Source organism: Lactuca serriola, chromosome 6 (genome assembly GCF_051521515.1).
Source record: "Lactuca serriola cultivar US96UC23 chromosome 6, Lser_US96UC23_V15, whole genome shotgun sequence".
Classification (NCBI taxonomy): domain Eukaryota; kingdom Viridiplantae; phylum Streptophyta; class Magnoliopsida; order Asterales; family Asteraceae; genus Lactuca; species Lactuca serriola.
In genome coordinates, this window is record NC_136413.1 from 190020983 (window position 1) to 190093071 (window position 72089).

Below are 72089 nucleotides of genomic sequence, written 5' to 3' on the forward strand. Positions count from 1 at the left end.
CTTGGAAGAAACCTGCACACCATGAAAGAAATTTGCAGCCACCACCACCACTACCAGATCTGAATACTTGGAGCTCTAAATGGTGGGATCTCAACCACCTCCCCATCGTGTCCATCTCTTTCTCTTTATTTCATCTCTTAACACTACAAGAAATTTGGGTGTTTACCTACTCACATTATGTGTTGGTAGTTGGCTTTATCCACACATAAATTAAATGTCACTATGTGTTGGCTCATGACTGTAGATAAAGATTATTACCTACACATCGATTATGTGTAGATATAAGTAAAGCTATGCCTACACATGCATGTGTTGCTAAAACTAGTAAGTATGTGTGGGTAGAAGTGATATGATTTGTTTAGGTAGCCAATGACATGGTTGATGACATGGTCAATGACATGGACTAGATGGATGACATGTCAAGTTACATGGCATGTTCTTCAAAAGTATTGTCGACGATCAAATATGTAAGTTAAAATATTTTAATGTGTAGATAAAAATGATAGATGTGTAAATATTTATTTTGATGTATAGGAAAAAATATATATATTACTGGTAAGAGTATACTTATGTATGCGTCAGGTTGTTCAGTGTATTGTTTATTTTTTTGCATTTAACGTATAATTTATCAACATATATACAAAATCTAACCTGCATAAAATTTATATAAATTCTATAGCTAAAAAAAGAATGAATCGAACCCATTGAAGAAGTTAGAATTCTGAAAAATCCTAAACATTACAAAGATGAACAAAAAAAACAAGATTAAAATTTACAAAGTTAAGGATGCTACAACTTTAAAAATAATACAAAACTTAAAGTAAATCCATCTTTGATGTGGAAGCCTCTTCTTAATCAATGATCTTCTTCGATGAAATGTAACCTTCCAATAACCTCAAGACTTTTGCTCCAGCAAGCATGAGTTTGATCTATACAAGTCATATCATCACAATATTAAAATTTTATAACAACATTGGAATGTCCAAACTCCAAATGACGATGAAAATTAAAGTCAGGGGTTACATAGAGTATGAAATCGACGAAATAAACATATTTGATCAATTTGGAACCATACCCTTTACCAAATCGATTGACGACGTCAAATTGAAGGGCGTTTGTAACTGCAATCGAAGAGATCAGTGATTTTAGTAACCTAAGTAAACGAAAAAGAAGAAAGGGTAGTCGTACCTCAAATCGAATGATGATAAAAGGCGATGAGGGCATCAAATGAAAGGTCGGCATGGAGAGAGGAAGCAATGATTAGTAGTTTATGTTTATATATATGTACAGGGGAGGGGGAATTAAAATGAGGGATTTGAAAAAAAAAAGTTATTAGAGGGAAAATAAATTTAATAGGAGGGAAATGAAAATTTAGAATTTCACTATTGTTCCATGCATTCTGGTATCGTTTTGATAGGTTTTGTGGGGGACGAATTTAATGGAACAACTTTCACCATCTATAGCCATAGTCTCGCCATTTTCGGAAAATATTATACCAATCTCGAAATCTCATCCTAATTTACATCGTTCCATGTTGTTTTAATTTCTTTTTAAATTTTGTTTTAAGTGATGATTTATATTTTTTTTGTTTCCATATCATTTTATATTTATCTATATATTTTTCATAATAGTATTATGTGTACGTAATATACACATGTTAGTCACACATATTTTCATATCATAACTATATGTAAGGTTTCAATTATCCACGTCATTAAAAAATAGTAGTATATTAACTTTATTTTAACATATAAATATTATGTGTACGGTGTATCTAAATTTTCAAAAATTACCTACACATATATTAAGTTTCTACATATGTGTAGATAGTTTACTCACATATAAATAAAATTCAACACATGTGTTGGTAATTTGGTAATTTAACATGTAATCTATCGCTAAATTAATTTTTCAACCAAAAAAAAGTGTGGCTAAAAGATATTACCAACATATATTAAGTGTTCATGTTTATGAAATAAAATTATTGACATTTATCCACACATATACAAACATGTGTCGGTAACACATTAACATATGTAGCTAAATTATGTGTGGGTAAACACCTCAATTTCTTATATAATAACCTTAAATTGTGGAACTCAGTCGGTGCCACCCAACATATCGGGACCGTCGTCGCCCATCTTAAACTGACCACCGACGATAACATATTACCCTCTTATACGACGATTTGAAACTCATTAACCGTCTCAACAACTAAACTGCATTAGAACCTGAACAAAGCCACGATGGAGCTTCGTCTTTCCAGATCTGAAGATGACGGTAACCCTAGGGTTTGTTGTGGCTCAGTCAACCTCGACCTTCATCTCTATCCTTCTTAGACGGTGGTGCAGATCTGGTTCTGGTGGTGGAAGTAAGAGATAGCAACTGGAACGGATGAACGACGGCTAGGGTTCCGTTAATGGTGGTTCCGTTAACGGTGGTTCACAATAATTGAAGAGGAGGCGACAAGTTGGTGAAAACGACAATGAAGGTTATTGGGTGGAGTTTTGCATCAAGCAGGTGGCAATGGTGGGCGTTTAGTAGTATGGAATGATATCGAGAACAAGAGTGGGAGGAAGAAGATAAGCTGGATGGGTTAATTTTTGGGGAGGAGAGAGAGAGAGAGAGAGAGAGAGAGAGAGAGAGAGAGAGAGAGAGAGAGAGAGATTGCATTTTATTTTCTGTTTTTTGTTATAAAAAATTATAAAAACAAAATAAAAAAGGAAAATTTTCTTTTTTATTTTTTTAATCAGAAAAATCTTTAAATAATAGAAAAACTAAAAAAAGAAAAAATGAGGGTAAATTTGTCATTATGAAAAAGTTTATAGTAAATTGGACCAAAGTTACAACAAAATGAAAAGTTTGGACCTGTGGTGCTAGTTTAAACCTTTTTAGGCCAAAATGACAATTCTAAACAAATCAGAGGACCATTTATGCAGATTAGTCTATAATATATAAGAAAAAGAGGATATGTGAGTTTTAAACCAAATATACAAGTGCGCATGGAAGGACATGAAATGTAAATATGTGTATGCAGATGGTAGCGTTGCTATTTCGTACGTAACGGCTAATAGTGACGTTTCATCTTAGAAACTTGAAAACTTGACAACCCAACTAATGAGTTGTTGGCCATGCCTTACTCACCGCCCATTATTCTTTATTTTAAGTTTACAATCCTACCCCTGCCCATTTCAACCGAAATTTGATAGAAAAGATGATAAGATTTACATATTATTAATTTTTATATATTTATTTACAATTTTAGCTAAGATATCTGACATAAAATAAATATGATTATGAAAATACAGACATATAACGTATCTTTTTGTTCAAGTATATAATTGTGAAAGATGTAAATGTGTATATTGCTAATCGGCAAAGGTTGATTTTGTTCAAGCAATCATAGATCGACACTTGGAGCCTTTCAACTGCCTACTTCTTTCTTTGATTAAAATTCAATTCTAAACTCTTCTCATCCCCTTTATTTCTTGATCATATATTGAGTAGCTAGAAAAAAAAAATCTGGAAATAGGTTCAAATACAACAGCTTCGATCGACCCATATTTTTGCGTTTTCAACCACAACAATGTGGAAGGTCACCCCTTCAAAATCTTTGGTCATTAGGATCAATCTTGTGTTCCTATCTTGTTTTCTTGTTATTTATGCCACCCTCCTCCTCCGTCCATCGGCCTCCTCCGTCTATCATGAAAATGCTGCGTCATATGTTCGCTGCTCCCTCCGTGATTGCCACCACAAGGTAAGGTGAGCTGCCTCCATGCCTGAAAAACAAAGAACCTTTCATGGGTTCTTTGTTTTTACGTTTGTGTCTTAACATATTTAGCTGATTATAATTTCTTTTTAGGTGGAAACCGGGTACAAGATGAAGGCAGTGCTACTGGAAGACGCAGTAGAGTCGAGTAGTAATCACTCAAAGCAAAAAATGGTGAAGAGAGAGAGGCCAAGTTTCTTAAATTCAAGTGGTTATCCAGGAACAGGGATAAGGATGAGGATGGGGATGGTGAATATGGAAGGGGAAGATTTAAGCGATTGGAACGTGCTTGGAAAGACGATTCCTGTGACGTTTGAAAAGGTTTCAGATTTATTCGAATGGAAGGACTTGTTCCCTGAATGGATTGATGAAGAAGAAGAGATGCATGAAACATTGTGTCCGGAGATTCCAATGCCGGATTACAAGAAATACGGGTATTTCGACATGATAGTGGTGAAGATACCATGCAAGTTTCCGGCGGAAGGGTGGGGAAGAGATGTTTTCCGGTTGCAACTGCACATGATAGCCGCGAATATGGTGGTGAGGAGAGGGAGGAAGAATTGGAATAGGAAGCCAAAGGTGGTTGTTTTGAGCAAGTGCCGGCCAATGGTGGAGATATTCCGGTGTGATGATTTGCTGGCACACGACGGCGATTGGTGGTATTATCGGCCTAATATGAAGAAGTTGGAACAAAAGGTTTATTTACCCGTTGGCACTTGTAACTTGGCTTTACCTCTATGGGGAAAAGGTACAATCTTTCTTATTTAATAAAAAGAATTTCAATTAAATTTTTATAAAAATTTAATCTTTATTTATCTTTTCACAGGAAACGATGAAGTATACGATGTAACCAAGATCCAACAAACAAACTCAAGACGTAAATCAACAAAACGTCAAGCCTACGCCACCGTGCTCCACTCGTCGGAATCATACGTCTGCGGTGCCATCATGCTAGCCCAGTCCCTCCTCAAAACAGGAACCAAACACGACCTCATCCTCCTCATCGACACCTCCATCTCCGTCGCTACACGCCAGGTTCTAGCTGCCGCCGGTTGGACTATAAGAATCATCGAACGCATCCGCAACCCACGAGCCGAGAAGGACTCTTACAACGAGTACAACTACAGCAAATTCCGGCTATGGCAGCTCACCGACTACAACAAGATCATTTTCATCGACTCTGACATCATCGTCCTCCGCAATCTTGATATCATCTTCTCGTTCCCACAAATGTCCGCCGTCGGGAATGATAATTCGATATTCAATTCCGGTATAATGGTCATCGAGCCATCAAACTGTACTTTCATGCATTTCATGCAACGTACCAACGACATCATCTCGTACAATGGTGGCGATCAAGGGTTTTTGAATGAGATATTCGTTTACTGGCATAGATTACCGAGAAGGGTTAACTTCTTGAAGAACTTTTGGTCAAATACAACTGTCGAAACCAGCATGAAAAACCAGTTGTTTGGGGCTGATCCACCCAAGCTTTACGCCATACATTATTTGGGAATCAAGCCATGGCTATGCTACAGGGATTATGACTGTAACTGGGATATAGGGGATCAACAGGTGTATGCCAGTGATGTCGCACACCGAACATGGTGGAAGCTTCATGACACCATTGATGAGAGCTTGCAGAATTACTGTAAGTTGACGAAGCAAAGGAAGATAGAGTTGAAGTGGGATCGAATGCAGGCTAAGAAACATGGATTTGCCGATGAGCACTGGAAGATCAATGTTACAGATCCAAGACGCCGCGGTTAAAATCACATGAATATTACATTGTCGATTTTTGTTTATTATTGGTTTTGGTTTGGAACTATATCATGCTCTAGTTGATCATTCTTGATGTACATACGGATGGATTTATACTTGTACGGAGTTAATATATGTTTTTAAGGTCATTTGGTTAATACGATTGAATATAGAAACTTAGGCGACATGAGTTACATTCCTGAGTATCTCTCGCGAATCATCAGCAGTGAAGTCAATGAGGGGTTAATTAGTAGCTATGGTCCTCCCATCCACTCTTATGGCAACTAATAGCAAGAGAAATACATAATATAAGTTTCAATTAATTAGGCGTGGATTAAATTTCCACCTTGTATATAAAAAGGTTACACCATTATTTCACTTATATTCAAGTTTACAGTCATGGCTGATAACATCGACAAAGAATCAGATGTTGACAGTCTACCGATGAAAGAAAAAGTAAAATGCGATAAATTCTAATATGGTAAGTAATTGATTTGTATATGTCAACAGAGGCATCGGATTAGGTTAGCAAATGTTACTTTATTTCCTTAATTAAGAAAGCTAGAAATAGTGGGATTGTGTGAGATTGAAGAATTTGGGGAAGATTAGTTGTATATTAATTAAACAGTTAGTTTACCAGCCCGGTTTTAGGTGCACCTAACAAGGATTCAACCATCACTAAGATAATGTTTGATATATATATATATATATATATATATATATATATATATATATATATATATATATATATATATATATATATATATATATATATAAAAGGGTATATAAGCATAGGTACCTTGTACATAATAAAACAAACTAGAATAAAACAAACTAGGTTGTTTTGATTAGTGAGTTAACTAAAAAAAGGAAAAACAATTTCCTAAATTTTTTTTTGCTGTGTTTTCCTTATTCAGTGACGATATCCAACTCAATTTGTACTTGAATTTCGAATGGTTCCATGATAATCATCCTGGAAAATTTGATTGCACTATGAAATTGTAATTCACAAAAGAGAAACAAGACCAAAAGACTATGATTAGAAATAGCAATTAATAGAAAAAAAAAAGTTTGAATTGAAAAATTCTATTCGATCAATTGCCTCCGATCGCAATTAACAAAAAATAAATAAATAATAAATTTCAATTCAAGAAATTGGATTCGATTAAACAGTATAGCCTCCAATGTTTTTTTGGAATTGCATACGGTAAGTACTTCCAGGTAATTTTTTATGAAACATATTTGATATCATTTTTTTGAAGTGTTTATGATTTTTAATATTCGACATTATTGTTTATAGTGTTCTCCATTAGCTGCTGATTTGTATTTGTGCCGGGATTTTATTATTGACATTATTGTTTATAGAGCTAGACATTACGGTTGGTTAACGATTTTTCTGAAAAGGTAAAATATCCAATGTATTTAATTTTTTTTTTTTTAGTTTTTCATTGTTGGTTGTTAATATGTTTTTACGTATAATGTTTCAATATGCATCGTTGTCTATTTCAGGCCATAATGAGTGAAGTCGAAGCAACTAATCAAGCTATAGAACCATATATAATTAAAGATATTGACACAAATGATTGTGTGGAAACAACATATGAATGTGAAAAAATAAACAGTATCGGTATGAACATTGAATTTGACGAAGATGATGTTAATGATGAAAGGATATTGGGAAATGTTTTTGATACTCCCGATGATGTCTATATATTTTAAAATAATTATTCATTTTTGTATGGTTTTGGTATACGTAGAGATGACACAATTAAAAATCCTAAAACAAATGAGCCTTTTCGGAAGATATATGTATGCAACAAAGAAAAAAAAATCGATGGCCAAAAATGATTCAAGTGAAAATGAGAAAAAACTCATAGAGATGTTAGAACCGGATGTCAAGCAAAGCTTCAAATAACAAGACAGGAAGATGGGAAATGGTTGGTGGACTCGTTTAATGACACACACAATCACGACTTGACCATGGCATCTACGGGAGTGACGAAGCATCAATCTCATAACAATTTCCACCGTCAAATAGAAGGTAAATCTCTAATGGTTTAATTTGGTCAAGCAAGGTTGAAACCTTCTCAGATTGAAAATGTTGTTAATACAATGAAAACCTCAATTGTAGCTGATGTAACTTCAAAGTAATGTGTTGATGTCTTATCTGAGCATCGAAAACAACATAGAGGAAAGGAGTTTTGTGGACTTATAAAACATTTTCAAGATAAAACATTAGTTGACAGTGACCAATATTTTGTTGTGGATTTATCTGATGATGGGTATCCAAGAAATATCTTTTGGGCTGATGGTGGATCAAGAGATGTCTATACAAAATTCATAGATGTTGTTGTGTTTGATGTCACTTATATGACTAACAAATTTAAGATGCCTTTTGTTCCCTTTACTGGGGTTTATCATCATGGGCAGTTTATACTTTTTGGTGGAGCATTGCTTGGAAACGAAAAGGAAGAGACATTTGAATGGTTATTTGAACATTTCTTCAAATGTATGTTTGGCAAGTATCCATGTAACGCTCTAAAAATTTCAACCAATTTAAACTTTTCAAAAACAACCCACATTCATTAAGTTATTACAAAAAGGTTTTCAATACTTTATATTATCAGAGAATTCCCCAGAACAATATCATAAAACATAAACATGAGGAGCGGTACGATCACGCATTTGCCTTGCCACGGTCTCCTGAAGAACCTGAAATATTAAACCACAACTGTAAGCCCGAAAGCTTAGTGAGATACCCCTAAAATACCAACCACATATACCCTACACATAGCATATCATAACATAACAGAACATAGAACAGCCATGCACTTCGGGTCTACTGTGTGACTGGTCCGCCGCACCGGCCTACAGTCCACCCGGTCCACTCTCCGAGTCTAGCCATATACATCGAGTCTATAGTGTGATTGGTCCACCCGCACCAGGCCTTCAATCCACCTGGTCCACTCTCTGAGTCTACAGTATGACTGCTCCGCCCGCACCGGGCCTTCAGTCGGCCTGGTCCACTCTCCGAGCCTCGGCACGTCTTGTCCGCCCTCTCGGGGCCTTCAGCCTATCCGGACCACTCGTTGGGCCTTCGGGACAACCAGTCCGCCCTGGGTATGTTGGCCTACAGCAAAAAGCAGGACCCGCCTCAACCCAACCCCAGTCCAACAACCATGTGCACATAAACATACAACCATATATCAATTCACAACTAATCAAACCGATCTTAGCAGATCACATACATAGTATATCCCTACAAGGATTCCGACCTAACCAGTCACTAGCATAGCATCATCCTATAAACCAGGATACCGACCCTAACCAGGTCTCTAACATATACCATCCTAACTACCAGGATGCAAACATAACAAAGCAATAACATAACAACAACTACCCGGATTTCCATCCGATAAAGTGTCGGCCTTGGTGCCTTAGACCCTGTTGATATAGTGAGGATAACTCACCTCGCAACTACTGACTGAAAAGATAAGATCACGCTGCTCCAACCTCCGACACGAACTCCACCACTAATCAATACCAAAAGACTGAACTCAATAAATACCAATAATTACCAAAATACCCCTAGAAGTCAACTGATCAACTCTTGGTCAAAGTCAAATTCCTCAGTCAAAGTGAACCCTCCTAGCTGACTCTACTCGCCGAGTCAACCCGCTGACTCGTCGAGTCCCTATACTTAGAAACTCCCAATCCACGACTCAACTCGCCGAGTTCAACAAACTCTGAGTCACTTCCTGCTTAACTCACCGAGTCGTCCCTCGACTCATCGATTCACAGCTCAACCAAAAAGGTTAGGACTTCACGACCAGACTCGCCGAGTCCAAGAACAGACTCGCCGAGTCCAAGGCAATCTTCAACAGACTCGCCGAGTTGCTCTTCCAACTCGTCGAGTTCCTGCCTATCTTCATCCAACTCGTCGAGTTCACCCATGTGACTCGCCGAGTACCTCAAGTTCTTAATCCATACAATGGCTTTCTAAGCCATGCATGGGGCTCCAAACCATATATCCACTCCCTTACAACCCATCCATCACGTAAAGTGGCAAACTTTACGTGAATCCAAAGAGATCTAAGCATAATACACTCTTGGGCTAAGGTTTGGGACAAAAGAACTTCACCAACAACTCTTGGGCATAGACTTTATGGCTTCTTTGATCATTAACAGCCTAGATCTGAGGTAGCAACCTCAGATCTTACACCAAACTCGAGATGGACCTCATTTATGCCTCAAAAACCCCACAATTGATAGATCTAGATGCACAAAAGCTCAAACAACAGATTATTACCTCAAATGAAAGCTCCAACTGAAGAGTAAGCTAAATCTCTACAAAGCCCCTTGCTCCAATCTTCTTTCTCTTCAATTTCCTTCCAAGATTCCCTCCTCAAAGGCTCTAATCTCTCACAAAGGAAAGCTCACACGAATCTAGGGCTTCTGGAACTCAAAGGGAAGGTATAGAGGCTGGGGAGAGGGTATCATGTTCTTTATATATGGCTCAACCCCCGGGATTAGGGTTTTCTCCATACAACACTAACTCGCCGAGTCCACCCATGCGACTCGCCGAGTTGGTCACTTAACACGTGACCTGAAACGCGACTCGACTCGCTGAGTCTATCCATCGACTCGCCGAGTCGACCTTCTTATTTACCCTTTTATCCCTTCAACTATACTTCTGAATTTCTGGGATGTTACAATTCTCCCCCACTTAAATTAGGCTTCGTCCTCGAAGCCTACTGCAACACATCCCAGATGAATACTCCCACAATACAACTCTTGGCCTCAACCGACCCATGTTCCTCCAAACACTACTATCAAACCCTTATAAAGTCCGACTCTTTCATTCCATGCTGACAGGATGACACATCCTTCAGTTTCTGAGCATCTCCCATGATCTCTCCTCTGCAATCACATACACATGTTGCACCCGCTCTAACATCCTCGGCTAGAAAAACCCGACACACTAACGATACCTCCAAACGTCCCCCAGGATGAATTAACACTACATACATAACTTCCTGATCACAACCATACTGGAAAATCCAAGGCTCCATCCTTGCATCCCCTCCGAACTCTTCTGGTTCTACACTACCAAAAATCCTTCCGCAACCTCAACAAACACCCAACCCAGATGTGTTCCCATACCACTGGTACCATCCCAGTACTTACTACCAATAGCTGAAGTACTGCTGATAATCCACTTACTCCACTTCCTCCTCTTATGGAGTACTCACGCTCCTTTCGGAGCTACATGTCTTTCCTTTCCAGGAAATCCCTCAACAACCCTTACTGCACCTGCACGCGCCACTGAGCTAAACTTCACTCTACGTTATCCATGTAGAGCAACTGCTATTCTTGAACTTCCATAAACTCTGAATCTGCTTGCAAGGATTCTCAGGTCCATGCACTGCCTTCCACTAACATGATTAATACTTGGGGACAGACCATATCAATCATCATCCTATGGTGACACCTTTTCTCACTCTCCTCGAACCGATCCACAAACACATACAGCTAATCAACCTCAAATACTTGTCGATCCTCCGGAGAATTTTCCAATTCTCCCCACTTAGAGAACTGACTACCAACCACCGGTGACCCAACCGGCATCACTTAAACATTCTTACTCAACAACTTCTCTTATACTTGCACTGATTCTAAACGAGCAACCTCCACAAAACCATGTTCCGGCATCGCACAACTCGAACTCTAAGGGAGTTTGACTCCCCGCTGAACACTTCTCAAAACACAATTGATATACTCGACAACTTAACCATACCACCAAATGCTGACCATCAATTCCTTGGATGCTAACTAATTCCAATCCCCTAACTACCGACCCCTCAATAATACCATAAACCCGAAAGACCGTACGAATACCATACCATGAATTATGCAAATGAGACTAGCAGATATAATACTCCATAACAACCATAAGATAACAAGATATCAAGAAGGAAACATACCCACAGCTAAATCCGGCTCTGCCCTGACCTGCTCTGTCATAAGCTGAAAAGCACGCCCCTGAGCCCTCGGGGGCTCTGCTCCACTCTGACCTCCACCCGTGATCTTCAAAGTGGTCTGTGCTGGAGCCTGCACCGGTCCTGCAACAAGTTGTGGACAGTTGGCCCTCAGGTGACCAACCTGATGGCACTGGTAACAAATCCTCATATCATGAACTAGGGCTGACTGATGGAAATCCCTCGCATAATGCCCCTCTCTCCCGCACTTGCGACATGTACCCCCGGACCTACAAACTCCGGTGTGACCCTTCCCGCACTTCCCACAAGTGCGGCTGCTCTAATCTCCCAAACTAGAATCAACGGTCTTGGACAGTTTCGGCGTCGGCTGCGACTGCACCGGGACCTGCCTCTGCTCTCTCAACTGAAGCTCAATCTCCAACTCACGCCGCCGAGCAGCCTCCTGCAACTCCAGCAAGGTCTCGCACCTCTGCATAGACACAAACTGCCTGATATCCCTCTTGAGCATACTCAGATATCAGGACATCTGAGCCTGCTCCGAAGCAAACTCTGGGCAAAACATCGCCCTCTCAGTGAACATCCTGGTGATCTCCGTCACCGACTCTGAATCCTACTTCAGCTCTAGGAACTCCTGAGCTAACCTCTCTTTCTCTCAACTCGTGGAACATAATGGGTGCTGAACATCTCCCGAAACTGATCCCAAGAAACCGCAGCTCGCTGCGCATCCGAATATGACCCCGTAGTCAACCTCCACCAATCCTTCGCCCCGAGCCTCAACAGGTTTAGAGCACACCTCACCCTCTGATCACCAAGGCATGAACATGTGAAGAAACACCCCTCCACATCTAACAACCATCGCATAGCAACAATCGGATCCTGAACTCCATCAAAAGTAGGGGGCTTCGTATTATCAAAATCCCGATACTGAAAACCTCTACAAGCTCCTCCCCCTGCTGCCGCTACAGCCATTGTAGCCGCCACGGCAACCATCTCTCTGAGAGCTGCATAACGCTCATCAAAATACTCGACCATGGCGGTCTTGATCAACCCAAGCAGTTCCGGCAACTTGGCTCGGAACATAGCAGCAACCTCATCATGCAGGATCTCACGAATCCTAGCATCCAACTCGTTTGTGCTCATCTGACCGATAACCTCGTGTGGTGCTGATCCACCCTGACCGCCCCCTCCTGCTCCCAATCCTGACCCGAATCCGCTCCCAGCATGCCTCATAACCACCATACTGAAATTCAAAGCCAGAAAATCATATGCTTCCCCAATAGCCTGGGAACCAACTCCCAATCCGACCCTAGGGGTTGTGACTTCCTTGATACGCGTATGGGTCCTGTGCTTTCAGTAGTACGGGCCCATACTACCTTCCGCACCTACCCATATTTATATTAAGTATCACCACAACACCCTAGTGAAGAACATGCATAACAAGCACTCAACCCTCACTCTTAGAGGAACACTGGAAATCTCATACAGAAAGAAACCCTAGGCTAGCATGCATCACAATCAGGCAACTCTATCATGCACTTCCTGAAGATCCCTAGCCTAACACTAGCATGCTGTTTTAACATATCACATAATTAAATAACTTGTATGGTATTTTGGGGATACTTATTGGCTCCGGCTGATCGTACCTCCGTGTCCTCCTTTACTCATTTTTGAAAACCATTTTAAATTCTCTTTTGAAAACTCTCCTTGATTTGAGACTGGATTCACACGAATGTTCCTCCAAATCACTCAAACTAAGGCTCTGATACCAACTTGTAAAGCTCTAAAAATTTCAACCAATTTAAACTTTTCAAAAACAACCCACATTCATTAAGTTATTACAAAAAGGTTTTCAATACTTCTATTATCAGAGAATTCCCCATAACCATATCATAAAACATAAACATGAGGAGCGGTACGATCACGCCTTTGCCTTGCCACGGTCTCCTGAAGAACCTGAAACATTAAACCACAACTGTAAGCCCGAAAGCTTAGTGAGATACACCCAAAATACCAACCACATATACCATACACATAACATATCATAACATAATAGAACACAGAATAGCCATGCACTTCGGGTCTACTGTGTGACTGGTCCGCCGCACCGGCCTACAATCCACCTGGTCCACCCTCCGAGTGTAGCCATATACATCGAGTCTATAGTGTGATTGGTCCGCCCGCACTGGGCCTTCAATCCACCTGGTCCACTCTCTGAGTCTACAGTATGACTGGTCCGCCCGCACCGGGCCTTCAGTCGGCCTGGTCCACTCTCCGAGCCTCGTCACGTCTTGTCCGCCCTCTTGGGGCCTTCAGCCTATCCGGACCACTCGTTGGGCCTTCGGGACAACCGGTTCGCCCTGGGTATGTTGTCCTACAGCAAAAAGCAGGACCCGCCTCAACCCAACCCCAGTCCAACAACCATGTGCTCATAAACATACAATCATATATCAATTCACAACTAATCAAACCGATCTTAGCAGATCACATACATAGTACATCCCTACCAGGATTCCGACCTAACAGGTTACTAGCATAGCATCATCCTATAAACTAGGATACCAACCCTAGCAGGTCTCTAACATATACCATCCTACCTACCAGGATGCAAACATAACAAAGCAATAACATAACAACAACAACCCGGATTTCCATCTGGTAAAGGGTCGGCCTTGGTGCCTTAGACCCTGTTGATATAGTGAGGATAACTCACCTCGCAACTACTGACTGAAAAGATAAGATCACGCTGCTCCAACCTCCGACACGAACTCCACCACTGATCAATACCAAAAGACTGAACTCAATAAATACCAATAATTACCAAAATACCCCTGGAAGTCAACTAATCAACTCTTGGTCAAAATCAAGGTCCTCAGTCAAAGTCAACCCTCCTGAATGACTCTACTCGCCGAGTCAACCCGCTGACTCGTCAAGTCCCTATACTCAGAAACTCCCAATCCACGACTCAACTCGCCGAGTCGCCCTAAGACTCGCTGAGTTCAACAAACTCTAAGTCACTTCCTACTTAACTCACCGAGTCATCCCTCGACTCACTAATTCACAGCTCAACCAAAAAGGTTAGAACTTCACGACCAGACTCTCCGAGTCCAAGAATAGACTCGCCGAGTCCAAGGCAATCTTCAACAGAGTCGTCGAGTTGTTCTTCCAACTCGTCGAGTTCCTGCCTATCTTCATCCAACTCGCCGAGTTCACCCATGTGACTCCCCGAGTACCTCAAGTTCTTAATCCATACAGTGGCTTTCTAAGCCATGCAGGGGCTCCAAACCATAGATCCACTCCCCTACAACCCATCCATCACGTAAAGTGGCAAACTTTATGTGAATCCAAAGAGATCTAAGCATAATACACTCTTGGGCTAAGGTTTGGGACAAGAGAACTTCACCAACAACTCTTGGGCATAGACTTTATGGCTTCTTTGATCATTAACAGCCTAGATCTGAGGTAGCAACCTCACATCTTACACCAAACTCGAGATGGACCTCATTTATGCCTCAAAAACCCCATAATTGATAGATCTAGATGCACAAAAGCTCAAACAACAGATTATTACCTCAAATGAAAGCTCCAACTGAAGAGTAAGCTAAATCTCTTCAAAGCCCCTTGCTCCAATCTTCTGGCTTTTCAATTTCCCTCTAAGATTCCCTCCTCAAAGGCTCTAATCTCTCACAAAGGAAAGCTCACACGAATCTAGGGCTTCTAGAACTCAAAGGGAAGGTAAAGAGGCTAGGGAGAGGGTATCATGTTCTTTATATAGGTCTCAACCCTCGGGATTAGGGTTTTCTCCGTATAGCACTAACTCGCCAAGTCCACCCATGCGACTCGCTGAGTTGGTCACTTAACATGTGACCCGAAACGCGACTCGACTCGCCGAGTCTATCCATCGACTCGCCGAGTCGACCTTCTTATTTACCCTTTTAGCCCTTCAACTATACTTCTGAATTTCCGGGATGTTACAATCTGAATGCAGTTATTACCAATCAAGACAAAGCTATGGGAAATGCAATAAAAAAAGTGTTTCCAATGACTCGACATCACTTTTGTTCATGGCATATCAGGAAGCATGGAACTGAGCACCTTCGATGGTATGTTTCCTGTTACAGTGATTTTCAAGAAACGCACAGATTATAAGTAAATAGTGACACTATTGAACAATTTGAAGCAACATAGGAAGATATGTGTATTAAGTATGAGGCGGAAATCAATTGTTGGATTAGTGACATGTATAACGAGCGTATACATTGGGTTAAACCCTTCTTTAAGGATATATTTTTTGCTGGTATGACCACAACCGGACGAAGTGAGAGTATCCATTCATTTTTTTATGGATTTGTTAACTCGAGGAACATGTTGAATGAATTTGTTGTACAATATAACAAAGCAGTTGAGTCGCGAAGGGCTGGCAAAGAAGATGAAGACTTCAAGACTATGGACTCAATGCTGGTTCTTTCTTCAATGCATCCAATCGAAGAAAAAGTAGGTTAATGTTATACTAGAAAGATGTTTGAGACTTTCAAAAAAGAATGAACCAAAGCTCTTACCAATTTGACTCACGAGACTCTAACAAAAACTACAGAAGAAAGCACATATATAGTTGGGCAATTGGACGTTAATAAAAAAATATTGGCGTATTGTTACCTTTCGTTCTTTAAATCAAGTCAGCGTCACATGTTTTTGTTCTATGTATGAGACAAATGGGATTTTATTCAAGCATAGCTTATATGTGATGAAGAAGAAGCATGTTCAAGAACTGCTGAGTCACTATATTTTACCGCGATGGACCCTTGATGCTAGGTACAAACTGGGTAGTGTTAGTATCGGACTTGAGAAAATAAATAATAAAAATGGAGTTAGTACCTACACATTATTTTTTGTATGTTCAAATTTTACTAAGCTAATTGGACAAGCAAGGGACTCCCCTACGGAGATACAAAAACTCAATACGATATTGATAATTCTTTTAGATGATCAAGCAAATCGAAAGAAATATATGTCTTTGGAGAATGCGTCTCAAAGTTCTTGTATGAGAGTTTTGAAAGTAGATATGATGCAACAATTATCTATCCGTGATCCGCTTTGTCCAACTACTACAAAAGGGCGTCCTAAACTTGCAAGTAGAATTAAGTCTTCTTTAGAAGCCCCCAAAAAACAAACATGCTCTTATAGCCAAGGATTGGGTCATTATGCTACTATTTGTTCAAAAATAAAGGTAATTATAATAATAGCTTAATTTTCATGATTGAGAACTCTAATAATTATATTAACAATTTTTTATTTTTTATTTCATGTATCAGGCGAATGAATCGTTGCAAAATACTTACTGATAAGATGTGTTGTTTCTGTGAGCAAAAGAAAAAATACATGCTTCATGGCATTTTTTTTGTTAACTGCACCTTTTTTTCATGTTATACACACAACCAATGTATGAATAATCTAGAATTTATTGATTCTTCTTAACAATTTTAATGTCTTCGAATGAAATTTGTTGACTGTTTATGATTTGTGTGATTATAATCGAAATTTGGTTGCCACTATGTGTAACATCCATAAAATTCATGAAAAATTTTAGCTTTTAAAACCAAAAAAAATCATCATGTGTTTACAAAATTAGTTTTCAAAACATGTTTAATATCAGAGTTTCCCAAAATCATAAAAAAAACACGAGGAGGTGCACGATCACGCCTTTACCTTCCCGCGATCATCTGAGGTACATGAAACATAACCCAAAACTGCCAGCCCAAAACTTAGTGAGTTCCCCCAAAATACCAACACATCACATAAATATAATAATAACAGCAAACAACATACATACAGAGCCTTCAGTCTGACTGGAACGCCCCACTGGCCTACAGTCTACCAGGTACTCTCACTGAACCTTCAACATGACTGGTACGACACACCGTGCCTTCAGCCTATCTAGACCGTTTTCCGGGCCTTCGGCCTATCCGGTCCGCCCTAGGTCTGTTGGCCTTCAGCTCAAAGCAGGAATGCCTCAACCCAACCACACATACACCGTGTCGACACATACATATATATAACAGACAAGCTTACTAATAATCAGCCAATAACAAACAGATAGATCTTACAAATCACTAAGCATAGCATCATCCTATCTACTATGATATAGATCTAATAGATCACTATAATACTCAGTCATACGATAAACCAGGATAACAATCCAAAGGGTCGGCTTTGGTGCCTTCAACCGGTAAGTATAGTGAGAAAAACTCACCTCACACTGCTCAATCAAACTGAAAGTCTCCGACTATGGCCCACTAAATCCCCGCCCTATCACACACAAAATAATCATCAAATTAATAGTTGGATTCCAATTTTTAGCTATTAGCTCATAAGTTAGGGTAAAAGGTCACTCTATCCTTTTCCTAGTATGTGCCAAGGCCCAATCCATATCCAAATAATCACTCAAGGCCCATATTTGGCCCAATTTTCCAAATTGGGCCCAAACTCCTACTTGGGCCTTATCCTAAGGCCCACCCTTCCACTTAGCCCAAAACACTTGTACTCAAATGGCCCAATAAGGGCCTAAGCATATAGGCCCAAAAGATGGCCCAAACTTGAAGCCCAAAACCGATAAGCCTAACAGACTGAGTACGCGGGGTGTACTCAGCTGTACGTTAAGTGTACTCGCATTGAGGCTTGTATGCTGCACATACTGGCTTATACGTCCAACGTACTCCTCCTATTCAGTCACTCTTCGCATTAAGCCCTCAATCCATAAAGATAAAGCTCCAAAACATAGATCTGACTCCCTTAAGCTGGAATAACACGTAAAGTTGCTAACTTTACATATATGCATGGCTAAATGAAGCTCTTAAGCTTAAAAATGACTTAATAAATGGCTTAATGCATGCATGAGAACCAATAACACTTAAAGTTGGCACATTTATGCTTAGGAAGCCTCTAACAAGCTCGGATCTAGAGAAACAATCCCTTCCGGTGGCGGAGCTAGTAGGGGGCATGCAGGTGCTCGCCCCCCCCCCCCCCAACTTGTCTACCTGTAAAATATTCTTATATGTATATTATTCAAATCAAGCATTGCATATTCTTTGACTGTTAAATAATTTATAATTCTTTCAAACTAAACACATATGTAGACATATCAATAATCTCTATATCCTTAACTCTATTTTTAATTACAAATATCTATATATTTTAAAAAAGAAAATGATTTGAGAGAGATAAGAATGCAAATCGGAAGTTCTAACAAACTTCCAAATTTTTGGAAAGTTTTAATATACTTTCAAAATTTAAAAAAAAACACCCAATCCTTATTCCTCAAATAAAAAGAAGTTTAAAATCTTTGAAAAAATAATTTAAACCACATTCATAGGGATATTGTGTGCCTCTTCAAGCTCTCTGCCCCTCCCGTCTCCGATCTTACCTTCTTCTCCACCTATTGACATTCGCTAAAGTGCATTAATGGCTGTTATAACTCTGTGTCTCCACTTATCAAACACAATGTCAACTAAAACTGGTCGTTGGTCGCCTCTATGGCTTTCCCTCTTAGATCTCGCTCAATGATGTGGATTCGTTGTATTGTATGTCTCTATCTCGTATTTTTCTCTTCAAGGTTTCTATACCTATGCATAACTAGGAGATAGAGTAATAGAGTAATTGAGTTTTGACTTGATAAAGTAATGAGTAAAGATAAGGCAACCGACCCACCCAATCAGTACCTATCATTACCCCTTCTTAACTTTTTTAATTGGACATATTTATCTCATAAATTTACTGTAAGTTATCGATTTTTTTTTCATGTTAATAACTTCATGTGTTAGTTTCCTATGATTCTTGCTTATTTTTATTTTTAGGTAAAGGAAAAACACATTTGATGCTTTGTTTATATATATATATATATATATATATATATATATATATATATATATATATATATATATATATAAGCCCCTTCCATTCAAAATTTCTGGCTCCGCCCCTGATCCCTTCAAAAGTTCTAATCCATCAATCAACTCAAAAAAGGACCAAAAGTGTGACAAATCAACCCATAAAGAGATCTAAGCATTAACAAGTCAATATTTGAACTTGATACCTTTAGAAGCTTGCAAAATGATGAATGATCATGGATCTCAAGTTTCCCCACCAAACTATGAACTTCCACCTTCTTCTAGTTTCTTCAAGAATGAGCAAAACAACACCAAGTTCTCTTAAAAAGCTCAAAAATACAATAATGGAGGCTAAGGGACGCTTTAGGGTTTTCTGGAGGTTTAGGGACAAATAGAGAGGCCAACCCTAAGTGTTAAGGTTTTATATTGGGTGCAACACCATAAATTGGGGTTTCTAGAAACTGCACGTATGCCCAGCGTACATAAGCGTATGCCCTATGTATGCACCCGCAGTCCCGATCCATCTCGCATTAGTACGCTAAGCATACCAGGTGGTACGCCCCACATACTGGCTTCTAAGCTAGTACGCTAGGCATACCAAGTAGTACGCCTAGCGTATTACTCCAAGGGCTAATTTGCAACTTTTAATTAATGAAGGGCAAAAGTGAAACGTACCAAGATCTGGGTATCGCACTATATGTTTCAAACGAAAGTATGAGGGTATTTTACAAAGAAAAACAAACGAAAATCCAATGATATTTTGTGAAAAAACAAAATTATGAGAGTATTTTATGAAAAAAACAGAAGTACGATGATATTTTGTGAAAAACCAAAATTATGAGAGTGTTTTGTGAAAAAAAATGGTAATAAAATGATATTTTGTGAAAAAACGAAAATATGAGGGTATTTTGTGAAAAAAAACGGAAGTACGATGGTAATTTTTGAAAAAATGAAATTATGAGAGTATTTTGTGAAAAAAAAAACGGAAGTGCGATGGTATTTTGTGAAAAAACAAAATTATGAGGACATTTTGTGAAAAAAAACGGAAGTACGATGGTATTTTGTGAAATAACGAAATTATGAGGGTATTTTGTGAAAAAATCAAAATTATGAGGGTATTTTGTGAAAAAATTGAAAGTACAATGGTATTTTGTGAAAAAAAATGAAAGTATAATGCTATTTTGGGTTAGAAATGAAAACTTTCTGCAATTTTGGGTTAAAAATGAAAGTAGGCTGTCATTTTGGGTTCAAAACAAAACTTTTTACAATTTTGGGTTAAAAATGAAAGTAGGTTGTCATTTTTGGGTTCAAAATGAAACTTTTCTGCAATTTTGGGTTAAAATGAAATATGGGTTCAAAACGAAACATTTCTACAATTCTAGGTTAAGAATGAAAGTAGGCAGTCATTTTGGTTAGTGTTGTATTAATCTACACATAAGTATGATGATTTAACCTTGTTGGGCGATTTTGCCCTTGTCTCAAAGATGGTAATCCTCAAGAACTTAAGGATACAAAATTTCAAGTCACATAAACAATATGACCAAAAGCGAAGAATCTCAATTGCTAATTTTCATTAAAAATGATAAGTACATTGCTATTTCAGATAAAAATGAAAAGTGGGTTGCTATTTTAGCTTACTCCAAAAAAATAATACTTTTGTTCTATACATTTTTTGTCAACATATATATGTGATCCATTCACTATACAACAACCCAAAATTTTTCTAGAGTTGCTAAAATTCTTCCAATTCTTCAAGTATTCCCACAAATTCTCCAACAAAGAATGTCAATAGCACCTGGTTGAGCTATCCGACATCAAAAGTATACCATGTTCCTCCATTATTTTACCCAACTTTAATGTTGTAACCATAGTTTGACCATAATACCCTTACACTTCAAAATAAAAGTTATTGATGTGGATGAGCCATTTAAAAATCATGAATTGATCAAAATATCATATATATTGTTTTTAAGATTTATTAATTAAATAGAAAAAATGATTTCTACAGTTGAAAGTTGAAACTCATCACATGTTTATTACCTACTTGCACAAATACCAAAGTGTGGATACATGTTCTTTAAGCTTATGAACATCAGGTTCCTATTGTTTCCTATAAGCCTCAACAAAAGGGAAGAAATTAGGAACAATCTTTAATTTTATTATGATCATATCATAATATAAAAAGGTTAGTTATGTACCTTGTAGTTATTACAACAATCATGAAATCTCAACATTATATCACTTGCACAACTTTCTCTAAAAATGAAAAAGCTCGATGCTTTCTTACTCCAAGTTCTCATCTCCCACTAAACATGCTTATTCCAAATGAAACAGCACTAGTTGAAGCTCTGGGAATCTAAATCGTATATACAAAATAGATATAAAAGTATTATAACTTATAAGATATGGTAAAAATAAAACCATATTCAAGCTATAGGTTAAGGAAGGCAAACCTGGGATGCTCTAATCTAATATACATCATGGTGATATTCATCACTAAAAAGTTCTTGAATCTGTTCCCTGATTATGATTCCAAGATTATACGTTTCTTCTTCTCCTTGACTTATAAGTTATCCACCTTTGGTTTTCCCCTTCCATGGAGACTTCCATTCCCAGACCCAAGAAGGAAGTTTTTCCAAAGATGCCCCTCTTTCTTGTGCATCTTTCAAAAGAGATTTCAATTGATTTGACAAATTTTCCAACTCTTTCATCCTTTTCTTGGTGGGTGCTCGCGTCCCATGCCTTGCCTGTAAAAGAATTCACACAATGTTTGTAAAGTGTAAGCAGATACGGATACAAAATTTTGAAAATGTTTTGTTTAATTCACAAAAATAGCACTTCCAACTGGTGCACCAAGCCCTTTCGACAAACATACTGAAACATAATCAACAACTTATACTAGCCTATGAACAGGGACACCAAGAGCTTGAAAAAAAATATTTTGCTTGAACTAGAAACGAAATAACCTGAAACTGAGAAAAAGTGAAGTATGTCATTGCTTAGCAGCTTTGGTACGAAGAACTACGACATACTAGAGGTTGGGGATTGCCTGCCGCGTGTCGTTGGGCCTGTCTGAATATGCATCGTCAACGTAGTATGACTGACATAGTAGAAAGCAAACAAGAAATGTATTCGAGTGTATACGACTAGGTCTGCACTGCACAGTGTGTGAATGTTAACCGGAAGAGACAAGATATTTTTGGGTTCGACAAACGATGATATCAATGAATTTAATACATTGTTTTTTTTAAGTAAACAAATATCAAAACGACATAGTTTTGTCGTTAAGTGTATGTAACCTTATATACCTTAAGGGTATATTCACTATTCTCATATATATATATATATATATATATATATATATATATATATATATATATATATATATATATATATATATATATATATAAGCGTTCAATCGATAACATTTCTTATTGCAAGAACATTTGAGAATAAATTTTTGACCACACAATTCTTTTAATTAAAAATATAAAGTAATATTCATATAAATCAAAAAATGGTTACAAACAAATAAAATACCCACTAACCAGCATCACTCACTACCCAACCAACACCACCCACAACCACTACCTACCACCCACCACCAACAACCATCACCACCCTCTAACAACCACCAATACCTAATACCCACTACCACTATCAACCACCCATCACCGCAACCTACAACCCATTACTACCCATTCCACCACCCATCACCTACCGCTATCACCACTACCACCCCCATCACCAATCACCACCACCACCCACCACCAGTCTCTACTACTTATCATCAGCACCCACCACCAACCATCACCCATCACCACCACTCGCCACCACCATTCCACCTATCACCCATAAAAACCACCACCACCCCCCGCCACCACCAACCACCACCTACTACCATAACCACTAAAGCCACCAACCACCACCACCAATCGTCACGATATGTCGCCACCACCCATCACCACCACTTGTCATCACGCAACCATCAACACGACAACCAACGAACACTCACCATAACCACCAACATTTATCACCCTTCACCACCACCAACACTACCCACTACCTATAACCACCCACAACCACCACAAACCAAATATTACCCATGACCCCCATCACCACCACCACCCATCACCACCCTGCCCTAACTCTAGCACTACCACCACCCACCACGTACCACCCTGCATCTCCACCACATGACCAACACCCTATTACCTACAATCACCAACACTATATGTGATTAAATTCATATAATGGCATAAATCATGTATGATTATATGTATTTATTCACATAAATCACACATGATTAAATAGATATAATCACATGTGATTATACGTATCTAATCTCATATGATTTATATAAACAATATTAGTTTTCATGTTTTCCATTCAATAATTTTCTCATGTATTTAATCATATTTGATTATATGTATTTAATAACATATGATTAATGTAAACAAAGATTTATTTTCATATTTTTGATTCAATGCTCGTTCTCTTGTATATAATAACATATGATTATATGTATCTAATCACATATGATTTATATAGACAAGATGTAACATTTAAAATTTCAAAAAAAAAATTCATTTTTAAATTCATATAAAAACGTTGTTCATAGAAACCATCTCAAGAAAATCACAATGTCAAATACAAATCACCATCAACATATCAGAGTGTCCCAAAAATATCTGGTATCATAAACTGCAGGTAAATGTGTACAATCAAGCATTCGCTTTCCTGTGATCCTCAGAAGTACCTGAAACACATTTAATCAACAACTGTAAGCACAAAGCTTAGTGACTTCCCCAAAATACCACACATAATACAGCACAAAATAAACAACTATCAGTTATCAGCAACCCTAGAGACTACCCGAAGTCTCAGCACACATAAGGCAACACGTATCATATTAATAACACATAGACCCCGTTCTTCGTTACATATATAAATCTATTCTACCACACATGTAAGAATAAGTGAGGAGACTCACCTTACACAGATGAGTGATAGAACTCACACCCGAACTGCTGTAACTAGACTCCGCCTAATAATTACACCAATTAACCCTAATTAATAATTAAGGAAATTTTCATACTTCACTAATCCTAAGTCAAGTCTAATCCATAAATTAGGCAAAAGAGCATTTTTCCTATCCCAAGATGCAAAACTCTCACAAATTGTCAAAAAGGCACACTTGGTCAAAAGTCAACGACGTCCGTATGTGTAACATCCAAATTTTAAACAAAAATTTTCATTTTTAATTTACCCAAAATATTTTTCATAAAACCAAACCATCATAAAATCACAAGTATCAAGTACAAATCATCACTACAAATATCTAACTTCAAGCCTTTACATGGCTATAAGGAGTTATAACTCAAAACCCCTAACTTTTACTTCATAACCCCCCCCCCCCCCCCACCACCACAACTCTTGCATGGAAGAAAAGAAGTGAACAAGTTAGCATTTTTATGACTCAAGACACCTTAGGATGCTTGAAAGGAAAACTTAATCGATCTGTAGCACTTCATACTCTTAAAGGTCCAAGCTTTGGGATAGAAGACTAAACAAGATCTACTAATACAAGCTTCAAGATGAAAACTTTATACCTTAAAAAGGTGCACAAGAAGGTGAAGTTTCTGGATCTACAAGCTTGAATGCACCACCTTCACTTGAAAGGTCTTCCTTCAAACACCAAACACACAAGAATCACCTTACAAGCTTCGAAACTCTCCTTCACACATTAGGGTTCAATTTTAGGGTTTAGAGGGAATGGAGGCTTGATAAGATGGTGTCCAAGGGAGGAATAAGATGGTTAAATAGGGGTCATGTCCTAAATTTTAGGGTTTGGAGACAACACAAGTACGCTCACGTACTCATACGTACACCCAACGTACTCAAATGTTGACCTGCCCCCAAGGCCAACTGCCTTACTCCCCACGTACAACTTGTATGCCCAGTGTATGGACCCTTTTGCAAGCCTTTAAAACACAAGGGACTAGAAATAAAACTACATGACAACGGGTGTTACAAATCTACCCCACTAGAATCAGACTTCACCCTCGAAGTTGGCCTCTGCGAAAAAATCTGGATAATGCTTCGTCATCTTATCCTCGGGTTCCTAAGTCCACTCAGAGCCTCTCTGATGCTGCTACTAAACTTTAACCAAGTTCGCCACCTTGTTCCTCAAGGTTTTCACTCTCCGATTTAGAACCGTCACCGATGTGACATGATTAATTTTGCAATACGTGAAACAAATTAAAACAAAAAAATGATTTCATAAATGAAACCTATTCGTACTAAGGCTATGTTTGACATATTAGTTGGAAAACTAGCTGATAAAAATGATGTTTGGTAAAAACTAACTTATAAGCTAGTTGAAAGATATAAAATGACAAAAAAAAAAATAAAAAAAAACATTTAGAAGAATATGTTTTTTTATAACAAATTAAAGGTATATTTGAAAAAAAAAAAAAAAAAAAAAAAAAAAAAAAAAAAAAAAAAAAAAAAAAAAAAAAAAACTCATGAAAAACTAGTCTAACTAGCTTTTTACTAAACTAACTTATAAACTATTTTTGGTTTGCTAATTGCCATTAACAAGTCAATTTAAAAACATTTACAAAATAAATTAGTTTATCAGTTAACTTTGACTTGTCAAACACAATCTAAATCACAACTAAGATCTATGATAATGATTTGTAGGTAATGAAGTACATAATTTTGCAATGACCCTGTTATGAAATATGTGGGCATTTTGAGGAAAGCAGAAAATTTAAAGTTATTTTTGTCAAAACAAGGGGTTATTTTAATATTTTTATCTTTAGAAAAATAAAAAATATTTAATGTCATTTTAGCTACATATTAAAATACCGAATCCAAATTAAAAAATAAACAAAATTATATATGCAACAAACAACAAAATCACTTACTTTGATGCTTTATATCTGTGATTTGAGATCCCATTCGGTTACATATCAGCATTTTCCTTCTGTTAACGTTTTCTCGAAACCTCTTTGACGAAGACAATGCACAAGGAGACAAGCTCTTTTTTTTTTTTTTCCCAAACAAAGTAAAACATTAATTCTTCTTGGTTCCCTCTTAATCCTTTTAAAGTTATGCAAGTAGTTGATAATTTGTTAAAAGTAAAGATAACTAATGCTTCACAATATATATTAAATTACACAATATCTCTATTTACATGACAATAAAAATACATTTTCAACTAAATATAGCAATCAAAATATATTTAAACCTAAAAATAGACGCAAACATGAAATTTTTTCGAAAAACAGCGCGCCTTTCAGATCATATTGTGGTGAAATTGGTATTATTTCTGTTTGCGCTCATTATTTCCATCCATTTTACTAATTCCTTTGCTTTCCTCATCAATTGATTATCATTTTCATTTGGATCTGTTTTACATAGTGATTTCCGAAGCTTTAATCGCTGGTTTGTTGGAGTTAATCAAAGTTAATATTCTCGATATCAGAAGATATTTTCATCAAACCTCTGGATTTGATTCCGGGGATTTCCGGGTATGCGTTTAACCTCTCTTATCTCTTTCTAACTCTGAGTTTAATTTGATTGAATGTTGTTTTGTGGGTTTTGTTAGGGCGTTATAATTATTTGATTATTTCGTATGATCCTTTGAATTCATTGGCGAAAGGATGCAATGAATATTCGATGATACGAGGGGGATGACGACCAAGAACAGTTGATCTTTGGATGAAATTTTTTGCAAATTGATTTGTTTTTCGTGATTCGCCTCCACGAATGAAGATTTGTGTTATGAATTGAATCTCAGATATCCAACAAACGGGTGCTTGTTTGACAATTCTAGAATGGATGAAGTGAAAGCTCTGGAAGAAAATTTAACCTCAAATGGTGAAGAGTCTGCTAAATTGGTCACAAATGGAGAATTAGAATCTGAAACAGATGTAGGGAAGGAGGACACTGAGAATGGATCGAATGCAGAGGAAAATTTCGGTAATTCAAGCTCTGAACAAGATACATCAAAAGGATCCGAAATTGAAGAAGAAGCCTCAACTGATCCAAAACCATTAGATGATCGGTTAACATCTTCCCAAGAAATCCTAATACAACCAGATGATCACGTTCAAGAAGAAATTCCATCATCTCTTCCATTAGAAACATCAGAAGAACCAGAAGCAAATAATCCAACAAGAAATCCCGAATCACCTTCCGGAGAAACAAATGGTGAGATTTGCAATCATGATCAAAAGGCATTTAATGGCATTTCTCCATTGGAGAAGACTGGTTCTGAGAAACCGCTTCGGAAATCTTATAGTAATGTTGATACCATTGCACCATTGGAGAAGGCTGATTCAGGGAAAAAGCTTCAGAAAACTTATAGTAATGCCATTATCGATACCACTGCACCTTTCGAATCTGTTAAAGCAGCTGTTTCCATGTTTGGTGGAATCATCGATTGGAAAGCCCATAAACTCCAAACCGCTGAGGTATAATATCATCCATTTTGTTTATATCACTACTAAAAAATCTATGGATATATAAAACATTAAAACCCAATTTGCAGAAGCGGAAGTATATAATACAAGAGCTCAAAAAGGCACGTGAAGAGATCCCATTGTATAAGAAAAAGTCAGAGAAAGCCGAAGAATCGAAGCTACATGTGTTAAAGGAGCTCGATGACACTAAAAGGCTCGTAGAAGAACTAAAACTTAATCTTGAAAGAGCACAAACAGAAGAGCGTCAAGCAAAACAAGATGCAGAACTTGCGAAACTAAGAGTGGAAGAAATGGAGCAAGGGATTGCTGATGATTCTAGTGTTGCTGCGAAGATACAAAGAGAAGTTGCACATGCGAGACATGAAGCTGCTGTTTCTGAGGTGAAAACTGTTAAAAAGGAGCTTGAAGATCTCCAAAACGATTATGAATTATTGGTGTCTGAAAGAGATGTAGCTATAAAGAATGCTAAAGAGGCTGTTTCTAATTCGAAAGAAATTGAGAAACAAGTTGAAGGGTTGACTATCAAACTCATGACAACAAAAGAGGCGTTGGAATCTGCGCATGCCGCTCGTATGGAGGCGGAGGAATACAGAACCGGTATCGGAATGGCACGCGAGGAAGATACTTTGAATTGGGCGAAGGAATTGAAAGAATCGGAATCGGAATTGGAAAAAGTCGATCGGCAAATCGTTTCAGTTGAAGATCTTAAGTCCAAACTCGAAACTGCTTCCGTATTGCTTCATGACTTGAAATCCGAATTAGCTGCTTACATGGGCGAAAATCATGAGAAAGAAATGGAAAATAACGAATCGTTAAATAACAATAGCAATACACGTAAACAAATGCAAGACGCTATCGATGTAGAAAAGATTAAACTTGAGGAAGGGAACAAAAGCATCGAATTAGCAACGAATGAGGTCAAATCATTGAAACAAGCTGCGAATTCATTGAACTCGGAACTCGAGAAAGAGAAATCAACGCTCATCGCGATAAAACGAAGACAAGGAATGGCATCAGTAACAGTTGCATCTCTTGAATGTGACCTAAATAGAACAATTTCAGAGATTTCCCTAATTCAAAAGAAGGAAAAATTAGCAAGAGAAAAAGCAATCGAACTCCCGAAACAACTTCAGAAAGCAGCCGAAGAGGCAGATCATGCTAAATCGCTAGCCAGGTCAGCACATGAAGAACTACAGAAAGCGAAAGAAAAGGCGGATCAAGCGAAAGCTGGAGCAGAAACAATGAGAAGCAGATTGATAGCTGCTCAAAAGGAGATTGAAGCAGCTCGAGCATCAGAAAGATTAGCTGTTGGAGCAATTACTGCACTTCATGAAACCGAATCAGCTCGAAAGAGTGAAGGAGAATCTGGAGTTACAATATCCTTAGAGGATTACTATGAACTAACTCGAAAAGCTCAAGAAGCTGAGACTGAAGCTAATTGTAGGGTTTCAGAAGCAATGTCAAAGATTGATTTAGCAAAAGAATCGGAAGTGAAAACAGTGAATAACCTTGAGAAAGTAAACTCAGATATAGTTTTAAAGAGGAAACAACTCTCGATTGCAAAGGAGAAAGCTGAGAAGGCTAAGGAAGGGAAACTGGCTGTAGAACAGGAGCTTAGAACATGGAGATCTGAAAGTGAACAAAGAAGAAAAGCTAAAGAAAATGGAAGACAGAAAGGATTAGTTCGTGGTAAAGAAGGAAAAAGTTCTGAAAGCTTCAACAATGTGACTGGATCATCTCGTGAAGGGAAGACTCGGAAGAAAAAGAAGAAGTCGTTCTTTCCTAGATTTTTAATGTTCTTCAGCAAAAAGAAAGGACATTCAAACAAGAATAATAATAATAATAATAATAGTAATAATACATAATGGGGATACAATTACAAAGCAATTTTTACTCTTAACTTCTGTATTTGTAACAATATGATCTAAATATTTTATATGGGTTTGCCGCGTTTTAGTTATCAATTTGATTAAATATTTTAAATTATTACAACAATTTATTAAGTACTTATTTTGTATTATTACAACATACAACAATTGCTTCATTCAAACTTTATGGTGTTTTTCTCCCATACTGCGTAGTTCAACCCAGAAGTAGCAACCTCAAAGTTCTCTGGAATGAGATTTCCAAGATCATCTTTTGATCCGATTTTCACCATGATTTTTTCATCAATCTCAGCAACATACAAATCAGCTTCGTATTTCAATATCTTCACTTGGCTCGTTGCTCCTATCCCGTTCCTTGCCCTAATCGCTGATACATTTATGATCGCTTCCTTCAACCCCCAACTGAAAAAATGGTCGTAGAACTACAAATCAAACGCAAAACAAAAGTCAATAATTTGTTAAACCATTGGTACTACTACTAATTAATGGCACAAAAAGAAAAAAAATGCAAACTTACAATCGATGGGATTCCTGGATGAGTGAGAATGTAGGCATATCCTAACATAACTTTATCAGAAGGAAATGGCCAAAGATTTTGGGAGTATGTATCATGGTTATCGATGAATGTCACAGCATTCGCAGGCATAATTCCGATGAACCCAGGAGGTTTACCATTTGGATCGATCAATCTCCATAACTCACCTTGCACAGCTGCTTGAAGTATACCCTTTGTAGTAAAATCAAAAGCTGTTAACGCGCCACCTCCACCTTCTTCCACCCACTTCATAAGTTCATTTCTATGGTTATCTTGATTGTAATCTGGTTTTCCATCTTCCCCATAAGCTAACGAGCTCCATAGCTCTCCAACTGCAAAATCTGGAGAGGTGTTGGTCATGTAGATCTTGGTGAAACTCGAGGAATACCCTTTTACGTAATCAAATCGCCACCCATCAAACCCTATTTCAGTGTTGAGCCAGTTCATCCAATCAGATAACTCCTTTTGGACTGTAGGGTTTACGTGATCGATGTCTGGGGCACCTGTAAAGGGACCTCCGGTGTCGAGATTTCCATTGCCAATGCAATAGTCGTCGTCTTTGCAAATCATGGAAGATCCCCAATCAAGGCGTTCATCTGGAGTTCCACCCTCGAAGATACAGTATTTCCCGCTTCCATCTTGCTTCTCCCCTGTTCTGTGATTTATAACTATGTCTGCAACGGATTTGATTCCCTTGTTGTTTAAAGCTTTGATCAAAGATTTCAGTTGTTCTTCATTCCCGTATTTTGATGCATTCAGATCGTATAAACGTCCTGGCAAATATCCTGCAACAGTAATAAATTATTCAAAACCATGATTATTCTATACTTAAACGATCAGACAAAACTCAGAAGTACTTAGAAGGAAGATAGAAAGACCTTGTGGTGCAGCGGATTGGGAGGGAGGTGGGAGCCAAACATGGGTAATTCCGGCAGCGGCGAGGTCATCAATGGAGCCAAGGAGGGAATTGTATAATCCACCATCTTTGTTGCATGAATCCCAATTGAACCCCTGTAAAGTTATTTAAGAGGATTAAAACTTACGAGAAGTGAGATTTTTGGTGTTATGAGGAGTTGATTTTGAACCTGAAACAGCAAAGTAGGAGCTGCTGCAAGCGAGGGTGCCAGAAAGCATGTGACTAAGAACAAACGTTGAGTGAAAGTGGCGACTTTAACGAGACTCATGTTTGAATGTGTAATGATTGGATTTCATGATTAATCCGAAAGGAAAGGGATTATAAAAAGACTTTCTGTCGTGGATTAAACGTTTGGAATGATGGAATTGTAGAGAACTTCACGCCATGAGTTTAGATTGCAAAGATGACTCCTGAAAGGGAATATATAAAACTGTTTATTTAAATATATACACATAATAACGTAACTTATTTAAATATATGTTATTATTGTAATAAATTTTTCATTATAAAAAAAAAAAGAACAAGAGGTTAAGAGCAATTCCATTATTCTAACCTACAGATCCCGACAACCATCAACTTCAGCTTCTCTCCTTGAATACAAAAACGTAAACAGTAAAACTCACTGTCAATAGACCCAACATTATATGTGAGGCTTAATTTTTATTTTAATTATGAGATTGAAATTATATTATAAAATTTAGCATATAATAACGAGTTTTAATCCCTTGTTTTTCTTAGTAATGTATTTGTGTAGTTAAAGTTACCAATCCATAATAAGTCTGAATTTTTTTAGGAATATAAACAATAACAAAGGCAGTTAAATACTTAAATACAATATACATTTTGGTCCATGTTGATACTGGGCCTGCAAATACATAATGGACAATTGGACATGGTCAACAAAATGTTTGATTTTTGTTTTAATCAACAAATTGACGACCTTGTCTTACCTTGATATTCAATAGATTTGGAGTTCAATGATCATTGAACTCTTCAATAAGAAAAAAAAAGTTTTTAATTCTTAAATATTTACTATAAATTACATTTTGTAACATTCTATTGAACTTTGTAGAGTTCAATGCATTATAGGAAAAAAATGATAAAGTTGTATGGATTGTAGAAAGATGATGTAGCAATCCATTAAACTCTATTGAATTCAATGTATTGTGGATGTCCTTTATCATCATCACATGCACATTAAGAGCTCTTAGCTCATGTTCAACATCTCTACACCTCATTCTTGAGAGCCAAAAACATCACCATCATCATCTCCACACATACCCTTCAATTTTTCTACCCACTTGCAATTCAGTGACAAATACACAAAGAAGAAAGGCCATTCTTCATCATATTTTCTTTTGCATAACATACATACAAATCAAGAAAAAGAATCATCTCAATCTTGTCTACTAATTTTGAGATCTCTATTTCCATCAAGATAAAAATCCCACCATTTTCATATCTTCATTTTAATCATCTTCAACGGGGTAACTGGATTAAATCATCATAATCTCACCCTTTGATTTCAAGATACCTCTAATATCCACTTCAAATCATGGTTCTAAAATGAGTTTCATGTGGCGTGCGAAGGTGCAAGGCATGACTACGTCATCTCGAAAACCTTCATGACAGTGATGTTAGGCAATGCGGGTCAAGGCGCGTTATCGTGCGAGTGTTTTTCAAGACACATTTTTTTCTTTTTCTTTTTGACCTTTTTAGATTGGGAATGAAACCATTGAGTCTTTGTTAACTTTTTGTTATTAAAACCTGATATAACTCTTAAAAAATGATATATTTTATATAAATATCTAATTATGATTTTTTTTTGTATGTATACAAAATTGTCGTTACAAATCAAACCTTAAAAACACCATGACTCGTAAAAAATTGAGACTTGACTTTTCCGCCATGCCATCCTTCAGGCCATTTAGAATCTTGCTTCAGATTCACTCACAGAAGGAGACGAAACCAAGCCAGGTTTGAGATGAGACCAGTGTTAAATATGAGATTACCTTTAGTGTGTCGATTTTTTCATCTCCAAAGTTTGTTGTTATAATGTTAGACCATAGGCCACCCTGCAACATACGAGAAGGTGATGTGGCATAATGGTCCCGCTGGGAACACCATACCGCCCTAGCGGCCTCATAGTTTGAAGACCTCACTGTAAGAGCGGTCTCACTTTCCATTTATTCTTTATCTATTATTTTTTACCATTGGCAATTAAAATAATTGAAATTTAAGGTTTTAACCTACAAATAAAAGAAATATGGAAGCACTTTGTCATCATCCCCATCATCATCTTCATGGGACCATTGGTCGCAACACATTTTTCTCACAACAATCGCAGAAGCATCAACCATCATTTTTTTTTTCTGATGATGTTGAAAGTCTGTGTAGAAGGAGGATAGTTGCTTTAAATAGAGATCATGAAGTTGTACACGATCATATCATACAAGGCTACTTTTCCTAGAATGTCATATATGATGCTAACATGTTAAGATGACAATGCTAGTGATTAACGAACAACTATTCCTACAAATAGTTCATGAATTTGAGAGCGTGTTACCAATTTTTAGATTAGCATGGGATACAAGGTGTAGAAGGATTTTACTCTATTACAAAAGTGCATATCCTCACACATCAAATAACATACCACATTGTTACCTACTCATAAGATTAATGTTTTAGATATATGAGAAAACTTCGTGGAAAAGTATATATATATATATATATATATATATATATATATATATATATATATATATATATATATATATATATATATGTTTTATGAAAGTGTCATTAACCATTACGAAAAAAAATATTTGCACAAACTATGTGGAATGGCATTCTACAATTATATAAGGCGTATGAATCCAAACATGACTTTCTTGAAATTCTTAGAAGCGATGGTTGTTGATAAATTTTTCTAATTCACGACAAAATCAATCATACGAGGTTATCATTCACACCCGACAATAATTCTAGAAGGAGTGGTGTCAAATGATCTATGGATTTGACATGTATTCTTTGCCATTTCCGATTCCAACAATAACATCAATGTTCTTTATTAGTCGTCAATATTTAAAGACATATTAAATGGATAAGACTAGAGTGTGGTTTAAAGTTATTGTAGTATAATATAAGCACAAGTTTTCTCTTATTGATAAGATACATCCTTGATATTCTACATTTTTCAAATCATCACATGTCCACAAGATGAAAAATGAAGAAAGTTGAAGGCAACACAATAATCAACAAGGATGTGAAACGAGCATTTGATGTCCATAAGCAACATTTACATATAGCGAAAAACCCGCCACGAACATTGCTTCCCAAACAATTAAGAAACATAATGTATATATGCATCATATTACATAATATTATTGTTGGGATGCAAACCCAATTCCCACATTGATAAAAAGAAAAACTATATGCTAGCATATACGACAATGGGTAATCCATTCTATCACCAATTGGTTTTAGAAAACGGAACCTTATTGCTCTTCTATGTTGAGAATGGTCGGACTTGTAGCGATCCTAACAAATGGTATCAGAGCTATAGTCATAGCCCGAATGATGTGGTCGGCACAGGTAGCACAATCTGTAGTAATTCACAGTCCAATGAAGTTGATCCTGAAGTCTTGTATCAAAAGTCTTTATGATGGCCCTAGGTTAGGTGAGCGCGTGTCCCGAGAGTATCGACGGTATGAAAAAAGATTGGATCTAATGAACAATCACTGAAGGGGAGGCAAAGGGCGGAACTTGAGTTTGAGGGGAGGATTATTGGGATGCAAACCCAATCCCACATCAATAGAAAGAGAAATTATATGCTAGCATATATGGCAATGAGTAATCCCTTCTATCACCAATTTGTTTTAGAAAATAGAACCTCATTATTCTTTTATATTGAACATGGTTGAGCTTGTAGTGACCCTAACAATTATCACAAAGACGAATATCTTGTAATTTGTAGCTATGATGGAACACTCATTTTATGAACAAAAAGAAATTGATGTCCAACAATACCAAAATTATGTTTGGGAAATATGTAATTAAGAAAGACATAACAACCTTCGCTCAGATTTGATGCAATATATTTATACAACTCAAGTATCGACCACTACAAAAACTAGATATTTGTATTTTTCTTTTTGATTATTTAAGGTTTTATGTTTTTTTTAAGGAGAGTGATCTATTTAAAAAATATATATTGTGAAAATTTAATTTTTTTAGGTTAAATTAATGAATTTGTTTTAATTATTATTAATTTTATATCTACTTTTGTTTATATATAGCAAGTTAAATATTCTAAAATTAATAATTATTATTTATATTAAAAAGTTCGTTTGTTATTGTCACATTCATGTTCTTGCGTTTGCTTCGAGGTTATTATTTTTGTATTTTTGCTACCACATTAAATGGAAACTCACATTCAACTCCAAAGCTCGTTGTTATTGGCAATTTGTTGCTTTGGTGTTGCTGTTTCATGATTCAAAATTAGATAAAAGTTCATTGTTATTATAGAGCAATTCGCGTTTTAGTGTTCTCGTCTCCAAAAGCAGGTTGCAATTGGCAATTTACATGTTCTGATGCTGTTGTTTCAAGGCTCAAAAACCATGTCCAAATTATTTAGCTATTGTGGATCAATTGGCATTGCTATAAATGAATCACATGAAACAAAATCAACATCATTACACATTAACAACATTGTCCTGAATTTATTAGACACAATATGGTGCTCATATTCGATTAAATTGGTTTCTAACTTCATCTCTACCACTAGACCAACTTTATAAAACACCCTGCTTACATCTTTGAGGGTTTAGGAAATATGTCGGGAGTGAACTTCTGGGCTGCACTCAAACTCCCCTTCACCTTCATTTTACCTCTGCACATATGAACCAAGATTAAAGAAAGATTTATTCTTTCATATAGTAATCACTAAGGTGTCACCATGGATTTTTTGTTTTTACCTCATGAAAGCAATTTGAGGATTCATTTTTCCAGTAGCAATCTTGAAGAAATCCGGATCTGTGAAAGAAAAGGTGGCATCTGGTTTTCCTCCTTCATATGGGCCTAAATCAGAATTCCAAATTAATCAGCTAAATAAACTCCCACTAATGGCATCAATTCTTCGTTTAATCCAACATCACAGAATAAAGAATAAAGAAATGTGGAAACAGTAGAAAGATGTCAAGAACTTCATACCTTTAGTAACCTCTCCTTTCTTCAGATCGACGACGTAAATCTCCTCGTTGAATCCCATTTTCTGTCGAATCGACATAATAACAGATGATAATTACTTGACTTGATTGCAAGTGATTAGGGAGTTTGAGAAAGTACAGTATATAATAATAACAAATTTCAACCTTGGGAGCGATGTGAATTTGATATACAAGTCCGATTTTTTTGGTGAGGGCTTTGCCGGCGTCGGTAGAGAAGTGGGTCTTCATCTGGTCCAGTAACGCGGCTGATTTGAGATCAGATGATGCCATTGGCAGTGATAGTGAGATCGAGAAAAATTGGAATGAAAAGAAAACATGAAGGGATTCTGGTTTATATAATTCACTGAAGATACTCACAAGCCAACAGTTTGGGGCATCAATTTCAGAATACCCATGACGATATTCTAGGTGTTTCTGATCTTGGCATCGGGAAGTGTTCTTTCTATCCAATATTGTGACAATACAAATATTTCACACAATTTTGTACATTTTATAAAATTCACTACTTATTCAACAAAAAAAAAAAATGGAACCAAACCAAACATCTATCATCAAACTCAAACACACAACCAAACACAACCTCTCCTCTCGGATTTTCCGGTTATAAAAATTATTTTAACATTTTATCCTCTTAAAGTTCACCATAAATCTCATACCAATGAGCTTCTTTTTATTCACTTCGCCGCCAATCCTACCTCACAACAAAATCTTTTTGGGCAAAACCCAAATGTACAAGAAAACTTTTTCCCAATTTTCTCTTTGATCCCATAAACAACCACCCAAACACCACCACCAACACAACCATCGGTCGAAAAGAAAGCGGGAGGTAGTAGGAGAGGGAGAGGAAAAGGGAAAGGGAAAAGGAAAGTTATATCAATTGAAAACGGAAAGTGAGGAAATTCTACAATGGTGGACATAGGATGATAAATATGCTTTAGCGGTAGCGTGTTGTGAGACTTCAAAAAAGAAAGTTGCGGAAATTGTATGAAGAAAGGTGCCTACTGGGAAGTGGTCGTCGTCAAATTCCACAATATCTTGAAGAAAAAACCGTATCACAATAAGTAAGTAGTGCACAAAAGTCAATGGTATTTACAACAGGATCCAATCGCAGCAGCATAGCGAAACCAACGGCTTCAATTTGTTAGAATCCACAAAAAAAATAATTTCAGGTCGAGATGGGACATGTGTTCAAGTTCGATAAAACATGGGAGTTGGTGCGAGTAGATCCAAAATGGATTAAAACTCCTACATCATCGGAGGTTCAATCAAAGAGGTCTTGAAATTCGACTTCGGTCGACGTTTCATACGCACAAACTCAACATCGACACTAATGATATTTCGGATGACATCAATGAGATGTCCTCGTCACGACTACCGGAAGGATATGGTAAATCGAATCGCACAGCAAAACATATGGAGGACCTTGAGATGAAAGTAAGAGAAATGATGAAAATGAAAGTGAAGTTCGATGAGCACGATTAAATACAAAACGAAAAAAATGAGTTGAAACGTCGGCACATGGAGTTCCTTGAAAGGCAAGCATGAGAGGAGAACAAGCAGCGCGAGCAAGAACAAATGACGAATCAATTGTCAATTCTTCGGATTAGTGAGGAGGGTTCGACGCCCTAAGATCTAGAAGTGCTACGAGCGATAAAAAGAGAAGATTATGGCCACTTATTTGGGCAATTAAGACTATAGGGGGATCAATATGTTGAAGAAGTAGTTGTTCAAAGAGTTTGAGATGAAGGACCTAGAGGCCGCTAAACTGATTTTAGGCATGAGCATAGCTAGAGACATAATTTCTTGTACTCTCAAGCTTTTTCAAGAAAAGTATAGAAAGGATGTTCCCGAGAAATCTAGTACGGTGGATGCTAATGCTGAAAGTACATCTTCGTATAGTCACTTTAGACTTTCAAATAAATAGTCCCTAAAGAAGGAAGAAGACAATGAATAGATAGATACAGTTCATTATGCCTCAACATTTAGAAGCCTGGTATATGCTATGGTGTGCACCAAACCAAATATTATGCATGTAGTGGAAGTTATGAGCCAGTTTATGTCAAATTCGAGAAAAGAGCCTCAACAAGGAGTCAAGTAGCTCTTATGCTACTTGAAAAGTACTACCAAGGTTGCCTTATGTTTTACAAGAAAAGAAATAGTCTTGGAAGGTTTTGCTGATGCTGATTGGGGGGGGGGGGGGACGTACAGGTTACTAAAGAGTGTTTCTCTTTCAACCTTAGAATCATAGTACATGGCTATTGTAGAAGCAAACAAAGAGCTTATATGGTTGAAAACTTTTTATTAGAACTTGGGAATCATACTGCAATACATTTGGCAAAGAATCTAGTGTTTCACAATAATACGAAACACATCTAGATGAGGTACCACTTTATCAGGTAACTGATAAGTGATGGTACCCTGAACCTGAAGAAAATTCTTGACATAAAGAATCTAACATATATATTATTAAGGTGGTGACAATAGAGAATGTGAAGTTATATATGGCCTCAACTAGCCTTCCACATACTTAAGGATAATACATGGACTAGATAGAGATATCAGGTTATAGAGTTCTAGATTTGATGGTAGTAGTTTTGGTTTATCAGCCTCCAAGTGGGAGATTGTTAAGTTGTGGAGCCTGATTTGTCGGTTGCCCTTATAGACGGTAGGTAGACCAAACATATGTCGTGGACCAAAACTCATCACAGTTTATGTGATTGGCCTTATTGTATATTTTAGGTAATTATTCTGCTAAATATATTCCTTGAGTTTGTGTAACCTAAGTGTGGCAGATAAGAAAATTGTAATTTGGTAGTAATCAATGAGATTTCTCTCTCATGGTCTCCAATGGATGTAGTTGATCACTCTGATCATGTGAATCATGTAAATTTGTACAATACCATGTTCCTTTTTGTGTACATTACTACTCTATGTGTGAAATCACTTATTGTTTGTTGAAATTATTAAACCCTAACACTTATGAGTTGACAATTCAATTCAAAATATGAGTAAGGAGACCTTCAGAGGAAACTTGAATCAATTGTGAGAAATTTTGTAAGCTTGAATTAAAAGGAGAGTTTTGTAACGATTTGTAAAGGGTAAGCATGTTTTAGGCCCAAAGTTAAGGTGTATTTGAATAATGTTTACTACTCTTTTATTTGTTTTAGGCTACACATACATAACCATGCTACTTAGTAATATGAATTTAGAGACCAAAACAAGTGCATCCCTTGTCTTACACACTGGCTTGGATACTTTGGGATGCTAATGAAAACCATGTTAGAGTTGTCCAACACTTAATATAAACATATATTTTGTCAATGCAATGAATAAACTAAATGTTAAATAAGTCAAAGAAAAACTAGTGACTTACAAATCTAAAAGATATGTAAAAATTCAATATGAAAATGGAAAAAACATATAATAATCATGATCGTAATCATAGGATGATTAGCCAAACATTATTATGTTTATTTTGATAATATTGAATACAAGTATCAGTGAGGTAATATTGAATGAAGGTTAAATGATTCTAAATTTATTTGAAAGTTTCCTTCAACTATTTCGAAGGTTGTATGAAGTTATTGAAACTTGAATATGAAAGATGTGTTGGATTAGGTGTCTAAGCCCATAACTATAATTGATATATACTTGAATTGATAGAAGCACAAGTCCTTCTGGGTTGCCTTCACTCTTGCAACATGAGAAGATGACTTTTAGAGAGAAGTTGAATTTATTATTTGGAATAATAAATTGATACAAATGATTTATTAATATGTTATGGGAATAATATATTAATTAGAAATCATGTTATTTAATTAATATTTAATCAGAAATTAGTTTGGAATTAATTTTGGGATTAAAGGAATTAATTAAATATACAAGGGTTGTTTTGCAAATCATTGATAGTTGTTAAATTGGGCTCTTAGACCCCTTAGATAGGAGTGGACGAAAATTATAGGGTGGCCCTATAAGTTTTCGTCCAAGGCCTTCTAGAAGAGGAGTCCATGGGCTATTTAGGCCTTAAGCAGGGAATTAGGGTTTTCACATACAAACCCTAAGCAACCACAAGTATATAAGGAGGGTAACTCCTTGGATTTTAGGTGACTACACCCTAACCCTAGTAGAGCCGAAATTCTGGTGTACCTCCTTCCCTCTCCTTCTCATCATCTTGCAAAGAGTGTTTGTAAGCCATTAGAGGTGTCACATTTGAGGCACTTGCTTTCAAGAGCTAAAGATCTACAAGGTTTTCTTGTTATTACTACATAACAAGTAAGGTACACATCTAAACCCTATTTGTATAAATTTCGAATTATATACTAGCTTCCTAGGATTTTCTCTTTTGTATTCAAGTTTGCATGTTTAACTAGTGAAAACCTAGATCCTCGATTATAGGGTTGCATGAACATATATGATTTATAGTTATGCTCATAACCCTTCAATAGTATCAGAGCCTAGGATGTTTTTTAGTTGAACTTGATGCAATTGCGAATTTTTCAAAGGAGAAGGGAGCAGAATAGTCATTATGTTCATAGAACTCGATGAGTTCATGTTTGGAACTGGACAGTTGGCCCAACTCGACGAGTGCATTGCACAGACTCGACGAGTTGGCGTGTCAAATCCCTGTTTGATGGATTAACGAATTTAACTGAGTGTGTTTATCCTAAATCTATACAACTAAATAATTACTCTAAACAAATGAAGCTTATGCATTTCTTAAGTGGTCTTGATGATTGTTATAATTAGGTTAAAAGTCACATTCTCTTAACTGGTCTTTTACCCAATGTTAGAAATGCATTTGCTATAATCTCTAGAGAAGAATATTTTCAGAAAAATGGTTCTATGTCAAATACCTCAAATAAAAATCAAATCGCTTTAGTCTTTAATATCAATTTTAATGATGAAAGAAGGAACAACGATCCAAATCAAATCTTCCAATGCAAGAATTGTGGTGTTAAGGGTCATACAATAGAAAAGTGTTATAAATTGGTTGGTTATTTCAAAGATTTCAAACCAATTAATAATCAATATAAAAAGAATTCTAATTACTCAAATAATAGCAACTTTTCTAATAATAATTTTAACAGATCATGCTATTACTTTTTATAACTTTGATGGGTGCTCTTCTAGTCTTAATAACCCTGATAGTAGGTATCTCACTGGAGAACAGTTCTCCAAACTTCTTCAACTAACTGGTGATAAAAAAAAGTATATGGATGAAGTTACTTCCAGCACAAATTTGGCAGGTACTTCATGCATTTCCTTTATTAATCCTTCTTTAATGTCAAATAAATGGGTTGTTGATTTTAGGGAAAATCAACACATGACTTCCTCAGATTCTGTAATTCCCATATTTTTAATAGAAATCACTACAGTAAATTTTCATTTATAAAACATGAATCAATACAAAATCGGTGTACATTCATATCACAAATTAGTATAAGTAGTTATCAAGAGGATCTTAAAGGTACCTAGTGTAAGAATCCAAGTCGGACACTACTAACTCCACTTCCTTCTACACATGTACTTGAACCTTACAGACACACAAACAAAAAAAATATAAACTACAAATAGCTTAGTGAGCAACCTATATAGCACAATATAAATTAGTTATAAAACTAATTATATCATCAATTTCTCAATTATCCATTCCTAAGTGTCTTCCAATTATTCAATGCTCAATATGACATTACTGACACTAATATGTCATTTATCATTCATAATGGACTTACAGTTAAGCAAGCCACCATCAATCCCACTCAACCTCTCCTCATTAGTAATCAATACTACTTATATTACAGTTCCTCCAACCAACATTTCTCTTCCTGACATTGAATCCATCTAAACTTTCACAATAACATATTCTTTCGGAAGTATAGTATTTCAACCACCAAGGTTACTATAAATTTACAATTCTCCCAATGATAATATTTCAGCCATCGAGATTATTATCATAATATAATATTAACATACAAGCATTTATACATTCTCATAACCCCGTGGTGTTATAGTCACCAAAACCACCACTAATAACAACTACCTATATGTGGTGTTAATGTCACAAAGATCACCACAAATAATCGATACTAATGCCATGGTGTTACAGTCACCTAGGCCACCAATAATAACTATTCTCAATACTGTGTTGTTACAATCATCAATAACACCACTAATAATTATTATCAATATCGTGGTGTTACAATCACCAAAACCAACACTAATAACTACTCTCAATATTGTGATGTTATCATCACCAAGACCACCACTAATAATTACTCTCAATATCGTGGTGTTACAATCACCAACACTACCAATGATATTAGTCCATGACATTATAGTCACCAAGATTGTTATGAATAACATTATTCCATCACAATTATATTTCCAAAACTAAGCATACTAATAACAATTGATTCTCACACGGTGGTAATTACAACAACAAGTATACAACTAATTCTTCTAAATAATCTACAAGGACAGTGTTACAGATACTAAATTGACCATTGACTTGCATTCCTCGAATAATAAGATTATAATCACATAGACTACCATCAATTCCAGTCCTATCAACTTACGATAAAATATCATTCTTGCTATAATTCCATCAATAATATAACTAACGATACATCAATATCCTGTTACCCTTTGTGGATACTAGTGTAGTACCCCTATCAACTTACGATAAAATATCATTCTTTCTATAATTTAACTGTCTCACTTTCTCGTGGTTTTCACCCAATGATTGTGTGGCAATCACCTTTGTATTTACGAAGTTGCATGAAGTTTGTTAGGAATAGGTATTTCAGCTGGTTGAAATTGTTGATGCTACCCGGTTTGAACGTTTTGAACCATGTTCCTGCGTTACCGTCCAAGGTAATAGGAAAATATGTGCACCATAATCGCTCATCTAGTTTCAGGCACGTCATCGTCCATTCATACGTGTTGATATGGTTGTCCGGGTCAGTAGTTCCATTGTATGTCTTAAGGTGAGGTAATTTAGCGGTGTTAGGGATTTCATACTCCAGGAGTTCTTTGACAAATGGTGACGTGACACTTCGTGATGAGCAGTCTTGGGTTGGGATATGTTGGCTAAGGTGGTACCCTGTTGTTGTGCCGTCAGAAATGGTTGTACCAGCATGTTGTTGTAGGCGGTTAGATCTGGTATTGGTATGTCGTAAGGGTTGAACGGTTGGGTTATAGCAGGGGAATTGTATGGCATGGGTTGAATGGTTGGGACATAATAGGGGGTGTACGGCGTAGGTGTTAGTTGCTGAGCCGGGGGGGTTCTGTTGGTGGGATATGGTTGGTTGTTGCTAGAACAAGAGTGGCGGAGCTGGTATGGCACCTGCCATCGACAACTGGTGGCTCTATGGCTGTGATGTGATGCCTACGTCGATCATAGTGTCGTTTAGATGTGCACTGTTTGCGAGGGGTGTGACAGTTGTCGTTTGGGTATTATGAGGATTGACAATAGCGGGGAGGAGAGGTAGTGTGGTGTATATTGGTCGGTTCTAGGGTGGAGTTAAGTGTGTCACAGTTGGTATTGGTCGGGGTTGAGGTGGGGCGGTTTGCACAGCCATGGTGATGGGGTTTAATAGCGAGTCTGGTGGTACAATCACCGGAGCTTGCAGCAGCGGGCCACTTGGAGCTGGTGTTGCGTTGAGATTTGTCCTCAGATTCCTGATTAATGGCGGTGCACCAGAGATTGGTGTTTGGTTGCCGGGAAATGGGGCTGTCGGAGTGTCTTCCGTCCCCAAAGGTCCCATTGGGCGTATGGGGTTGTGCGGTTGTTCTGATGGCTCGCCCGTCGCTTTCTCCGCCATGCGTGGTTGTGGAGGGTAGTAAAATGGGAAAGGGTTTGTGTATCTATTGTCACAAAAACGGATGACGCCAAATGATGCGACCAGGTCCCGAACGACCGACTATGTGGAAGAGCTCCTTCACGACAGAACCTGAAAGGTCACACAAGGGAAAAGAATGTCAGCTGTCATCCAGGAGGAGCTCCCAGAAAGACGCTCTGACGGTCAAGTTAGTTTAGAGAGTATGAGAGAATATGGTAATATGTGACTAGAGTTGGGTTGACTTACCTTGGCTGAACCGAGTGTTAGTCCATTTATAGTGAGGATCCTCCTCGGTCGTACAGGGACAGGGACTGTGATCCTGACAGGATCCGTCGTCCTCATTGGAGGCTCTGCTCCACATTCATGTCCTGGCCTCCAATTGGTTCAGGCGATTGTTCTCTGTCTGGATGCTTTGTCGCCTGAAGCCGTTGTACATGTCTTTGGACTATAGCTAAAAGACAATTCTTGGCGAGGGCGAACTTTCTACGCGATCGCTGCGCTGGGGCTTGGAGCTACCCAGGTTGCTGGGTCGACTCCTTCACTAGAGGCGCTCTGCTACGAATCGCTTGTTTCTGGCCCGCTCTAAGGGGCGCGTCATCAGAGCACTAGAACAAGACATACTTTTATTAAAAGGTAAAGTAGAGAATTTTTCCAGTTTACAACCACTACAATTAAAAATATCACAAATGTTCAAATGACCCAAAACACCACTAGATGATAGAAAACTCAAACGTGATACAGACACATGTCCGAAATGAGAATGCCAAAGTTAAAACTCAGAAGACAAAGGACTCAAACGAAAAGAAGACAAATCAATGCTAGAGGCAGCAACAACAGATACTTTGAGAACCTCCAAGACATAGAGTTCCCCCACCCTACGGCCGATCCCAATCACCTTCTTGGTGTGTTGATCCTGTATAACACAGACAAAATAAGAAAAGAACACCCAGTTAACAAACTTACATAACTGAATGGCTGAGGCAAGATTCAAAGTATGTTTGGGAATGTAATATACATAAGGGAGAGTGATATGAGAAATTGAGTTAGACCCAACACCCTCAACTAGCATAGATGTGTCACTAGCATACATAACAGAAATAGATGACACATGTGACAAAGCAGTAAATGATGACAAATGAAGAGTCATGTGATGGGTTGCACCAGAATCAAATTTCCACAAAGAAGAGGGAATACCTGATGTATCGGATGAAGTAGGACCAGAATGAGACATGGATGCAGACATAGTAGTGGGATTAGAGGCCAATTATTGTCTGAAACTCGCAAAAACCTTGGGATCCAATGCATATGGTGGCATGTTTCCAACAAATTCTGTGTCAACTGGTGGTGTAGCAGCAACAACAAACTGTGGAGGACAAGGTGTCTATACAGGAGTACCAGAGGAACATGGCTGAAACTTTTGTTGACCAGAACTATTTTGTTGTCCCGACTGAGGCTGATCAGATTTACCCTTGTTGACTAATAATGGACACTGAGCTTTCCAATGATTTTTCTATTTGCAAAATACACACTCATCGTAAGAAACCGTTTAAGTTTGTTGAGACTGATTAGAGGAAACTGCAATAGTGGAAGTAGGAATGGAAGTTGCTTTAAACCATTTATCCGCATGAGATTTGATACGAGTCTCTTCAGCAATCAACTCATGAACAACATAATCCACTGAGGAAAGGGGAGAGCGATGAAGAATCGTTCCTCTTAGGTCTTCAAAATCAGAATGCAAGGCCATCAAGAACTGGACCAAACGTTGTTCTTCCCTCCTAGAAATGTAAGGCTCATAATCTTTTAACTCTTTAGATTCAGTAAGAGCCAACTGATCCCACAAATCAGACATAGCAACATAGAAAGCTTGAATGCTCTGGTCATTTTGTTGAAGAGCACAAATATCATATTCTAACTGTTATTGTTTAGCAAAATTAGACAGAGTATACAGTCTCTCTAAGTGATTCCAAACTTCCTTTGTTGTGTCATATTTAGCCAACTGCATACCAATAGACCGAGTAACAAAATTATTAATCCAAGTAATTACCTTGGGGTTATCAATCTCCCAAGCATCAGCCAATAAATCAAAAAAATTTAGCTTGAGGCACTGAGGGTTTGGCTTTAGTCCCAGTGACATAGTGTGACATCCCCATTTTCACGGCCAAAAAAAGACCGATGTTGTTTATGCTTTATAAAAATCAGAGTACTTCATTTTATAAAAATGTTGCGGAATTTGTTCCCAGAAAAACATGGTAAATACATTATTAAAACATTTTCGAAGAAACGTATTTATTTCATTTTAAAACGTTTGGGATGTCATCGTTAATACAGAAACATAAGCATAAACAGAACTTACAATTATTTACACTAGTGATCTACATCTCTTTAAATCTCTCAGTGTAATGTCACTTCATATCAACACCTGTGATATAAATAAACTGAGTGGGTCAGGTTGGGAAACCTGGTGAGTACATAGGGTTTTCAACCCACAATAATATAATTATTATGTTTAAACAATCAAACAATCAACCCAATTACCCATCCCCATTATCTTCTTTATTCTTAAGGATCTACCCTAAGAATCAGCTATTTCTCATTCATTCATTCCTAAGGATCATCCTAAGGAAACAACATGAAGTCCATTGTTGCCAATGACACATTGGTCAAGCGCAGCTGCTAATATTGTCACTTAGGCTCAGCTGCCAGAATTAGGACATTTTCTATGAGGCGCTTCTGCCGGTATTGACCTTTAAACACTACTGTCATGGTCATAAGGCTCCCTATTAGGCGCAACTGCCGATACTATCCTTAGAGCGCAGCTGCTAGGACGTTTACCGTAGATCTAAATCATCTACGGGTTGTGGCGCAGCTGCCAGTGCTCATCTATAGGGTACTAGGTCCACTGCTGCCAATGTATACCTATAGGGCACTAGGTCCGTACTACTAATGTTCCTCTATTTCAGCTTTTATCCATCATCATTCATCTACCCATGTTTTACCCAACATATTTTGTAGATATAAAATACTTTATACAGTTTACATCATTTAAAACATGTATAAAAATCTTTCACCAGCATAGACAACAAGTATTCAGACAATATGCACACATAACACATAATTTATATTAAAATACTTCATATCTATGTGTAAGATGAAAGAGACCATGCATTCACTTGAAAGGTGGTGAGTCGGCACTCGGACAACACTTCGTTACTCTTAAAACAATTATCCCTTGACGAAACCTAGTATCATTACCACTAGAGTTTAGTCTAACGCTTGACGAGACTAATTTAATAGTCTAACTATTATTACTATTATATAAGCGTTAAATAACACTCAATATAACTCATAATAATAGCCTAAATAATTATTTTAAGGTCCTAACAATGTTACTATAATTAAATAAAATCTATATTAAATATACTATAGGCGTAGCTCACTTACAGCGGGTTTTTATTAAAAACCGGGCTTCGCTGGAGCAGCGTTTCCGAACCGAAAGCTTTTCTTCTCGGAGCCGTCGGGCGCTCCGGGGCTTTCTTCTCATGATAGGGAGGTTCCCTAGACTTGGGAGGGGTTTAGGGAGGTTAGAGAGAAGTTAGAGAGAGAAAGAAAGGCTTATGGTGTGAAGAAAATATGAGGAGTTCACCCTTGTATTTATAGGAGTTTTATAGTAAAGTAGTCTCTAAGCTTCGTCCGTAACTTTTGCATACGAGCTCCATTTTTGTCTGTCTTTTTACCGTTGAGTTCCTATTAATGAGATCTTCAACTTTCATTTAGACCTCGTTGGCTAATTCTCATTCTATCTCGTATTTACAAAACTGTATCGAATTCGCCGCGCTCGAAAAGTAGGGACTAAGCTTCGTCCATAACTTTTGCATACGAGCTCTATTATCGACGTTCTTTATATCCACGCGTTGGTATTTACGAGTACTACAACTTTCATTTAGATCCCGTCGGCTAAAAATCGACTGATCTAAAATTCAGATTTCGGGCTGTGCACTGCTATGCTAAATCTTAGAAAAATCATAACTTCCTCATACGAAGTCAGATTTGGGCGTTCTTTTTATCGATGTTCTTAGTTTAACATATTCTATGACTTTCGTTTAGATCGCTAAGGCTAAATCTCGCTCTATCGTAAATTCACTATTTACGCTTCTCGGTATCGTGCCGGTTCCGTCGCGAAACTTCAACGGGTCATAACTTCTTCGTTATAACTCGGTTTTCGGCGTTCTTTATACGTACGAAAACCTTGTAACATACTCTACAACTTGATTAAGATTATTTATTCTAAATAATCTTTTGTCGAAAAGTCGTTTTCGACCCCTATTGCCTCTAATTTGACTAGCCCAGATTTGCGGGCGTTACACATAGCCCCATATATTTTTCCCACGAAGAAAGTCCTTCATAACATAACTCCAATATGTATAATTATTTCCGTCTATATGAGTACTGATTAACTAAAGGGAATCATCCTTTCCAGTCACGTTGACAATGAATAAATAACCACAATAACAATATAGCAAGCTGAGAATGAGAGGAGTAACAAACCAGTGGAAGCAATTAATCGGACAACGAGAAATCGAACAACAACAACGAATCAACAGCAATAAGAAACGAATACCATCAAGAAAACGAAATTCACCAACAATGAAACATCAATAGTTTTGATCTGCGCCACAGATGACTGCTACAAAAGGGTGCTCAATTAACATTGCCATATTTATACATATTTTTAGGCAATATTTGAATGAATTTTGATTAATATTTTGGTTATTTGCATACATAAGTAGTACTTATAAGATCTAATAAATTTTGCAACCAAAAGAAGTCGTCTTGAAGAAAAAGGACTAAAACCGAAAAATGATGGAACTTTGGAGGATTGGAGAAGTAAAGAAAAGAGAATCCCATGGAAAAACTATATCCACGTCGTGGACTTCACTTACACGACGTGGCATGGGCGATTCTAGAAGATGAGTACACGGAAAGTCGAAGTACTTTTTCGATAAGGATTCATCCAAATTCGCGACATGGAGTCCTAGTCCACGACGTGGAGTTCAAAATCCCAAAAAGTATATATATCCTTAGTGTTTTATGACTTGAAAATGTTAAATGGAAAGAATAGAGAGTCCAGAAGTCGATTTTCAAAGTAAAAGAAGGCTAAAACTTAGTAATAACATCCAAGGAAGGAGAAGGAGAAGATCATAACTTTATTCTTAGTTTGGTACATTACTATGTTTTTAATAATGAAGATTGTCTGTTTGATTGTTACTATGAGTAGCTAAATCTAGCTGCTTCTATTAGCTAGATGAAGATTGAACTCACGGATTATTTATTTGATTATGGAATTTTCTTGTTGGGTGAATGCTTGTGTTTGATTGTTAATACCTAGCATGTTAGAATTTGATACTTAAATTGATTTAACTCATGTTCTGTGTCGTTTAGTGAATATTAAATTTCATGAACTTGACACCTAGTAATTTAGTGATCATTGAATTGCTAGAGCTAGGGTCCAACCAATCTTAGTTAAGTGATTAAAGTATTAGTTTTGGCTGTGCTAAAGAACATATATTGTGACTATAATATTGTGTTTATTTAGTCAATCTTACATAGCTCCAATAATAATTAATAATTGATTATGTGTTAAATTATGTGTGACAATGCATAGATCTACATGAATTAATTCAACATTAGTAAATTTGGACTTGAATTGCTAACAATATATTAATTGGTAACCAACGAGAATTGTCCGTAATTAAGAGTTAACCATTGAGGGAAAGTGGATTCGAACTAACGTAAGTGTTTTAGTAATTGATTGAATTTGAATAGTTGAAAATTTAAGTCTGTATAAATTGCAAAATTAGATAAAAACCATTTACTTTTGCTTAGAATTTTAGGTTAATTTAATAGTAAGTAGGTTAAATAACTAATTCCGTTCCCTGAGATTGATACCGGACTGTTTGTGTTATACTATTTGCGAAAAGGTACACTACCTTTGGTCGAATAGCTAGTAGGATAGTAGGTACAATTAGGTGTAGCTATTAGGACACATCAAGTTTTTGGCGCCATTGCCAGGGAACGACTAATTAGTTTAGAAATTTATTTTCTTTAGATTAATCGATCCTTTTTGTGGGTTAAAACCTGTAAAAAGTTAAATTTTTGCGTTAGTTTTTTTTATTTCAGTACTGAACTCACGACGTGGACCTTAAGTCCACGACGTGAACTCAATTTTTTCACGTTTTTGTTTTTTGTTTAGATTTTTTTGTCACAACACGACGTGGTGCCGTTTACCACATTGTGGTGAGCAGTCAGTAAACATTTTTATTCAGTTTTTGTTCAGTTTTATGTTTTTATTTTTGTTTTTCTTGCAGTAGTTCATGAACCGTGGATCCAACACACCTTTGATACCACCGCTTGAAGATCCAGAGTCTGCCCTTCACAAAAAAACGGATAAAAACGTAGGAGAAAACCAACTACCAAGGAAGTCACCTTTCAAAGACCTTAAATCAGTTTTTGGAAAAAAGATAGGGAAAAAGGTAGGAGAGTCGAGCAATCAAAAGAAAGGCGAGAGCAAGATTGAAAGCTTTGAACAAAATCCTAATACAAAAAATCCTGAATACGAGACTAAACCCGGATGTGAAGAAATCGATTTCGAGGACGAGCAAAATAACGAGATGGCGAACATTGCTGATATGTCTATGGTGGTATACAAAAAGAGAATCCGAGAGGACACTGATCCCGGTCTAGTGCAGCCTGCGATTCCAACCACTGCCATATTCGAGCTGAAGGGACACATTCTATCCACACTAAAAGAAGTACCATTTTTTTGGAAGGGATCACGAGGATGCTTACAAACACCTAGATGAATTCAATGACATTGCTGACTACTTTAACATCCCAAATTTTCCGCGCACTACATTTTGCTAAGAATGCTAGCTATCACTTCCAAGGGAGTTGCCAAATATTGGTTAAAAACACTTCCACCCGGTGTAATTACTACTTGGGCACAGATGCGTGAGTAATTTTTAGAACATTTTCTCCCCTTCCAAAGTTTCTAAACTTAAGAAAACCATAGCAAATTTTGAGCAACAACTGGGGGAGTCACTATACGAAGCATGGGAATGCTACAAGAGATTAATAAGGAATTGCCCCAAAAATGTCGTGAATGAGCAACAAGAAGTATCTTTCTTTTATGATGGGTTTAATGTCATGACATGGCAACTCCTTAATTCTCAAGGACCATTGACTAAGAAAAATCCGGCTGAAATCAAGGAATTTATTGAAGAATTTTCCAAGCATTCTCGTGAGTACCATAATCCTAGACATGATGGGGCGAAGGGAATTGGTAGTGGAACATTTGAAGACATGGCTGCTATTCTAGCCATGCTAAACACTATAGATGGAAGGATGACAAAGATGGACCAGTCAATACATGCTATTAGAGTTGGTTGTGAAAGATGCAGTGGTCCAAATTTAACCAAAGACTGCCCCTTGGATGATAATGGAAATAAGAAGGTGCAAGTTTTCCATTCGAGTGGAGATAAATATGATGAAGATTGGAGGAAGCCAAAGAAAGAGTGGTTGTCGTATGAAGATTATAAGAAGAAAAAAAAAGAAAAATATAGGCAGACTGGCCGAGGCTTCTACCAAAAAGAGCAACCAACACCTGAAAAGAAAGTTGATCTTGAGTCCATGCTACACAGATTCATGGATGCTTAAGAGAAAAGACATGATGAGAATGATGCAGTGATTAGGGAACATCAAAATCTAATGTGATACCAACAAGCTTTACTAAGGAATCACCAAGCTTCGATCCAAAATATCGAAGCCCGACTAGGTCAACTAACCACTTTGGTAAATGAAAAATTATCTCCAAAGATTACCGAGAAAAAGCCTCAACCACAAGTTATGGTTATCGAAACTGAAGAGGATACCACCTCTGAGTTCCTTAAAGCACTTGAAGTCGATCCATATCAGTCCGGACCAAAGCCGAAGAAGTAAAAAATATAAGAAAAAAATAGTGCTGAAACTTTGAACCCACAACATGGGAATTCAGTATCTACGTCGTGGGGTGGGTCTGAACAGAAATTTTTTAGTGATGTTCAATATTATCATCCTCCTTTACCATTTCCATATGGAGCTCATATTCACCCATTGGAGCAGGAACACTTGAAGTTTATGAAGCAACTGAAGGGTATTTCAATAAATACTCCTTTTATTGAAGCATTATCTCAAGTTCCTGAATATGCAAAGTTTTCAAAACTTATTAGACACTCGCCAGCAATTAGAAAAGAATTCCAAGGTGATCCTTAGTAAGCAAAGTTCTAAAGTGATATTGGGAGAGTTACCAAAGAAGGTCGGAGATCCTAGATGCCTCACTCTTATGTGCGAATTTGGAAATAACACGAAGACTTATGATTTAGCCGATTCTGGGGCTAGCATAAATCTAATGCCTTTTTCATTCTATCAGAAGCTAAATCTTTCGGATTTGAAGGCTACAAGAATGACGATTCACATGAAAAATGGTTCAGTAACTCATCCTCGAGTCATAGTAGAGGATATATTGGTGAACAATGGGAAATTAGTTTTTCCAATTGACTTTGTTGTTCTAGACATGAAGGAAGACACAAATGTCACAATCATTTTTGGTCGCCCTTTACTAAATACTGCCAAAGCTTTGGTTGATATTCGTGACTGCAATCATACTTTGAGAGTTGGAGATGATGAAGTTACCTTTAGAGTGGAAGATGGTTTTCAAAGTAATAGTGCTCAAGGTGAAGTCTTCAATGTTAATGAAGAAAATGAACTTGAGGAATTGGAAAAACTTATGGAAGAAGAGATGCAACAAGTTAAACGCACAAAGACGAGAGCATCTATACCAACAATTTTTGAAGTAATTGCTTATAAAACTCCAACATCTTGGGTGAGTAAAGAGGGTGAATAAGATTTAGTATCATGTGATGAGGACGAGGTTACTTCTGAAGAAAATAGACTAACTTTGGACAAGAAGATGGTACCCGTTGAGCTAAAGAATATAGAAAAAGTGGGACAAAAACTTATGGTGAATAAAGGAGTTAAGAGGAAGCTTGTAGAAAATGATGTAAAGGGTAAAAAGAAAATTCTAAAAAAGCCTTTCTTAGACGAGTTCAAGCTTATAAAAGTAAATGGAAGGAGCAAAAGATACAAATGGTGATGGATACTCTGAAAAATTCAACGTAAAGCGGCAGGGAGCCCAGCTCATGACTTCATCAAAAAGAAGCGCTTCTCGGGAGGCAAACCGAGCTCGGTTTGAAATTCTTTTCGTTTTTGCAATTTTAGTTTTTCCATTTCTACTTTATTTTTAGGATAATAATCATCTAAGTCATCTTAACACTTAGAAAAAAGGCAGAAATCTAATGTGGGGTTCATAAATATTGTTTAAAAGAATTTTTAGAAACAAAATTAAAGTTTAAAGGAAAAAAAATTAGACTTTTTGTCATTTTAGCGACACCACGTCGTGGCTTAACAGCCACCTTGTGTTAAATTGATATGGCCCGATGACTCTAAGCCCATGATGTGAATTCGAAATCCATGACATGGACTTCAAAAAGTCACCCGGGGGGGGGGGGGGACAATATAGGATACTTACCTTTTGACCAACCCCATTTGTTCAACACATGCACAAATGAAGAACGAGCAACCCCACACCCGATTTTTGCATTATCCTTCCACAATTTCTGGCTTTAAGTGTTTCATAACAACATTTGGTAAGTTTTGCATTCTATAATTCTTGTTGATTTCCCCTCATTTTATGCATTTAGTAATTAGGGTTGTTCTTATAGTTGAAATACCCGAATTTGATTCGTTTGGTTGATCATTTTCCACTGCATGTATGATGTCAAACGTTAGATTGACAAAATTAACAAACCCCAAGTACTATTGTTGGTCCCAAAGACAGATATAGCCGCTAAACTATAAGATAAGTAAGCCTCTCCAGACCATACAAGTGCTCGTTTGACCCTACTTGGACCAATCTGGATTCATGACACGAACTGTGTCCACGACGTGGATTTTGGGCGACCAATTTCTATTTTGTCTTGTTATTTAATCTCTTGGTGGGTTTGGTTTGTTTTGTCTATTATTATTTATTTCAGGAAGAAATGGGTCCTCAAAGAGCAGTTCCACAAGAACAAGACCCTATTGACGAGTCAACTATCCACCCACTCTACCGATTTACTCAAAACCTCTCTCGTGTTATGCTAAACAATTATATGAATCGGTTGGAGTGGCTGTACAACCGCGATTTTGCGATTGCTCCTATTGTGGATTGGGCATGGGTACGTGGGGAGGGATGGTTCTAGAGTTAGAAAGGCATTAGTCGAAATTGTTTGTGGGAGATGGATTTTTGTTCACATGCAATGGTTGGAGGAATCTCTTTACTATTCAAGATCCCATTTATAGAGAGTTATCGGTTGAGTTCTTCGCTACCGTAAATTTTGAAGACAAGACCACCGATCCCAACTACAATCGGGTGCTTGCTTTTTTTTGAGAGGTGTGTACCGCGATTGTAGACTTAGGAAGTTTGAATGGCACATGGGACTTTACATTGAAGAGGATACACAATCCCCATATTATGTGCTACTTTTATAAGGTTGTGTTCAAGGTTTCACCTCGGGGTTATTGATGTCGATTTTTGGAGAACCATTTCTAATCACGATTATAATTCTCGTGATGCATGTGCAGGACAAATCCGGAATCCCGTTTACTGGTTTCTGCATCGCCTTGTCACTTTCTCCATCAATCATCAGAATCACGGGGATAAGGTGCCTATTCAGAATTTGTTTCATTTGTGGAGCTTAATTACACCTGGCGTTTTTTGTGACATCCCATATATGCTTACACGATTCATGGGGAGGAAGATGGATAATTCTAGACCCGGTAGTCTTATTAGGGTGGACACTTAGTCACCCGACTTGCTCGGTCCTATGGGATCTTGAGTCATAATTTCATTAGGAACCTCACGCGCTTTCCGGACAATGGATTGACTGTCCAAATTTTGAGTGTGATGTGGGTCGTGGTGAATACGGGAGGTGGTTTTATTATACCTCCAGAGGACATTGATCAACCCATAGAGGAACAAGGGGAACAACCTAGGCAAAGAGGGAGGCGCAATGTTAGAGTCCACAAAGAAAGAGGCCAACCACAACAAGCACCTCAACAATTTGAGGGTGGGATACTAACCGATCCATTTCAAAGTCGGGTGGGTTTGTATTTGGATAATCTCCGTGGAGGTGTCAATTACAACACCCAAGTGCTCGACGCTTTATGTACACATATGAACATGGAGCAACCTCCCACAATACCACCTCATTGCCCATACATTCCAACATAGGAAGAGTTATGGACGAGACAAGGAGACGGAGTAGGAACAAGTGGAGCTCAAGGCGATGCCGATGATTATTAGTTTTTATTTTTAGTTTTTGTTTGGTTTTTGAAGTTTGTTTGTTTTTATTATGTTTAAGACTTGTAATCAAATTCTGGATGACTGTTTTCTTTTCCTCTATCACTTTCCTTGTTGTAGATTTCATGAGCGGGATGTTAAGAGTTAGAGATAGGAGTTTTCGAGAAAGGCCGTGTCATTTAGAGTTATGATTGGAGACCCACTTTCTTTGATATGTGTGGGGTTATATTCATGAGAGAAACAAGTAAACAATGAGGGGAGAGTTACAAAGTTTAAGAGTGTTGAAAGCGTCTCAAATTATTTATATAATCAAGTTGATTCTGTGACACATAGTTTACATGATGTGGACTATAAATCCACGTCGTGAATCCAATATACATCACGATTTCAGAAAAGACTTTTTCTCAACATCACGTCGTGTTCTTTACTATCACGTTGTGGAAGTAAAATTTATAAGATTCTTTCTCTTGACCATACAATGTGGCGTTTGCTTTCCCACATTGACGAATTATGCTTTGAAGATTTTCTACACTACATTTGTTGAAGATTAAAGTCTCAAATCCACATTTTTGTTGGCACATTAAAGCGTATCAATGAGATCCAAGTTCCATTCTCCATCATTAAAGATGTCCTAGTTCAAGATGTTCAAGTTATCTACACGTTCGAAATTCGATCTTGCCTCTACTACCCCATGGGAGTCTGTTCCTTTTTCTCTTTTTTCTTGTTTTTAATTTATTTTATGCATACAATGAGGGCATTGTATGTAATAAGTGTGGGGTAGGTGGTCGAAAAAGTAAATTGCTATAAAATTTAAAAATTTTAGTAATAGATTTGAAATAATAATCTAAAATTGAATCTAGTGATAATTAAAAACATAAGTTGCTAGTATTATTTGGGATGATCCAATGTGAGCTCAAATGTTTAATTGAGCCAACATATGTTATAGTATATTTGTGGCTTCCCAAGTTTTAGTGAAAAGTCATGAGATATGAAAGGTAATCTGGTAGTTTATATGGCATAATAATTTTTGAAGCCTGTACCTGAAATATATCCAAGAGAGCTTATGTAGTCATTGCACTTAGACTAATACCTCTAACCTATAAAGGTTGAAGTTAAGCTCCCTTGCTTAAGCATGTAGGATTTGAGCGAAAAAAGTGAGTTATAGAAAAAAAAGAGAAATTACCGAAAAGTTGAAGAATTTTGGAGCTATCAAGTATGAAGATAAAAATATTAACATTCTGAAGAATCAAAAAGTTGAAGATACCAAAAATCAAACAAAAGGTGGTGAATTCAAATAAATTAAAGATCAATTATTCAAAGAAGTGAAAAATTCCAAAGAGTTCCATTATGGTATCAAAAGTTGTAATTTTTCTAGATTATGTATGTTTGGGTGGCTTAACCAAAAATACCTTGAGGTTAAGAAAGATTTCTAAGGATTGATTTGGAGGGTTGCAAAAATGAGTGTCATATAAGCTAAGGGGTGAAGGTTCATAAGGATTGTGAGTAGCTAGGATTAGGGAAGTTTTAGGAACCTTAGACAAAAATAAGTTGTAACATCCCAAAAATATGGTCCAAAATTTTTATTTTTAATTTAATAATTCATAAAACAGATTATTGAAAACATCATCGAGTTATCTCATTTCATAAAAACCCATAAGTCATATGTCTCAAAAACATGTCATAAGATAATAATGTCAGAGTACAAATCCCAAGAACATCAGCGTGCGGAAAATCGTGGTGTGATGCCATGTAGTCATGCCGGCTCCTTTCCCTTGGAAGAAGAAGTACCTGAAACCAAAATTGTAAATCGTAAGCACGAAGCTTAGTGAGATTCCCCATCATACCACATACCATACAATAAGATAATGCCTAACATATCTAGGTGTTGGCCTACCCCTTCGGTCTCTTTCAACCGGTAACTTCCTAACATACCTGGATGCTGGCCTACCCCTTCACTCCCTTTCAACCGGTAACTGCCTTGCATTCCTGGGTGGTGGCATATCGCTTTGGTCTCTTTCAACCGGTAACTGCCTAACATATCTGGGCGCTGGCCTACCCCTTCGGTATCTTTCAACAGGTAACCGGGGACTATTTCACCCCTACTACTACAATATATTGTCCTAGCATATATATATATATATATATATATATATATATATATATATATATATATATACATACATATATATAAGTCATATACTGCCTAGCATATCTGGGTGCTGGCCTATCCCTTTGGTCCTTTTGACCGGTAACAGGGTCTATCCTACCCTTCGTACCACTATCGCATAATAACATAACATACTAGCACATAAAGCATAACAAATAGTGGCATACCAGACAATTATCACAAAGACATTCATCTAACCTATAATCAACTACTAGTGGGCCGATATTTGTGCCTTCGACCTACTTCTATTGTAAGGTAACTCACCTAAATGTTGTAGAGCAGCTGAGTTGTCCTTGGCTCTGAGACCGAACCCACTCAAACTCCTACACATATCAGATTTCCTTTAATTACACTTTCATACTCATCCCCATTAAGGGTCAATTTTGGTCAAAGTCAAATTCAAAGTAAATATCCTGGTCAAAGTCAACATCCTGGTTGACTCAATTCGCCGAGTTGATCCATCAACTTGTTGATTTCCATAATCCGTAAAACCCTAAAATCTGGATCCTACTCGTCGAGTCCTTTCATGAACTCGTCGAGTTCCACCCTATAATAGAGTTGGGACTTTTCCACACAACCCGTCAAGTTCCTCCTTAAACTCATCGAGTTCTTCAGTCTTCAAAACCCAAAAACCATGGCCAACTCTTTGAGTTATCTCCTAGAATTGCCGAGTTTTCTCTATAACAGAAAAGGTCGGGGGATCATGATCCAACTCTCTGAGTTGGATGAATAACTCGTCAAGTCGTCTTAGTCTAAATCCATTCAGTCACTTCCAATCAAGTTTAATGCTTCCAACCATAGATTTTGTCCCCTAGGGCTGATATATCATGTAAAGTTCCTATCTTTACTTGCATGCATGGACTACTTGGCTTAAAAAGCCAAAAGGATGGTTCATAAGTTGCATGGGACCTTCATGGCTATAAAGTTGGCACCTTTATGCCACGAAGTCCCTTAAAGACTCTAGATCTGAAAGGTTTTCCTCACATTGGACGTCCAAGTCCCAAAGACTAGTATTCTTATACCAAAACATGGACCAATCACTCTAAAACTAGATCTAAAGATTGAATAGACAAGATAGAAGCTTTATACCTCCAATGAACCAGAAATGGAGCTCAACTTATGGATCTACTCTTCTCCTTCATGTCCTTGCTTCTTCTTCAAGAATCCTCTTCTTCAATTTCACAAAGAATGCACAAAATGACTCAAAACAATCAAAAATGAATTAGGGAAGGCTGTAAATGAGGCCAACCTTTGGAGGTTAAGATGTTTAAATAGGGTGCTAAACCCTGAAAATTAGGGTTTCATTCTGGCAGCCCTACTTGTCGAGTTGAGTCCTTCAACTCGTCAAGTACGCTTTAAGTTCTGCATCCAAATTCCATTCCTAATCGACGAGTTTGGGCCTCTAAATCGTCGAGTTGTTGTACGAAAATGAATAAATTTGATTTAAAATACATACCAGGAATCGGGCATTACAAATCTCCCTCACTTATTTTAGATTCATCCTCGAAGTATGTTGCGTCTTGAAATTGCTCTAGATAGTGCGCCCCCATCTATGCCTCCGGCTCCCAGGTCCATTCCGAGCCCTTGCGGTGCTGCTATTGCACCTTCACTAACTCTACCCTCTTCTTCCTCAGATCCTTCATCTTCCTGTCGAGGATGGATACCGGTCGCTCGATGTAGTTCAGGCTGTCATCCACCAGAATATTCTCTAAAGGCACCACTACGGAGTCTTCCACCAAGCATTTCTACAGCTAAGAGACATGAAAGGTGTTGTGGATCTGACTAAGCTTGGCTGCCAGATCCAGTCGATATGCCAACCAACCCACCCGGGACAATACCCTGAACGGACCAATGAATTTGGGGCCAAATTGACCTGCCTCCTGAACCGGATGACACCTTTCCAAGGTGACACCTTCAGGAGGACCATATCTCCTACCTGAAACTCAAGGTCTGATCGTCGTCTGTCGGCGTAGCTCTTCTTCCGACTCTGGGGCATTTGGAGTCTACTCTGAACCTGCTGGATCTTTTCCATCATCTTGAGTACCACTTCGGTACTCCCCATGACCCTCTGTGCAACGTCACCCCATCATATCGGGGTTATGCACTTCCTCCCATAAAGCATATCAAAGGGAGGATGGTCGATGCTGGCGTGGTACCTATTATTATAGGAAAACTCTGCCAAGGGAAAGTAGGTATCCTAGCTACCACCAAAGTCTAATACACATGCCTACAATATGTCCTCTAAGGTCTGGATGGTCCACTCACTCTGACCATCCGTCTGTGGGTGAAAAGTCATGTCAAAGTGCAGACGAGTACCCAACTCGTCATGAAATTTCTTCCAAAATCTGGAAGTAAACCGTATGTCTCGATCAGAAATCACGGAAACTGGCACTCCGTGTAGAGCTACTACCTCTCTGACGTAGATGTCAGCCAGCTTCTTGGCTGAAATGCTCTCCTGGAGCGGGATGAAATGAGCACTCTTGGTCAACTGATCCACGATGACCCAAATCGAATCCACACATGGATATCCAACGGCTGCGTCTTGTTGTGAGGTCTCTAGTACTCGACCTTGACCTTCCTGCAGGTTAAGCACCTCTCAGCGTACCAGGATACATCCCGCTTCATGCAGGGCCGCCAGTAATCAAGACAAAGATCTCTATACATCTTCGTCGCCCCGAGATGGATGGAAAATCTAGGCTTGTGCGCCTCCTCCATCAGGATCTGGCGCACACCACCCGCGTACAGAACCCACACCCTGCGCTGAAGTGTCAACAGCCTGCGGCTATCATAGTCGAAGGAGGAAATCTAGCCCACTATGTGCTCACTCTTCCAGTGTTCCTCCTTCATAGCCTCCTATTGGGCCTCCCGGATCTGCTCCAAAAGCAGAGTCACTAATGTCATCCTCAGACAGATGTCTCTGATCGGGGCTGAGAATGCCTTATGGCTAAGTGCATCAGCCACAACATTGGCCTTCTCCGGGTGGTAGAGGATCTCACAGTTGTAATCCTTCACCACATCTAACCACTGACGCTGCCTCATGTTCGAATTCGGCTGATCTATGAGGTACCTCAACCTCTTGCGGTCTGTGTAAATGGTACAACGGACCCCATAGAGGTAGTGTCCCCAAATCTTGAGGGCGAAGAAAACCGCCCCAACTCCAATTTGTGCGTCAGATAGTTCGCCTTGTGAGGCTTCAACTACCTCGAGGCGTAGGCGATGACGTTACCTCTCTGCATCAACACTGCACACAAACCCGAGATGGACGCATCACAGTATACTACAAAATCCTCAACACCCTCTGGCAGGGCTAAGATCGGCACCTTGCACAACCTCTGCCTTAAAGTCTCAAACGCTACCTGCTGCTTAGGCTCGCAACGAAATACAACGACCTTCTTCGTCATTCGGGTTAAGGGTGCTGCTATCTTGGAGAAATCCTGTATGAATCTCCAGTAATAGCCTGCTAACCCGAGGAAACTCTGAATGCAGATGGAGACTTTAGAACCTCCCATCTCATCACGGCCTCCATTTTGGCCGGGTCGACCAAAATACCGTTTTGGTTGACAAGGTGCCCCAGAAACTGTACTTCGTGCAACCAAAACTCGCAGTTGGAGAACTTGGCATACAAGCTCTCCCACCTCAGGGTATCCAACACCCCCCACAAGTGCTCCTTGTGTTGCTCCTACATCTTGGAGTAAACCAAGATGTCATCAATAAATACTATCATAGACCGATCCAACATCGGTCTGCATACGTGGTTCATGAGGTCCATGAACGTGGCAGGGACATTGGTGAGCCCAAAAGGCATCACCACGAATTCATAGTGTCCATAGCAAGTCTGGAAAGCAGTCTTCTATACATCCTTATATCTGAATCTCATCTGGTGATAGCCTAAATGCAAATCGATCCTTGAAACCCAAGACGCCCCTTGAAGCTGATCGAAGAGATCATCAATCATCGGGAGTGGGTAACGGTTCTTCACCGTTACCTTGTTCAACTCTTGATAGTATATACACATCCGATGTGACCCGTCCTTCTTCTTCACAAACAGGACCGGGGCTCCTCAAGGCGAACTGCTCAGCTTGATAAATCCCTTGTCTAACAACTCCTGTAGCTATGTAGACAACTCCTGCATCTCGGGAGGGGCCAACCGATATGGTGCCTTGGCTATCGGATCCGCACCAGGGACTAGGTCGATCCTGAACTCCACCTGTCTCTCTGGAGGTATCCCAGGAAACTCCTCCGGGAACACTTCTGGGTACTCCCTCGGAACCAACACATCACTCACAGTCGCCTTACCCGCTTCCCGTGAATCCATGACATAGGCGACATAAACTATGCAACCCTGCTGAAGGTAGCGTCTAGCCCTCGCTGCTGAACACAAATTTGGCCACGTTGCGGCCTCTCGCCCTGAATCACCAACTCTCCCCCACTTGGGGTGCTACAAGCACCAACTGCTGCTCACAGTCGATCACCGCCCCCACTAGGGCTCTACCAATCCATGCCTATAATAACCTTGTTCCCACGGAAAGGTATGGGAACCAAATCCACAAGGTAACGCTCGTCATACATCCTCAAAACGCAATCTCTGTAAACCTTGGATGCCCAGACAGATCGGTCGTCAGCAATCTCAACCTCTAAAGGACAATCCAACATGCCTGAAGACTCAGGAAACCTCTTGCTAAGTGCAAGGGATACGAATGATAGGGTACCCCCGAGTCAAATAACACCTATACTAGGATACTGTTCACATGGAATAATCCTAAACAAAACACATAAAACATAGAACATAAATATCATAACCGACATGTAATAAGAGTTAGGGAGAAAAAAACATACCCGTCACCACATCCGGTGCGGCACGCCTCCTCGGCGGTCATCTGGAAGGCTCGGCTCCTCACCACTGGAGCATCTGTCTTGCTCTGTCGGCCATCTGTGACCCACTCTCCGCCATCAGCTGCATAAGAAGTCCCATGCTATATCTCCCTAACTAGCTCGCAAATACCATTACATATTACTAAGACTAGATAATTCTTCGAATGAGAGGTCCTACCTTACAATAGTTGGACTAAGACAAGAGCTGCAAAATAGGGTTAGACCTAACCTTCTGAAATTATTTAGTCCTCGTAATATGTAACTTAACGTATTCGTTTACTAGTTAATTAAAGATAACTAGGACTCCTAAAAAGTACAAAGCAAGCAACATTAAGACATTGAGTAACCAAAACCAGGCATATCCTAACCAAGCTATCATATCACTGACTAGTCAGTACTATCATGCAACTCAATAAGAAAATACAACAGGAATATAAGGCATCTTCCTAGATCCTTAGCCCTAATCTAGCATGCAATTCTCATACACACACAATAGGCATATAAGGCATCATTCCTAGATCCTTAGCCCTAATCTAGCATGTAGTTCTCATAATCATATCATAGATCGTAACAAACATGTATGAGTATCTTGGGGAAAACTTACTTGAGCTCGGTCGATTGCACGCATCACACACCTTGTTCTTTCTCAAAACCCTTAAATTTAATTTTTGAAAAATTATTTACTTAGTAAAATTTTTCCAACCCTCGATTTGAGTCTAGAAACCCTGAAGGTGCGTCCGAATCTCTCAAACCAAGGCTCTGATACCAACTTGTAACATCCCAAAAATACAGTCCAAAAATTTCATTTTTAATTTAATAATTCGTAAAACAGATTATTGAAAACATCATTGAGTTATCTCATTTCATAAAAACCCATAAGTCATATGTCTCAAAAACATGTCATAAGATAATAATGTATGAGTACAAATCCCAATAACATCATAGTGCAGAAAATCATAGTGTGATGTGCTGCAGTCATGTCGACTCCTTTCCCTTCGAAGAAGAAGTACCTAAAACCAAAACTATAAATCGTAAGCACGAAGCTTAGTGATCAATTCCCCCATCATACCACATACCATACAATAACATACTGCCTAGCATATCTGGGTGCTGGCGTACCCCTTCGGTCTCTTTCAACCGGTAACTGCCTAGCATACCTGGGTGTTGGCCTACACCTTCGGTCTATTTCAACCGATAACTGCCTAACATACCTGGGTGCTGGCCTAGCCCTTCGGTTTCTTTCAACCAGTAACTGCCTAGCATATCTGGGTATTGGCCTACCCCTTCGGTATCTTTCAATCGGTAACCAAGGACTATTTTACCCCTACCACTACCACATAATGTCCTAGCGTATATACATAAGTCATATATTGCCTAGCATATCTAGGTGCTGGCCTACCCCTTCGGTCCTTTCGACCGGTAACAGGGTCTATCCTACCCTTCCTACCACTATCGCATAATAACATAACATACTAGCACATAAAGCATAACAGATAGTGGAATACCATACAATTATCAAAAGGAAATCATCTCAACTATAATCAACTACTAGTAGGTAGGCATTGGTGCCTTCGATCCACTTCTACTAGATGGTAACTCACCTCATTACTGTAGAGTAGTTGAACTGTCCTCGACTCTGAGATCAACCCCACTCAAACTCCTACACATATCAGATTTCCTTTAATTACCCTTTCATACTTATCCCCCTTAAGGGTCAATTTTGGTCAAAGTCAAAATCAAAGTCAACATCCTGGTTGACTCAACTTGCTGAGTTGGTCCATTAATTCGTCGAGTTCCATCAACCCTAAATCCTGAAATCGCGAACCAACTCGTCGAGTTCCTCCCTATAATAGAGTTGGGACTTTTCAACACAACTCGTCGAGTTCCTCCTTGAACTCGTTGAGTTCTTCAGTCTTCAAAAGCCAAAAACCATGGCCAACTCGTTGAGTCATCTCCTAGATTCGCCAAGTTTGCTCAATAACAGAAAAGCTTGGGGGACCACGATCCAACTCGCCGAGTTGGATGAATAACTCGTTGAGTCCTATTAGTCTAAATCCATTCAGTCACTTCCAATTGAGTTCAATGCTTCCAAAGCATTGATCTGATCCCCTAGGGCTGATATATAACGTAACGTTCTTATATTTATTTGTATGCATGGACTACTTGGCTCAAAAAGCCAAAAGGATAGTTCATAAGTTGCATGGGACCTTCTTGGCCATAAAGTTGGCACCTTTCGGCCATGAAGTCCCTTAAAGACTCCAAATCTGAAAGGTTTTCCCCACATTGGACGTCTAAGTCCCAAAGACTAGCATTCTTAGACCAAAACATGGAGTAATCACTCTAAAACTAGATCTAAACATTGAATAGACAAGATAGGAACTTTATACCTCCAATGAACCAGAAATGGAACTCAACTTCTAGATCTACTCTTCTCCTTCACGTCCTTGCTCCTTCTTCAAGAATCCTCTTCTTCAATTTCACAAAGAATACACAAAAATGGCTCAAAACATTCAAAAATGTATTAGGGTTTCATGGCTAGGGTTTGGGATAATGGAGGCTGTAAATAAGGTCAGCCTTTGGAGGTTAAGGTGTTTAAATAGGGTGCTAAACCATGAAAATTAGGGTTTCATTCTGGCAGCCCTACTCTTCGAGTTGAGTCCTTCAACTCGTCGAGTAGGCTTTAAGTTCCGTATCCAAATTCCTTTCCCACTCGATAAGTTTGGGGCCTCCAACTTGTTGAGTTCCTGTACAAAAATAAATAAATTTGATTTAAAATAAATACCAAGAACCGGACGTTACATATGTGCATTGAGGTCTTGGTATAATGGCTGAGTTCAAAATGGATTGTCTTATGTGATATTGGTGATAAAAGTAATACTTAAAAATAATTAGTTTTGCTTGAGGGCAAGAAAAAGATAAGTGTGGGGTATTTGATATTGTCATATTTATACATATTTTTATGCAATATTTAAATGCATTTTGATTAATATTTTAGTTATTTGCATAGATAAGTGGTACTTATAAGATCTAATTACATTTTGCAGCCAAAAGAAGTCATCTTGAAAAACAAGGACTAAAAGCGAAAAGTGATGGAACTTTGGAGGCTTGGAGAAGTAAAAGAAAAGAAAATCCCACGGAAAAACTATATCCACGTCTTGGACTTCACTTACACGACATGGCATGGACGATTATAGAAGATGAGTACATGGAAAGTCGAAGTCCTTGCCTAATAAGGATTCATCCAAATTCACGACGTGGAGTTCAAAATCCCGTAAATTATATATATATATATATATATATATATATATATATATATATATATATATATATATATATATATATATATCCTTGGTGTTTTACGACTTGAAAATGTTGGTTGGAAAGAATAGAGAAGGAGAAGATCATAACTTTATTCTTAGTTTGGTATATTACTATGTTTTTAATAATGAAAATAGTGAGTTTGATTGTTACTATGAGTAGCTAAGTCTAGCTGTTTCTGTTAGCTAGATGAAGCTTGAACTCCTGGATTAATTATTTTATTATGAATTATTCTTGTTGCTTGAATGCTTGTGTTTGATTGTTAATACCTAGCCTGTTAGAATTTGATACTTAAATTGTTTTAACTCATGTTCTGTGTCGTTTAGTGAATATTAAATTGCATGAACTTGACACCTAATAGTTTAATGATCATTGAATTGCTAGAGCTAGGATCCAACCAATCTTAGTTAAGTGATTAAAGTATTAGTTTTGGTTGTGCTAAGGAACATATATTGTGACTATAATATTGTGTTTATTTAGTCAATCTTACATAGCTCCAATAATAATTAATAATTGATTATGTGTTAAATTATGTGTGACCATGCATAGCTCTACATAAATTTATTCAACATTAGTTAATTTGGACTTGAATTGCTAATAATATATTAATTGGTAACCAACGAGAATTGTCCATAATTAATAGCTAACCATTGAGGGAAAATGGATTCGAACTAATAGAGAAGTATTTTAGTAATTGATTGAATTTGAATAGTTGAGAATTTAAGTTTGTCTAAACTTGAAAAATTAGATAAAAGTCATTTTACTTTTGCTTAGATTTTTAGGTTACTTTAATAGTAAGTAGGTTAAATAATTAATTCCGTTTCCTGAGGTCGATACCCGACTGTTTGTGTTATACTATTTGCGAAAAAGTACACTGCCTTTGGTCGAATAGCTAATAGGATAATAGGTAAAATTAGGTATAGCTATTAGGACACATCATCAATGAAAAGTATAAAGACTACAAAGAATAAAACGGATATAAATACTAGCTAGACAAAACCCTAATGGACTAAAAACCGTAATGGGCTAAAGGCTAAAGGACCCATAAATAAGTGGGCTAATAATAATATATAGGCTAACACTATGTATTTGTTAGTGTAGTGTCATGGTATATGGAAGATTCGTGATGGGATCGTTTAGTTGCGCACAGATATCTCGTCATTTAAGAGGAACTTTAAATATTGGCCTCATTTATGATAGTGTCTAAGGTGCTGTTTGTTTTGGAAGTGGTTAAATGTCTTTTGTCTTTTTCTAAGTTTGCGGAAGAAGACGTGCACTTGCGAAACGTCTACCCGCTAGAAGGGAAAAGTGCTCAAAAAGTACTTTTGTAGAAAAACAAATGAGACCTAAGAGTGTATGATAGCCATATACTCAAATTGCTACTTTGTTGCAAATGTGGACAAGAGGAGATTGTTGACCAGTAATGTAATCACGTTCGGGTAATGTGGTTGGAAGACTACACTTTAGCCTTTAGTGATTGGTTTTTCCTTGACCAATGCCGAGTAGGAAGCCTACATTCACTTCAGTGTCTTCTACTAGCTATTTGGTGTCGTAATTACAACTGAAGGCTACACTTCAACATCTCATGATTTGGAAGGCTTTAGCTGTTATTCCAACCAAATTATCAACACTATATTCTTCAACCAAATTTCTTCTTCAATTCTCGATTTGTTCCCCTTTGTTACAACAAACACTATGCTCACTATTTCTAACTTGCTAAACACGATGAGATGCGAGTATGACAACTTTTTTATTTATCGTGGGTGGAATTTGTTTTTTAAATAAAGTGTGTGTTACGCCTCCCTCAATCAACATGCACTTACCAAAAGGCCTTTGGCCTAGTGGTATGGTGTGTCCTCCCTCCTAGAGGAGGTTGAGGGCCTCATGTCTCGTTTGAGAGAGAGATGGTATTAAGGTGTAGCTAGATTAAGAGTATATTAGTTTGCCATTAAAAAAACGTCAACATTCAGATCCAGTTTTCAAATGAATCAATGATATTTTCTGATAGTTTCAACTTAAATGCAATCTTGTGGAAAGGTATTGAAGGCTGTTTGTATTAAAGTATAAAGCCCAATATTATTAACAGGCGAACCATGAGCCTATGTCACAAAGTTGTCGCGTGCACACATCCTAATTGTGTTAGAGGTCCATGAATTTGGGCATGAAAGTTAATTGGACCATGAGGTGCTGAGCTGAAGGAATGTCCCTCTGCTGCTTTTATATATAATCACCAGAGACATGGTATTTGTCGACTGGATGAGATTTCCACATCTCTCGTTTTAAAGAAAAATATATATATTAAGAAAATGAAAGACACAGTTACACGAATTCCTTTAATAACATTAGATACCTCTTCCATTAAGAGAAGTGGTACAAAAGGCAATAATAATATAGAGAAAAGGCAGGAATCTTCTATCCTCAGATGACTCAATTGTGGGGATGGGTTAACAAGTGATAGCTAAGTTTAGGGAAGGCATGAAAACTACTTTCTAAGTATCATAACAAGCACCACATACTTCTCCCTTTTCCTGGATAGATTCCTTCTGAAATCTTGCAGGAAGTCCATGCATCGGGACAGGAAATGGACCATACTGAATCCCACTTTCAGATCCCTCCACTTCCCATCTGCAACCACAATCATCAAGATATGAATTTCACTCTTTGTTATTCAAAACATAATTCTAGTACTCTGTCATATGGGTGTGATTAAAATGAAATCCCAATCCCATACCTATATTTTGTGACTAAATGGTGAATCATAATGAGCATTTCCAGCTTAGCAAGCTCATTTCCAGGGCAAGCATGGACTCCGCTTCCAAACGGCATAAACGTGTTCCGCTTTGGTGCAACCTTCATATGCAACAAGATTTTTTGTTTTTTTTCAAAACAATTATATGTAACACTTGCACCATTAATCAAATTTCACTCATCTTACCTCGAATCTTGAAGGATCGAATTGTTGAGGATTGGGAAAGAATTCAGGATTGTGATGGATATTCCTAAACAATGGCATGACCTTCCAGCCTTTTGGTATTCGATAACCTGTTTCAAATTATTGGTTGTAGTTTGTTAAACATCGCAGTCTATTAAGGAGAATTACATAGCTATGTGGACAAGTATAGTGCAATCAAAAACCCGAGAAAAAAACAATCATAATTAAGCTAACAAAACTTCCAAGATGATCGTGTGGGATTGTTATCTTACCCTTGTATTCGACATCCGTAACTGCCTCTCGAAATGTGAATGATATAATGCTTGCCATTCTCAAGCTCTCCAATATCACCTAACATATATATATATACACATCGAGAAAACTTTCATCATATAAATAGACACATGGGTACCCTGATTTCTGTGTATGTTCCCCATCCATGTGTGGATTTGATATTTACTTTTGCCTTGTGCATGAAAAGTCTAAATTGCTATAGAAGAACTTAATTAGCTTGTTTGTCAAAAGTGCATACCTTGTACGTAATTGGCATATGTCTAGTCTGGGCCCATGTCAACTTAAGATGACCATCATCATTAAACTGGTAGATAACCTTCTGCTCAGCCTACATAGACATAAAGTTTTATTATTATTATAATATTTCATGGGAAAATCCAATACTATGAGAGAGAAGCTAGCTCCTGCTTTTTTAGAGAGAGAATTAAGCAAATGCGTCATTTTACCTTTACAGTCTCCAGAAGTTTCGGGTGATCATGCAGATATTTCAGAATCCATGTCAATGCACTGGCTGTTGTGTCCTGAGCAGCAAACAGAACTCCGATAATGTTATCAGCGATCTGATCTTCACTCAAGGTTTTACCATTATCATCTTTTGAGTTCATTAAACATCCCAACAGGTATTTCTCTGTTGCCCTCTTTTCTTTCCTCTCAGAGATGATTTCACTCAAAATCTTCTGCAGCCGTTTCCTGGCCTATATATAATTAAAGAGCGTTGGCATTTGGTTAAGTACGCAAGTGTTTCAAAACTCGAAAGGCAGTTTCGTGTTTACATAATGTTATGTCACCAACTTTAGACTTAGTTTTCAACTTTCAAGTAAGAAGATGTTATTTTTTGGATGCTTCGAAATGAAAACGGACAAAAGGGAAATGAAATACGAAAAACTTGGCTTACCAAAAAAGCCTTTTTGAAAGGTGTCCCTGGTAATTTTGTTGGGAAAGAGTTGTAACCTTTGTCTACTATGCTGTAGTTTTGCTTTAGTTGCTCTTTCTGGCTGGCTTCCAAGTTTCCAAATATAGCGAGTATACCAACCTCGAAGGATAGCTGTAATCAAACAAGTATGTAATGATTATTGTAATGTACATAAAGATGTTGACAAAAACATTGGTGTGAATTCAATAAACCCAAAATGAAAGATGACATATATAGGTGGAATTAAAGACACAGAACATAAAACCAACCCTTTTCATCTCATGAAACGTGTGGACAATTCGACCATCTGCCCATGAGTCCAACGCGGATACCACCATTGATTCAATATCTGGAACCAAGCTTCGGAGATTATCAAGTGATAAGGATCCCTGAACTAGCTTCCTTAAGCGAGTGTGATACTCCCCTTGATGGAAAAACAGTGCTAAAGGACCAATCAAGGTTTCTTTACTTTTTGGGTACGTGGGCTTGAACAAGTGAGCTTGTGTTACCAACACAAACCGAGCTGCTTCAGGGCTAGCTAACATGATACTTGGACAACCCAAAATATGGGTCTTGAAAATCTCACCATACCTGAACAATCAGCACAAAAGAACAAGTCTATGGCGTTAAGAATTGCTGAGATAATTTGAAAGGAATTAGTGGCGATAGACCTTTTCTGTTTTGTAGCGAAGAAAACATTTGGATCTTGAGAGTAAAGTTGAAGTGTTTCACCGATATACGGCCAGCCTAGTGAACCTGGAGGGAGCTTATTGGTGGAGTCCCTTTGGTTCCTTCTTACGAAAATGTAGCAGATAAGTGCAACAAGGAACACGAAGACATGCAATAGTATGATTATTCCTTCTCTCTCCTCCATCTGTTTAAGTAAAGAAGCAAAGCAGGTAGTTTTGTTGTCTCTCGTACCAAAATGTAAGTCTTGGCATATGGCTTATATGTTGGATGTGGAATTAAGGGGGTTTATATAGAAAATGGAATATGACCTACAGATAAGAACAAAATCTCTGGGATTTCATCATTTAATGAATTAATTATATATCTTCCATTTATAAATATTGATATCCAATAACTAATTTTTCTATTAAAGAAAGACTCGAAATTTAGCAATAGAATAAATATCTGATTCGATGGTAATTATGAGTTGACAAACATTTTTTTTAGCATTTATGATTTCTCCTTAAACCCATAATTATTTGATTTAAAAATGAACTAGATTAGAGGCAAACAGTGTCCACTACTGTGGCTACGTGTTTCTTGATTGTGCTAGAAAGAAGACTTTTAATTGTCGGCTAGGCTACTTCCTCTCTCAAAGTTTCATCACTTTTCTATAGTAGTTGGGAGAATTAATTGGTGATCCGTTGAATTGTTTACCTAGAAACAACTAGCGATTTCCATTGACTTTCCTGTCGTTCCTATTAGCATGATGAATGACGGTAGAACATCATCTAGCAATGGATATTTGGTGTTTGTATATTGCTAGTAAATGGATGGTGGGTTTAGTTATGTTCTTCGATTGGATATTGTATCATGTTAGCAGGCACATAAAGTAACCGAGTCTCAAACATAATGACATGATGTGTATCGATTAGTTGCGGATCTAGTAAAAATAAGTAGCTATGTAGTCCATTAGTAATATCTATAAATATATATGTTAACATGGGACGTATATCATGGGTTATTGTGGCTGTAGCCCAATAATATTTCGTATATTGGTTTAACTGGTCACTCGTGATTTTATTTTGCTTTTAAAAGGTACGAATTTGTGTTTTACTGGTTAATTTCGTACCTTTACTCGTTTTTGAAGGTTTCACTGTCTTATCAATTGTCAACTAAGCAG

General features: G+C 37.7%; 5 protein-coding genes across 6 annotated transcripts; 2 read left to right on the top strand and 3 right to left on the bottom strand.

The window, feature by feature from the left end:
• Positions 1-3337: 3337 nt before the first annotated feature.
• Positions 3338-5688, top strand: LOC145057608 (UDP-glucuronate:xylan alpha-glucuronosyltransferase 2-like). 2 transcript variants are annotated; one of them, XM_079005475.1, is made up of 3 exons: positions 3338-3757; positions 3863-4517; positions 4596-5688. In XM_079005475.1, the coding sequence occupies exons 1-3, from the start codon at positions 3587-3589 to the stop codon at positions 5537-5539; spliced, it is 1770 nt and encodes a 589-aa protein (XP_078861601.1). In that variant the 5' UTR covers positions 3338-3586; the 3' UTR covers positions 5540-5688. The 2 variants fall into 2 exon arrangements, with proteins under 2 accessions (XP_078861601.1, XP_078861602.1); XM_079005476.1 differs by having other exon boundaries at positions 3630-3762.
• Positions 5689-26763: 21075 nt separating this feature from the next.
• On the top strand, positions 26764-29766 carry LOC145057609 (protein WEAK CHLOROPLAST MOVEMENT UNDER BLUE LIGHT 1-like). Its single transcript, XM_079005477.1, has 3 exons — positions 26764-26947; positions 27025-27892; positions 27970-29766. The coding sequence occupies exons 2-3, from the start codon at positions 27254-27256 to the stop codon at positions 29764-29766; spliced, it is 2436 nt and encodes an 811-aa protein (XP_078861603.1). The 5' UTR covers positions 26764-26947; positions 27025-27253.
• On the bottom strand, positions 29721-31642 carry AMY1 (alpha-amylase-like protein). The gene is made up of 4 exons (XM_079005478.1): positions 31408-31642; positions 31201-31333; positions 30305-31107; positions 29721-30209 (listed from the first exon to the last, which is right to left on the bottom strand). The coding sequence occupies exons 1-4, from the start codon at positions 31504-31506 to the stop codon at positions 29943-29945; spliced, it is 1302 nt and encodes a 433-aa protein (XP_078861604.1). The 5' UTR covers positions 31507-31642; the 3' UTR covers positions 29721-29942.
• Positions 31643-35913: 4271 nt separating this feature from the next.
• LOC145057611 (sterol carrier protein 2-like) lies at positions 35914-36872 on the bottom strand. Its single transcript, XM_079005479.1, has 4 exons — positions 36611-36872; positions 36450-36510; positions 36215-36317; positions 35914-36129 (listed from the first exon to the last, which is right to left on the bottom strand). The coding sequence occupies exons 1-4, from the start codon at positions 36734-36736 to the stop codon at positions 36048-36050; spliced, it is 372 nt and encodes a 123-aa protein (XP_078861605.1). The 5' UTR covers positions 36737-36872; the 3' UTR covers positions 35914-36047.
• A 31503-nt stretch (positions 36873-68375) lies between these two features.
• Positions 68376-71177, bottom strand: LOC145057613 (abscisic acid 8'-hydroxylase 4-like). The gene is made up of 9 exons (XM_079005480.1): positions 70909-71177; positions 70507-70828; positions 70220-70369; positions 69771-70019; positions 69563-69652; positions 69303-69381; positions 69034-69140; positions 68830-68948; positions 68376-68723 (listed from the first exon to the last, which is right to left on the bottom strand). The coding sequence occupies exons 1-9, from the start codon at positions 71109-71111 to the stop codon at positions 68588-68590; spliced, it is 1455 nt and encodes a 484-aa protein (XP_078861606.1). The 5' UTR covers positions 71112-71177; the 3' UTR covers positions 68376-68587.
• Positions 71178-72089: the final 912 nt, after the last annotated feature.

Bases quoted from the DNA above. Each gene is read 5' to 3' on its own strand.
- AMY1 (XM_079005478.1), bottom strand. From the start codon at position 31,506: ATGAGTCTCGTTAAAGTCGCCACTTTCACTCAACGTTTGTTCTTAGTC. The intron at 31,334-31,407 runs GTTCAAAATCAA...ATAACTTTACAG, and splicing joins CTCCTACTTTGCTGTTTCAG to GGGTTCAATTGGGATTCATG. The intron at 31,108-31,200 runs GTCTTTCTATCT...TTACTGTTGCAG, and splicing joins CCAATCCGCTGCACCACAAG to GATATTTGCCAGGACGTTTA.
- LOC145057611 (XM_079005479.1), bottom strand. From the start codon at position 36,736: ATGGCATCATCTGATCTCAAATCAGCCGCGTTACTGGACCAGATGAAG. The intron at 36,511-36,610 runs GTTGAAATTTGT...TCGATTCGACAG, and splicing joins AAATTCACATCGCTCCCAAG to AAAATGGGATTCAACGAGGA. The intron at 36,318-36,449 runs GTATGAAGTTCT...ATTCTGATTTAG, and splicing joins GAAAGGAGAGGTTACTAAAG to GCCCATATGAAGGAGGAAAA.
- LOC145057609 (XM_079005477.1), top strand. From the start codon at position 27,254: ATGGATGAAGTGAAAGCTCTGGAAGAAAATTTAACCTCAAATGGTGAA. The intron at 27,893-27,969 runs GTATAATATCAT...CCCAATTTGCAG, and splicing joins ATAAACTCCAAACCGCTGAG to AAGCGGAAGTATATAATACA.
- LOC145057608 (XM_079005475.1), top strand. From the start codon at position 3,587: ATGTGGAAGGTCACCCCTTCAAAATCTTTGGTCATTAGGATCAATCTT. The intron at 3,758-3,862 runs GTAAGGTGAGCT...ATTTCTTTTTAG, and splicing joins TCCGTGATTGCCACCACAAG to GTGGAAACCGGGTACAAGAT. The intron at 4,518-4,595 runs GTACAATCTTTC...ATCTTTTCACAG, and splicing joins TTTACCTCTATGGGGAAAAG to GAAACGATGAAGTATACGAT.
- LOC145057613 (XM_079005480.1), bottom strand. From the start codon at position 71,111: ATGGAGGAGAGAGAAGGAATAATCATACTATTGCATGTCTTCGTGTTC. The intron at 69,653-69,770 runs GTAAAATGACGC...ATGTCTATGTAG, and splicing joins AACTTCTGGAGACTGTAAAG to GCTGAGCAGAAGGTTATCTA. The intron at 69,141-69,302 runs GTAAGATAACAA...AATTTGAAACAG, and splicing joins TACGGATGTCGAATACAAGG to GTTATCGAATACCAAAAGGC.